At 65.8% G+C, this 68,963-nt stretch overlaps 1 protein-coding gene across 1 annotated transcript; it reads right to left on the reverse strand.

The window, feature by feature from the left end:
• Window positions 1-4,308: 4,308 nt before the first annotated feature.
• DAGLA (diacylglycerol lipase alpha) lies at window positions 4,309-60,520 on the reverse strand. Its single transcript, XM_070427211.1, is given in 21 exon segments — window positions 4,309-4,835; window positions 4,837-5,331; window positions 7,077-7,264; window positions 7,732-7,861; window positions 8,857-9,053; window positions 10,133-10,205; window positions 10,574-10,642; window positions 10,955-11,097; window positions 11,451-11,531; window positions 11,981-12,058; window positions 12,168-12,251; window positions 12,747-12,900; window positions 14,553-14,677; window positions 16,510-16,587; window positions 17,205-17,339; window positions 19,252-19,339; window positions 22,541-22,679; window positions 23,054-23,155; window positions 24,628-24,839; window positions 25,199-25,337; window positions 60,440-60,520. Coding segments are annotated over 20 exon segments (3,114 nt in total). The 5' UTR covers window positions 25,294-25,337; window positions 60,440-60,520; the 3' UTR covers window positions 4,309-4,387.
• Between the last annotated feature and the right edge of the window lie 8,443 nt (window positions 60,521-68,963).

A 68,963-nucleotide genomic window follows, 5' to 3' on the forward strand; every position in this document is an offset into this window, starting at 1 on the left:
AGGGGTTCAGGCCCCACCATCTCCCCCGACTCCATGAGGCCACTGAGCAACTGTCCGGGGATTTTCAGCTCTGGGCTGGGGAAAAGGGGTGGCCGGACTGACCCAGATTTGAGGGCTCGGTCAAGAGTTAAAGCTAGCATCTCCCAACTCACCCAGCTGGGGCAGAGCGGGGGGCGGGGGAGGGGGGCAGGCCAGTGGCTGGGGCTCGGGAGGGCACCCCAGGGAGCCTTGCATCCTTGCATGGATGAGGGGCCCGTCCATGGAGAGGAGTCCCCACCTGCACCCTCTCCCCACCCGGCCACAGTGAGTGAGGGACCCAGAACTCAGCTGAGGCCCAGCCGATGCACCCTCCATGATGGCCGGCTCCCCCATCCTCCGAGGCCTGCCTTCCGGTCCTTAGAAGCCTCATCTGTAAACCAGCCCCTTATTCCCGCCTCACAGTGCAGGCCAAGGACCAGGGAAGCGATCGATAAATGGTACTTTCGACGATTCCAGGTCTGGCCACAGCACCCAGTGCTGGCCTGCCCCTCGGCAGCGGGGCCAGGAGGAGGCAGCCGACAGAAGGCAGCCCTGGGAAAGGGAGGCGGGGACTTAAGGGTTAATGAGTAACCAGTTGGAGGCCAGCCCAGGAGAGGGTGGGGCTCAGTGCACTGGCCAGGCCTCCCTCCCACAGGCCTCCTGGCCTCCATGGACCCTACAGCCCTGGCCTCCTCCCATTGACAGAGGAAGCCCAAAGGGCGGGGAGCTGGACACAGACAGTGAGGCCAGGGGCACGGCCTCCCTTGACTGGGGTGAGAGGGCACACCTGGGTCTGGGGGCCCTTAAGCTCTCGCTCACCTTCCTCCCAGGTGAGACCATTTGAGCGTCCTGAGTGGGCGACGGGAGGCAGCGTGCCTCCCCCAGACGCTCCCAGAATTGCCCCCCTTGGGGCCCCTCCCTATGCCACACTCTGCTGTGTGACGGAGGGCAAGTCACAGAACCTCTCTGGCCCCCAGTTGCTTCTGCCCCACTAATTGAATGGGCTCATTTTACAAACCAAATGAGACCACGGGGTGGGCAGAACCGCTGAAGACCATTAGGTGAGGGTGGAGGCCAGCGTCCCAGGCTGGGAGGTCTGGGCTCTGGGTCCAGGTCTGACCTTACCACCTGAGTGACCTTGAGCAGGTCTCTGCCCTTCTCTAGCCTTCGTTTCCTCTTGTGCTCAGAGGCCTGAGTGACACAGGCTCTGTTCTGTCCCTCTGCCCACCCCCTACCCCGCCCCCACCACCAAGTAGGGTCACTCTGGACTCAAGGGTCAGGGTAGGAGGGTGCACAGTGTTAGGAAAAGGAGAAGGTCAAGGTTGGGTCAAAGCTTGGCCGGGTCAGTGCCTGGGCCCAACTGCCCCTGGAGGTGGGACTGACCGGAGGAGCAGCGCCACCTGGTGTGTGGAGTGGGCAGGACGGGACAAGGGGCTGGCAGGAGGCCAGGTGCCTCCCCTCCGGGTCCTGCAGCTGCTCCCCAGGTCCCACTGTCCCGAAGCCAGGATGGCCGGTTCCCTGGGCCTGGCCAGGGATTTTGCACGCACCCGGGGGAGCCATCAGAAAAGACTTGCAGGGGCCCCTGCGTACCTGGATGGGGGGGTGGGGGGGTGGAGTCCCCGTCCCTTGCCCTAGCTCTCAGCCCTGGGGGGAGGGGGTGGCACCAGCCTGGCCCTGAGAAGCTTACTTTCCCCTCTTTGAGCCCCAGACCCCTCTTCCCAGGGGGTCAGACAGGCGGGCACCATCTCACTGGGCAGGGCCCCCTTCAAACAGGGCTCCAAGCCCTCTGGTCTCTTGGCCGCTCAGTGCGATCCTGGGTCAGGGCGAGGGCCGAATGTCCCCCCTCCCCGCCCCCTGCCGCTGGCCTCAGCCACGAGCCCCCAGCCCCCCGCTGGGCAGAGAGGTCACGCAGGCAGCCAGCGTGCTTCTACATCCAGTTTATACACAGTCTATACAATGTACAGAGCCCTGTATATACAGATATATTTATAGAATAGGCTATATTAATTTGTCTTTCCTTTGTACAGCAATATTAGTTTGGATCTTTCATACATTAAGTACAAAAAAGTCATGGGAGAATGGCACGTGGAGTGCGTGTGCGGGGCGGGGGGGGGCGGGGCGGCTGCTCGCTATCGATTGCATATGGAGGTCACCGGTCACCCCCGCCCCCGGAGGGAGGTCAGGCCAGCGCACGGCCGGGAGAGCTTGTGCTGCGGGTCTGGGGGACAGAGTGGGGGTCGAGCTGAGCCGAGCTGGGCTGAGGGGGGTGGCTCAGACCCCCCGAGAGTGATGTGGGAGGAGGGCAGAGACACGCGGCAGGCCACCCGTGGGGGGGGGGGAGGGGGAGAGGCAGGGTAGGGGTGGGCTGGCCCCGGAGCGTCCAGGGCTGAGTCCAAGTCTGCCCTGGCCCCAAGCCTGTAACCCTGTGTGGCTGCAGCCTTGGGGCGGGGAGTCTGTCCCTGATGGCTCAGTCCTGGGCATGGGTGGGCGCCACGCCCCTTAGAGGTCTAGGCCCACCTCGGCAGAGGAGGAGCGGAAAGGCCGGACCGAAAGGCTCCCTGCCATTGGCCAGGGTGCTCGTGGGAATGTTACTCTGATTTCTGATTGGTCCGCTTTTGCACTCGAAGGGCCACTGGTTCATCTAGCTTCTGTGCTGGGCCTAGGCTATGCCAGCAGCGGGCCTTCAGCAGGGGCTGGGGCTGGGGCAGAGGCTGGGAGCCTGCGAGGAGTGGGAGTCACAGACTGCGGGAGGCCCAGCTCCCTCCAGGTCTCTGTGCCCCTTGGTCGGGGTGGGCAGGGGCCCAGGGCAGGGTCGGGGCCAGTCCCAGCTGTGAGTGGGGCCAGGGTCATGGCACAGGCCCAAGGTACCAGTGATCATGGGATGGGGAGCCAAGCAGACGGGAGGCTAGGGTGGGGCGGGGTCCCGGGTGCGCGGGAGGGTTATGCCTCCGGGGAGACGAAGGCACAGCGATGCTCGGCGCCTTGGCACGTATGTTTTCCAAATCGGGGGTTTGAGCAGCAGGTGAGACCAGGAGAACAGGTGACGTCCAAAACTGCGCTCACCCTGTGTCCCGGCCACATCACGGTCACTGGCTGCCTTCTTGGCAGGTGGGGGAGGGGCGGCAGGCCGGCGGGTGGGCACCCCCGCGGCCCCTCCCTCAGGAACGGCACGCTCCCATGCACATGCACCCACGTGCCCCACGTGCCCCACGCGAGCATGCACAGCCCCCCACTCAGCCTCTGGGAGAAGGCCTGGTCTCCACCTCCCCTGCGTCCTCCACCTGAGGGGGGGAGGTGCTCAAGGGGGGGGGCTGTGGAGGCCCCAGGCCACGCCAGGCCAGCCCCAGAGCCCCTGAGCCAGCAGCACGCCGGGTGCCACCGGGCCCCACTCTTGGTCCCACTTTCTGCCAACGGGACACGGGCGACTGGAAGGAAGGAAGCCCAGGCGAGAGCCCAGGCCAGCGAGGAGGGGCGAGGGGAGTGGAACTGTTTGGTTTCAAATCTGAGGGCCTGGGCTGCTGAGGCTTGGGGGGGCGGTGATGTGGAGGGGCTGCATGGGACCCTCAAAGGAAGAGGGGTTGGGGGTGCCCCTTCCCCCCAGGGCACTAGCTCAGCAGCCCGGGTGGACCCAGCTGTGCCCTCCATCCTTCGAATGACCAGGACCCCCGGGGTGGAGACGAGCTGGGAGGTAAGGAACAAGCAGGCGGGCCTGGGTGCCCAGGACCCATCGACAGAGGGGTCAGTGTGAGGGACACCGAGTAGAGAAGGGGCGGTCCTGACCCCCCTCCTCCGGCCCCGCCTGCCCAGAGGGGCTACTGAACATGATCGAGGAGGGGGCGCTTGCAAGCCCAGGACACACCCTGAGCCCCGCCCAGCAGCTTCTGTAAACATACACAGCACTGCAGGCCCCCGCGGGGGTCACCCAGGGGCTGGCCAGCAGGCACCACATCTGGGGGGGGGGGGTGGCCAGGACAGATGCCAGCCTGGACCACAGATGAGAATATGTGGGGAAGGGCAGCCAGAGGGCAGTGCAGGGAGTCAGGATGCCACTGCCTGTGCTGGAGTAGGGGTGCCAGGAGGCCTGGGGGGGGGGGCGGTGGCAGGGCCCCCCGGGCTCTTCCCCACTCCTCACCCCTCCCCTGTCTGGAGGGCCCAGCTGCCAGCTGCCTTGGCACTGGGGGTCCTAGGCTGAGGTAGGGACACAGACCCCCAGCTCAGCAGCAGTGCCCAGGCCTGAGGCTGCACTGGCCCTTGGGGCCTCTCCTCAAAGCTGCCGGGCCTGGGGGGGCCGCCTGGAGCCCTGGGGGGGCCGCCTGGAGCCTGAGGGGCCGCCGGCTCTGGCGCAGGCGCAGGCGCAGGCACCCCGGGGCTAGCGTGCCGAGATGGCCAGGTCCTCCTGCTGCGCGCCGGCCCCGCCGGGCGGGCTGGGAGTCCGGATCTTGTCCAGGCAGTCCTGGCTGCTGAGGCTCGTGGGCGTCAGGTCCATGAGCTCCCCCGAGGAGCTGAGCGGGAAGGAGGGCGACAGCGAGATGCCCGAGGAGGGGTCGGCGGAGCCCGCAAAGCGCCGCGGGGGCTTGGGCACCAGGTTGGGCTCGAACTGGGCTCGGAGCAGGATCTCCTGCTGGCTGGGGGACTTGGGGCCCTCGGCGTAGTCGCTGGTGGGGCTCTCGGGCACCACCATGCAGTACAGGTCCTGGAAGGAGCTGCTCTTGCTGTCCAGGTTGAAGAGGCTGTCTATGAACTCCGCGAACTCCAGCACCTGCGGGCTGGGCGAGTCCCCCAGGCGCCCGTTGTGCAGCGCCAGCTCTCCGCGGGGCGCCACCCCCGCCGCCCCCCTCCTCCTCTCCCCGCTCGTGGGCCCCCACGCTGGGGGGCCGCTCGGGGGTGGCGCCCCCGCTGCCCGGGGCGGCCTCCAGGGGCTGGGTGTCCTGGGAGTGCTTGGACAGGGAGTCGGCGGCCAGCAGCTCGGTGCGGGAGCTCAGGGACGGGTTCTCCTCGGGGATGGCGGGGTCGATGTAGAAGAGGTGGCCCTCGTCGCGCTCCAGCACGGCGTGCAGGCTGGGCGAGCCGCGGATGCTGCGGAAGCCGGAGGAGCGGCGCGAGTCGAAGCTGTACAGGGACTCCGTGTCCGACAGGCTCTCCATGGTGGCCAGCGGCGCCCGCCGCGCCTGCAGCTCGGCCGCCAGCCGCTCCTGTGTGGACAGCAGCAGCAGCTCCACGGGGTCCTGGTGGGCGGCCGCGGCTGCAGCCACGGGGGACAGCAGCCGCCCCTCCGAGAAGCCCTCCAGGCTCATCTCCGACTGGGACTTGCTTCTGCAGAGGGCAGGGCAGGGCAGGGAGGGGCGAGACTCAGGAGGGGTGCAGAGGCTGACCCTCAGCTCCCTGGCCGGAGGGAGCCTGGGGAGGGGCCTAGGGGCAAGTTCAGTTAGCCGCTGTTGAACCGTTAGGGGCAGGGACCCTTTAAAAAGGACAACAGAAAACTCACGAGAACCCAAGACAGAAAAAGGGCCGATGCTGGGTTGAGCCAGGGCGGGTGCCCTGCTGGCTGGGGGCCCTGGGGGAAGCTGTGCTCTGTCACTGCACCATGGGGGACCCCCTGTGCCCCTCCCAGAGCTCTATCCCCCCCCCCCCCCGCCCCACTGGAGTGCCTCCTGCCTCGCCCTCTGCTGGGTGGGCCCTGGAGCCTCTGGGCCAATGCGCCGCAGGGAGTGAACGAAGGTGGGGAAGGTGGGGAAGGGGGTGCAGCAGTTCTAGCTGTGAATGCACACCCCCCTCCTCTGGGCACGCGCTGCCTCAGGAAATGCGCAGAAGGCGGGGAGAGATGCCAGGGACCCCGTGGGGCCGGGACCAGCGGATCACCCTTCTCATCAGCCTCTGGGCCACATCGGGGCCGCCCTGGGCAGAAAGGGTCCCAGAGAGGCAGACGGACCCCCCAAAGAGTGTGTGTAACTGCGGGAGGTGTCTGGGAGCCGGTGTGCACGCTCTGCGTGTATGTACAGTGTATGCACTAGCTGCCCACGTGTCACCCGCCACGCGTGTCTGTGTGGGTCTGGGTGCAGGCGCAGTCTGTCATCCCCGTGCAGGGCTGCCTGTCCAAGCGTGTCCTTGTGTGTGCGTCTCAGCCTCTGTCTTGGTGTGTCTTACACGGGACTGTCTGCGTGGAGCTGTGCGCTTAGAGCTGCCGTGTCAGCTTCAGTGCATGTACTTAACCGCACACGGTGATGTATGTGAGTGCCTGGGTGTCTGTCCGTTTGGGTCTAAACGGGTCTGAGTGAACCGATGTGTTTATGACCAGGGGGCCATGTATCTTAGATGCCCACTAGCCCATCTGGGCTTCAAGATGGCAGGCTGGGGGCAGTGGCAGCAAGGCAGAGAGACCGAGCAGAGGGGACAAATTCGCCCCTTCTGGCATGTGTGTGCAGAGCTGTGTGAGCGTGCGGGCTCGGTTTGTGCACGGGACACATGTGTAAGCACATATGCCCTGAGAGCACACGTGCCCTGGAACTCACGTGACCTGGAACACATGTGCCCTGGAACTCACGTGCCCTGGAACTCACGTGCCCTGTGAGCACATGTGCCCTGGAAGCACGCATGCCCCGGAACACACGTGCCCTGGAACACACGTGCCCTGGAAGCACACGTGACCTGGAAGCACACATGCCCTGGAACACACATGCCCTGAGAGCACATGTGACCTGGAAGCACATGTGCCCTGAGAGCACACGTGCCCTGTGAGCACACGTGCCCGGGAACACACGTGCCCTGAGAGTACACATGCCCTGGAACACGTGTCCTGGAACTCACGTGCCCTGTGAGCACATGTGCCCGGGAACACACATGCCCTGTGAGCACATGTGCCCGGGAACACACGTGCCCTGAGAGTACACATGCCCTGGAACACGTGTCCTGGAACTCACGTGCCCTGTGAGCACACATGCCCGGGAACACACATGCCCTGAGAGCACACGTGCCCTGGAACACACGTGCCCTGGAACACACGTGCCCTGAGAGCACACTCGGGCCCTGCACACCCCCGGCCAGGGCTGGGCGAGGATCACCTGGCGCTGCTGTTCCGGTGGTCTGCGGGGGGCAGCTCCAGGGCAAGGCCGGCGGGCACGGGTGGCCCAGTGGGCAGCGGCTGCTGCTGGAAGATGAGCTCGGGGGTGAGGTCCACCTCGGTGGGGCTCACCATGACCTTGGCAGCAGAGAGCAAGGCCGTCTTCCCCTTGTTGTAGTTCTCCAGCACCTGTGGCAGGACGGGAGCTGGTGGTGGTGGGCGGGTGGCAGTCACGTGGGGTGGGCGGCAGGCCAGGCCTCTCAGGGCTGCGTGAGGCCAGCGGGCCCTGCTCCCCCCGCCGGTCCTCCCCCTCCAGGAAGGCCTGGACCGGCCCTGCGACTGTGCCTCGCCCCAGGACCGAGTTTTCCTTCCCTGTGGTCAGCCTCTGTGGCCGGTGGCGCTGAGACTGCCCCTGCTTGGCTGGCACCGGTCAGTGCGGGTGCCTCCAGGGCCTCTGAGCTCAGCTGCCTTAGGGACAGGCCCCTGGGCGTCTCTTCAGCTCCTCCCCACGTGGCCACGCGACAGAGCAGAGACTAGGACACGACCAGGACACGGAGGTCTGCGTGCCTCCCGGGGGTGCAGCTCACCCCTCTGAGCACCCACACTCTCGCCTGCAGTCGGGGCCGCAGACCCAGCTCGCCCGGCGCCCGGCTCACCTTGTTGAGCCCCTCCATGACCACGTAGGGGAGGTGCTCGTGCAGCATGGCCGGGGAGATGATCACCTCGTTGAAGGCCTTGTTGTCGCCCCAGATGGCGAAGTACGTGGGCTCCTCCTGCTCGCAGCAGCTGAGGGGCACGGGGCCGGGGAGACGCTGACGGGGGCGGCAGCCTGGCCTTGACCCCGCCCTGGCTCTGCTCTCTGCCCCGGCTTAGCAGGGGCGGGTGGACCTGGCGGCCTCAGGCCCGTCTGGCCAGCAGGGCTGCGTCCCTGCTCCTGGCTCTTGTCTCACCCTCAGCCCCACCCCCACCCCACTCCCAGCCTGGCTAGGAACATGGACCCCCAACAGAGGCCCGGAGAAGCTGACCGTGACCTCAGCCCCGGCCCCTGCACAGCCTTCTCCGTGCGTGTGACCGGGCCATGCCTGCTCCACCCCTGGCAGGACCCAGCTCACAAGCCTGGGTTGGAGGACCCCCGGCCCAGCCCTCTATCCGAGCAGAAGTCAAGTGCTTGCCCATCCTTTTCTCTCTTCTCACCCGCCCCTGCTCACAGCTGTCCGCACCTCATCCCAGAGGCGATGCCCAGTGACCACTGACGTGTGAGCTGGCAGGGCCTCAGGGTGACCCCTCCATGGCATCCACTTGTAAATGGACCAAAAGTTGGCGGGGGGGGCTGCCCCCAGGGACACGAGAGGAGCCTGGAGTCCTGCTCTGGACCGGCCTTTTGTTCCTCTTCCAGGGGCGGAGGCTGGGGCATCCCCCACTGTGGGTGCCCGGGGCCATCAGTCTCCCAGCCCCCATAGCCCCTTCCCCTGGAGGACACGGCCTCTGTCCTGGCCACCGCTGCCTCCCGCTGAGGGCCTGGGTGCCACCTCCCGCAGAGGGCCTGGGTGCAACCTCCCGCTGAGGGTCTGGGCGGCACCTCCCGCCGAGGGACCGGGCGCCACCTCCCGCCAAGGGTCCGGGCGCACCTCCCGCCGAGGGTCTGGGCGCCACCTCCCGCCGAGGGTCTGGGCGGCACCTCCCGCCGAGGGTCTGGGCGCCACCTCCCGCCGAGGGTCCGGGCGCCACCTCCCGCCGAGGGACCGGGTGCACCTCCCACTGAGGGACCGGGCGGCACCTACCAGCACTGCTCCGCGGGGTGGTTGTGCACCACGTGGATGATGCGGCCGGGTGGGTAGAGGGGGGTGCTGGCCGACAGGGCGATGGTCAGGTCGCTGGGGTGGGTCCAGAGCCGCGTGTTGGCCATGGCGGTCACCTCCGCCTCCTCGGGCAGCTCTGATTTGGGGATGCACTTCGTGGCTCCCACGATGATTCGCCACTGCGCAGGGGGAGGGGGAGACGGGGCCAGCTGAGCAGGATGGCTGGGTGGGCGGGGATGGAGGAGCTCTGATGGAGGGCTCACAGGTGACAGGTGGGAGCTGGGGTGGCCACGGGCAGAGGGGAGGACAGTGCCCATCTGAAGAGGCCGTGTCTGAGCTGGACGGCAGCCGTGACGGCCGCCAAGACGTCAGGGGCAGACGTAAGCCATTGTTGAGGTTCCGGGTGGGGAAGGCCCTGGAGGACCAGCCGCCCCTGATCTAGCGGGTGGGGAACGGGCCTGCGTGGGGGAGGGATTGTACCTGCCAGGCCTGGCTGCCTCGGGCTGGTGCCCAGCCCCCTGACTCCGGGCCCGACAAGTGCCCAGGACGGGGTCTGACAGGGACAGCCCACCTCCAGCCCCACAAGCTCCTCCAGGCAGACACGGCCACTGAGACGTCACTGCCCGGCCCACCCTGGCACCTGGCACCTGGCCCCGGTCCTGCTTGCCAAAGGGCCAGGGGCACCGAGGCTGGGAAGAGTCCAACCTGGGCTGGGACGGCAAATGGGATGAGGGCTGGGGGCACAGAGGACCCGCTGGTCCAGGCCGCGGCCCCAGCACTCCCGCCCCTGCCTGGCCACAGGGTCCTCTGAGACCCGAGGAGGGGTGAGTGGAAAATCGGAGCGAGCTGCACCGACCCCGGGGGAGCGCCCGCCTGCCGGCGTCGGGGAGCCACGGGCGGCTTTGGGATGGGCCTTTCCGTCCCACAGGAAGCCCCGAGTGGGGCTGCTTTCTCCCGACCTGGGCAGCTCTGTGGGGCAGAAGCCGGGACCCAGGGCCCGCGGCAGGACACTGACTCAGTTACTACTTGTTGTGTGAGCAAAAGCAAGTCCCTTGCCCGCTCGTGGCCTCAGTTTCCCCACGTGTACCAGGGCAGGCGGGGGTGAGCTCTGATGACCTGAGGTGCCCTGGCACCAACCGCACCCCAGCCTGGCCACGCGTGGCTGGGCCGCTGTGCTGTGGGCGGAGGCACAGGCCGGGCACATGCGGCAGACCAGGTGCCCGGAGCCGGGGGCCCAGGCGGGGGCGGGAGGGCTCACTTTGGGCTTGGTGCTCCGCTGCAGGACGTCCAGGAGCTGTCTGCGGAAGCCCTCCAGCTGCGACAGGCCGATCCTGGGAGAGGAACCAGGGGGCGTCAGCCTGGCCTGGCCAGAGGCCGGGAGAGGCACGGGGGGGGGGGGGGGGGGGGCAGCGGGGGCAGCGGGGGCAGCGGGGGGCAGCGGGGGCAGCGGGACAGGCACATGCCAACCCTGGAACAGGAAGGCCAGGCTGTCAGGGTCGCAGGGTGGGCAGAGGGTCGAGCCAGGCAGGGTGGGTCCTCCAGGCTCGGACACCTGAGGGCACGGAAGGGGCTCTGGCGCCCCTTGTCCGTCGGGGAGACAGGCATCTGAGTGAGGGAGCCCTGGAGCCCAGTGAGGCCGGGAGGAGGGAGGAGGAGGGAGGAACAGCCCGGCTGAGAGCGAGGGGAAGTAGTGACTCGCCTGGGGACAAGGTCTTTGCCCAGAACCACGGCCGTCACAAATTCCTTGGAGTACTCCATGGCGTCCTCACTGCAGGGAAGCAGAGGGCTCAGGTGGGGCAGGACCGGCAGGAGGGGGGCTCAGGTGGGGCGGGGGCTCAGGTGGGGTGGGGGCTCAGGTGGGGCGGGGGCTCAGGTGGGGCGGGCAGTTTCTAGTCTCAGTGCCCCCTGGGGAGTGCACGGGGCCAGGCTGCACTGTCTGCTCCTGCCCCGCCCTTCCTGCCAGCAGGGCTTTGCCCGAGGCAGATCCGGGTGCCCTTGGCACTTGACAGAGCCCGCCCTCCGCTTACCAGGCCATTCCAGGCCCCCCAGCCCCAGCCCGAGAACCTGGGCCGCAGCTCACCTCAGCAGGCCCCCGGGCGGGGAGTAGGCGAAGCACTTGAGGGTCGGGTACTGGGGGCGCAGGAGGAAGGAGAGGATGGCAGCGGTGCCCGCGCCCAGAGAGTGGCCCACCACGATCAGGCCGTAGTGCTTGGTCCCGCGGCCCTGGGACCGAGAGGAGCCTGAGAGCCGGCCCCGCGCGGTGCGCTCGCTGTCGGGCTCGGACCACCGGCAGAGGCGCCTGCCCAGGGCCTGGGCGGTGCCTGTGCGGCGGCCGCTGGGGCAGGAAGAACCAAGCTGGGCCCCACAGAGCAGCGTTTGGGGAGACTGTCCCAACAAACCCTCACTCCTCCTTCGGAGCTGGCTCAGAAGTCACCCCTTCCTGACTCTCCGGGAGAGACCCCCTCCCCCAGACGTCGCATCTGCACTGGGAACGGCCTCTGGGTGAGGTGACTGCACCCCGTTAGAAGCATCGGGTCCCCCACCCCAACCCAGCGCTCGGCCACTGGGCGCCTCACCAGGTCTCTCCCGAAGGCCTGGGACAGGACCATCTCCTGCTCCAGCTTCTTCTTGATGTACTCGGCTGAGAGGACCATGCCCTGGGTGAGGGGGGACAGAGGTCAGTGCTGGGGGAAGGCTCGGGAGGGAGGGAGGCCCCTCAGCGGCCAGCCAAACCACAGTGACCAGCAGCTCGGGGCCCTGTCCCGCCCACTTCCCCCTATTGGCCTCATAACAACCTGGCTGTTGGGCACTTTATGACATTGTTCCCATTTCACAGATGAGAAAACGGAGGCTCAGAGGGCTGTGCGTCTATAGAAACCAGCGGGATCTCTTCCCAGCTGCCTCCCCGGGCTCTTCTGGGTCAGGATCCAGGCCAGGCAGGACTATGGGGTCCCGGCCAGTGAGCCCCAGTGGACCTCCCAGCAACCCACACCTCTCTGACCAGTCTCTACCAGTGAGCCCAGCCAGCAGGGAGGACCCCACCCCCCACAGGACAGGCCCCGTGCTGGCCCGGGGGAAGCCGGGGCCGGGGCCCGTGAGGCGGCACCTTGTGTCCCAGCCAGGTGCCGTGGTGCCCCTCCACGGGCAGGCGCTCGGCGTCACCCGTGAGGTCCGTGAGGGCATCCTGCGGAGAGGGGACAGGCGCGGGTGGGCTGAGGACAGGAAGAGGGAAGCGGCATCTCTCAGGGGCTGTGAGGGTCCCCGTGGTGGGCAGGGAGCCGCGGGCAGCCTACCTTGGGGGACAGGGTTCCCCGAATACTGATCACCACCTTCTTCTTGTCATGGTCCACCGCCACATAGAAGGGGGTTTCGTACACCTGGGAGGAGGGCGGCTCGTGAGCCCGAGCAGCCCTGGGCTGGGGCCAGACGCAGTGGGTGCCCTCAGCACACGCCTTCCCGGCCAGGGAGTCCGTCTCCTCCGGCCACCGGCCCCCCAGCCGGCCCCCCAGCCCCCAGCCGGCCTGGTAGATCCCTCCCGGCCCAGGTCTTGTTCCACCTGAGCCCACGCTGCCTCCCAGCTCCCGACTCAGGCCGCCCAGGTGCTGCCCCACCGGCTGCGTCCAGGGAGGTGGCTGCCCTCCTCAGGGCCTCACGGCTTCCTCCCGGACTCCTTCTCCCAAAGGCTGAGGCTGGGGAGCCCCAACCCTGGCTGTGGGGTGGGGGTCCACTTCCTAGCCCCAGCGGGGGTGTGGGGCGAAGGCCCACCTCTGTGCTGCCCAGCTAGGGGAGGCCTGCTGCCTGGGGACAGCGTGGGCACCCGGGCCCTCGGCCGCCGCGCGGACGCCAGCCTGGCCCGGCCGCCGGCCGCTCACCGCGTCGTGGCAGGAGGTGTAGACGATGTCCACCGCCGTCAGGTTCTCGTCCAGGAAGTGGCGCCGGATGGCAATGGCGTTGCAGCCGCAGCAGTTGTCCTCCTCGATGGTGACGCCGGGCGCGAACCGGGGCCGAGAGGGGCACAGGCAGCACCTGGGGGGGGGTGCCAGGGCTCAGGGCAGGGACCCCGACAGAGCAGTTTCCCCCGTTACCCCCCCTGGAACCCGCTCTCGCAGCCCCACCCTCCCAGGCTCCTTGCAAAGTTCCACGGGGCCAGGTCCCAGGCTGCCCTCTTGGCCCCTGGCAGCAGGGGACCTGTGACCCACAGTTCCTCCGCCCTGGGTGCCCTCTCCCCGGGACCATCTCCCTCGCCGCAGCCTCCTCGCCCGTCCCCTCACCGAGGCCCAGGGTCAGGCTGGCCTCCCCTCCCCCGGCCACACCGGCCCCGGCAGGGCCTTGCCCAGTCTCGGGCTTCGGTGCCACCTGTGCCCACGAATGCCCAGGTGCTCCCATCCCCCGCCCACGGGGTCTCAGCCTCTCCAGGTCCCAGGCCCCGAGGGCTCCCCGCTGTCCCCCAACCCTGCTGCTCCTCCCTCAGCCCCATGCTCGGGGCACGGGGGTCCCCTCCCCACCTCACAGCCCACGTCCAGGGGTCAGCACAGCGGCTCGCTCCCCCTGCAGATCCACCTGGACTCTGCCCACTCTCCCTGGCCTCCACCCCTGCGCCTGCTCCCTGCCACCCTGCCCTCTGCCTTGGGGTGTCCCCCTCATCTCCCTCAGCCCCCACCTTCCTTCTCAGAGTGACCCTTTCCAATGTAAGTCAGACCAGCCGAGGGTCACTTCACCCCAAACCGGACAACGCTGCCCTTCTTGCCCAGGGTAGAGCCGGGCCCTTCCGGCGGCCGGGATGCTGCCGATCTGGCCTGGCTCTCTGGGCCGCTGCCCCCCACTCTCCGCGGGCCACATGGCCTCCTGGCCTCCCTCAGCCGTGTGGCCGTGTTCCTGCCTCAGTGTCCCCACACCCACGGCTCACTCCGCCTGGCACACTCTCCTGGGCCCTGTGTGGCCGGACGCCTCGCTTCCTTGCGGCTGCGATGTTATTTAGGGTGGGGTCCACCCCGGCCCCTCCCCTAGCACAGCCGCCTGCCCGGGGGCTCCCACACCCCGCCTTCCCGCTCATCTGCTCCAGCGGGCTCTGCTTCCCGCGCGCGTGGTCTGACCTCCCCACCGGCCACTAGGCTTTGCTCTGTCTCCGGCACCCAAACAGGCTCCCCGCAAGTGAAGGGTGTGAGCAGCGGAGCTAGGCACCCAGCGGGGTGCAGCGGCTCCTCTGGCCACCAGAGGGCGCCAGCGCCCAGCAGATGAGCCGAGACCCCGGCGAGCACGTGACCGCGCCTGCCCGCTGTCTGCGATGACAGCTGTGGTTTCGTGAAGAAGCGAATGCTGACGATGTCGGCAAGAACGTTTGTCTTCACTCGACCGCTACACGCTTCCCAAGGCGGGGAGGCCTTGCCGAGAAAACGGGGTGCAGCCCAGTCTCGGAAGCCACGGGTGACCCCCTCAGTGCACCCTGAGAGTCCCCACGCCCCGTGCCAGGCCACAGCCCGGATTCACACCCGGAACCGTGGGATCCCACAGCCACCTGCTCCCTCCCAGGGCTCATGCCGAGCTGGGGGGGTCGAGGCCCAGAGAGGGCCCGGAGGAGAAGCAGCACAGCCTCGGGGGTCAGCCCAGGCCCAGCTTCACAGCCCAGCCCTCACGCAGGCGGGCAGCGGGGCGGGGCGGGGGCGGGGGGGCGTACTCACGAGCAGGACCTGGCCAGCTGGCAGAGGCCGCAGGCAGGCTTCCGCATCAGGTACATGGGCCAGCCGTAGGCGGCCAGCGCGAACAGCATGTAGTAGCAGACCTCCTTGTAGCGCAGCATCTCTTGCTGCAAGAGAGGGGGCAGCTGGTCACCTCCTGACCTTCACACCGCAGCCTCGGGCCGCGGGCTGCAGCCGCCCGGCCTCCCCCTCCCCCCCGCCCCCCGCCTTGGAGGAGGGACCGCTCCTCCAGATGATAATTGCATTTCCCTAATTATCTCCACGCAACCAGGGCACGCATCCTCCCGGGACCTGTCCTGTTGCTCCAGCCTCAGAATTAATGTTTTGGGGACAGAGAAGCACTCGGGGCATCAGGCCAATCTCCGTGCCCAGCTTCCCAGCGAGGGAAGAGAGGGGGAGGGGGAGTGACCAGCAGCCCCCTCGGCAGCCAGGCCCTGGGAAGGGAAACTTAACCCCGAGAGGCCCCGGGCCCTCCGCTGGGGGTGTCCGGGCCTTGAGCAGCGGGGCCAGCCCTGGATACTGGGTACTGGGTGACCAGACAAGTGGCCGACTCCCTAGCTTGATGCACTGAGTCACTGGCTTAAAAGGGGCAGGTGGGGAGATTGGGATCTCTGTGGGCAGACTGGCACCTCTCTGGGCAGACTGGGGCCTCTCTGGGCAGACTGGGGCCTCTCTGGGCAGACTGGGGTCTCTCTGGGCAGACTGGGGCCTCTCTGGGCAGACTGGGGTCTCTCTGGAGAAAGGTGCCAGCAGGAAACCCATGTCTAAGACCAGGGCTGTTGCTGCCAACCCTAAGGATGGAGGAGGCAGAAGGCACCAGGGTCCCCACAGAGCAAAGCTGCGCCCAGTGTCCTGGCTGCCCCGGGGCTGGGAGACTCCTGCGTGGAGAGGGAGTCAGTCGTCTCTGTTAGTGGGGATGAGTCACCCTGAGCGGTGGGAAAGGTCCTGAGTCAGGGCCCGGAGGGGAAGGAGCCTGGGCCGGCTGGTTACCCTCCTGCCTCAGAGCCCCAGGCTGTGGGGCGGGCGGCGGCCTCTGCCGGGCGCAGGCGGGACCCCAGCACTAGGGCTCGTGCCTGCCCCTGCCCCTCGGAGCTGAGCACTTCCACAGGGGATACAGGCCTGCTTTGGGGGTAGGGCAGACGGAGACCCAAGCTCTTCCAGGGGCTCAGATGCCAGGATGAATCCTTGCTGGCAGCGTCCGGACTGGCACCACTGCGTGCTGAGAGCCGGTCTCAGATGGCTCACTTCCCTGCCACCAGAGCTCCGGGCAGAAGGGGTGCCCAGGCCGTCCACGCATGCGGGAGCAGGCGCAGGGGTCAGGGACTCGCTTAAGGTCAAGGCACTGGGGGCGGGCGCACAGCCAGTTGGCTTGTGCGGGGGGCAGAGCCGGCAGATGGCAGGGACACCCCGTTCCCTGTGCCACACACACTGACTGGCTTTCCACCAGAGACGCTGGGAGAGGTTCTGCCACCGGAAGCTGGAAACCCAAGTGCCACGGCAGCTGCCTTTTATTTTACTTATTTTTTAAATATATTTTTATTGATTCCATAGAGGAAGGGAGAGAGAGAAACATCCATGATGAGAGAGAATCATGGATCGGCTGCCTCCTGCACGCCCCACACTGGGGATCGAGCCCGCAACCCGGGCAAGTGCCCTGACCGGGAATCGAACCTGACCTCCTGGTTCATAGGTCAACGCTCAACCACTGAGCCACGCCAGCCAGGCCAGCAATGACAGGGCCGGGCATGCCGCGTGTGGGCAAGTGGACTCAGCAAAACCAGCGTGGAGGAGGTTCCGGGGGACGGGGACGGGGGTGAGGCCGAGAGGAGGGGCCCTCGGGGGGCTCAGGGGGCAGGCTGGAGCAGGTGGCCTGCTCGGGTCCCTCCAGCAGAGGGAGAGGGGGACCTGGACAGCGTGGGGTGGGGAGGTTCGGACTCACCGAGTTCTTGAGGTCGAGGTACTTGGTGTTTCTGGTCACTGGCATCCCCGACAGGAAGGCCAAGATGTCATTGTTGGCCTGAAAGAAGGGCGTGTGAGAAAGGGGGCCCAGCGCTGAGAAAGGGGGCCCGGCACCCCGCTCTACAAGCCACCTGCTTCCCAAGGGCCCGAGAGCCCGAGGAGTGCGTGGTTCCTAGCTCTCCCGTGGCCCCGCCCGGCTTCCGAAAGCCCAGGTCCTGTCCTGTCTCCAGCTGCTCCCCTTCCAATTAAAGCATCAACCCACCTCTTCCTGGGCACGTGCCTAGCCCAGGCTGGGGGGGTGGGGGGCGGTGCAGGCGATGCTGGGAGACCCTTGCTGGGGCCGGTGCCTAGCCCAGGCCGGGCCGGGGGGCGGGGGAGGGGGGGCGGTGCAGGAGATGCTGGGAGACGCTCTCTGGGGCTGGAGTGTTGGGGAGGAATGGAGAGGTGAAGCTAGGCTGTGTCGGTCATTAGCTCCACGGTCAGAAGTCCCTGTGGCAGCCCGGCCTGGGAAGCAGCCCACATGGCCCAGCGGAGGGAGGTGGCTCAGCAGAGTGGTGAGTGGTGGCTGCAGGCAGGGGTCGGGGAGGAGGGGTGCGAGTCCCAGAGGGTGACCTCCAGGGCCCCGAGGAGGGGGGGCAGCAGCAGGGGCGGGGGGGGGGGGAAGGGGGCGCTCACCTCGTCCAGCACGGCGTTGCGTTTGGCCCGCTGTCGCTGCCGGAGCAGGACCAGGCCAGCGATGATGTCAGAGGGCACGATGTCCAGGTCCCGGAAAAACTCGGCGAAGAGGTAGGCGATTTCCGAGTAGGCATCCTACGAGGTCCGGGGGGGCGGGGCGGGGGCGGGGCAGCAGGAGAGAGGACACGAGACGGGAGTGAATCCCGGGGCTGGGTGTCTGCGGGGGGCCCTGCGCAGTTCGCCCTGGCACCCCGTGGTGCCAGCTGGGCCCGACCCCCGACCCCTGCGGCCCTCTGATGGGAGCCTCGGGGCCTCGCCCTGGCCCCGCAGACTGGGCCTCTGCATCTCCACGCCCGGCCCTCCTGGCCCGGGCTCCGAGGGCACTCACGCCTCGCCCGCACAGGCGCCAGCTGGAGCATCTCCTGCTCTCCCCACACGCCAGGCACCACAGCCTGCACGGCCCTGCACACTGCTTCCTCCTCCGGCCTTTCTCTCCGGCAGAGAAGCCAACACCAAGCTCCTGTCCGGGACCTGGGCCGGGACGGCCCTGTGGCTCCTCCTGCCTCACACTGAGCTGGAGTCCGAACCTCGTCCCTGACCTGCGAGAGGCTGTGGTGGGAGCCAACGCGTGGCAACCGGTTCTCTCTCGTGGGGCTTCGCCCTGGAGTGTCTGGCACTCGCGAGAAAAGAAAAATCAAGGACTGCAAACTCCAACGCCGAACGGGCCGAATGGGGCTCCAGCTACGACTCAGCGCCAGCGAGCAGCCCTGCAGGGCCACAGCTGCAGACCCAGACACACGGACGTTACATAAACTCCCCCGGCTTTCCACGCTGGCATCCGGCTCAAGTTCTTATTTTTTTAATTGTTATTTTTCAAAAAAATATATGTTCATTGATTTCAGAGAGGAAGGGAGAGGAAGGGAGAGATAGAAACCTTAATGATGAGAGAGCATCATTGATCGGCTGCCTCCTGCACACCCCCCCCCCCCCCGCCCCCCACTGGGGATGAGCCCACAAGCCGGGCAGGTGCCCTGACCAGGAATTGAACCGTGACCTCCTGGCTCACAGGTTGATGCTCAACCACTGAGCCACACCAGCCCGGCCAATTCAAGCTTTTAAACAACGCAGCAAACCCTGCCCTGGACCTGACCCCCGGCCCCTGCCATGTTCCCCCTTCTCCCCAGCCTCCAGCACCAGCCCTGACTCCACGTGGGCCCCTCACGGGCCCTGGCAGGCTGCACCCCATCTGCCAGGGGGCTGCCCCCTGCCCCCTGCATGGCCTGCTGTGCACCAGGTGCCGGGCCGTGACCCTCCGACCCCCTAGGCCCGTGGGGGTGTTCCCCACCCGTCAGAGAACCTCGGGGGAAAGGGGGGGGGCTTCCTTACACTTCATCCCTCATGCTGCAGCTCCCGGGGGCTGCAGGTGGGAAGGAGCCTGTCAAGGTTTCTGGGGCTTCCGTGGAGCACCTGCTTCTGCTCGGGGAGGAGGCGCCTCCTGACCCTGGCTCTGCCTCTAACTGGCTGTGGGAGCTGAGCAAGCCACCCGCCTCTCTGGGCTCTCAGCTGCCCGATCTGCAAATCGGGGGGTGGAAATAGATGATCGCCAAGGGCCCCACCAGAGCCAGGAGCTCGGCCTCAGGACCGCCCCCCGCTGGCCCGGCCCCAGGTCTGCCCTCGGGTTGCTCCTCCGAGCGCTGGGCACAAAGGCTGACTGTGCGCCTGGACCATGCTGAGCACTCACGGCTCCAGCAGGAGGGCCTTCCGAGGGGCCTGCAGCTGCTCGCGCTGCTTTCCTGTCTTCCGGTCGCCTGCTGTTGGAGGATGTCTTCTCCTACACTAGACTCAGCTCCCGGGGGGGGCAGTGAAAGACCTTCACGTCTTTCTGTTCCCTCGACAGAGCGAGGGGCCAGCTGTTCACACACGGAGGGGCTCCCAGGAGCAGGCTGCCCCCGGGAGTCAGGCTCAAAACCCAGTTCCTTCCGCCAGCCCTGCCCACCCGCTCTGCCAGCGCAGGCGGAGCCCCGGGCCGCGACCTCCCGGTACTTACTGACTGCGAGTCCTTCGTCCGGGTGCAGCAGAGGAACACTTTGAGCCGGCGCGACCAGCTCGTGGCCTGACCCTCCTCTAACCGGTGCCTGCGAAGGTGGAGAGTGTGTGTGAGGCCACGGGGCTGGCCCAGCGGACCCAGGGCCCAGACATTATGAACACAGGGTGGCCTGAGCCCAGGACCCCCCAGAAGGGCTCCCTGACAGCCAAAGCTGGGTGGCCAGTGGCCTGGCTGTCCCCTGGGGGGACTCCTGCTGGCCTAAGGTGGTGGCCCACGGCCCAGGCATACTGAACGCCGCATGCCTGGGGGCTTCGGAGCTGGGAGCCCCAACCTGTCCCACAGAACTGCTTCCCTCCAAAGGATTTCAGCCCGGCCGGCGTGGCTCAGTGGCTGAAGGTCGACCTATGAACCAGGAGGTCACGGTTCAATTCCCGGTCAGGGCACATGCCCGGGTTGTGGGCTCGATCCCCACTGAGGGGCATGCAGGAGGCAGCTGATCTGATGACTCTCATCATTGATGTTTCTATCTCTCCTTCTCCCTTCTTCTCTGAAATCAATAAAAATATATTTTTTTAAAATTTAATTTAATTTAAAAAAGGGTTTCGGATACATTCTCTGTACTTGGGGGAAGTCTAAGGGCTGAAGGAGGCTCTGAACTTCGCGGCCCCTCGGATGTGTTACAGCAGAGGAGAGCGGCCAACCCTCCCTGTACGGCTGGCCTGGGCCACGCCCCCCCGCCCCCCTCCCCGCCCCTCCCCAAGCCCCCAGGTCTGGCGGCTCGGATGGGGAGGCAGACAGCCAGGAGCCCGCATCCGAAGGCAGACCGACGGCCAGTTACCCACGGGGGCCCTTCCAACGTTGGGTGCCCAGAAGTCGGTCTGTTTTGAGCATAAAGATAACAGATCCGATATTAAAAACGTGCATCTCCAGGCTGAGCAAGAAGGGTCTGGCTGCTTTTGTGACGTGTGCCCTCCCGCTGGCCCCGTCAGAGCCTGCTGGAAGGTGGCCCAGCGGGGAAGGCGTGGGCCCCGAACGCATAAAGGCACGTAGCCGAGGTCAGGCGTGACCGGGGCCCTCCTTCCCGGGCCTCTTGGCTCCGCTCCCTGCTCCCCACCCTGGTCCCACAGGCCAGGGGAAGCCTCGGGCCCTCCAGGGGCTGGGAAGGGTGCGTGGAGCTGCAGGCTCCGGGACCTGCCAGCCCTACGGGACTTGGGCAGGCTGACACCTGAGACCAGCGCCCCCCCTGCCAGGGGCTCGGTCAAGGGGAGCATGCTGCCAAGCTGGCTCCCAGCGCAGCGTGTGTTTTAACCCTTTCTAGCCTAACGGGGTTTTCAAAGCTTCGGAGAGAATTTCCTGCTGGGTGGGTCTCTGGCCTGAGGACAGTGCTGGCCATCACTGCGCTGCAGTACTGTCTGTGTCCACCAGGGGGCAGACGGAGCTGGGGACAGGTGTGGCCTAATGTGTTAAGTCAGGCGGCAGAGACCAGCCCGGGTGAGACAGACACGAAATCCGGACAGAACAAGTCCACAGACCAGCACTCCTCCGCCCTGGGACTCACTAAAGTGAAGGGAGGACCGATACTCCTTCAGCAAAGATCGGAGGTCCAGGCTCCCAGGGAGTCACCCGCCGCCCGGCCCTCACCCACGGCACTGGAAGGAGAAAGGCCAGGGGCTCAAACAGCTGCCTGACTCCCGGGAGCTGCATTCACCTGCGGGGAGCACAGCAGGGCTCGTGTGCACCCCCGAACCTGCATGCACACGAGGATGGAGGGTCGGCGGGCTTGATCCCGTCCCTGTTAGAAAAGCTGCCGGTTTCAGAGCAGAGGGAGGGGCGGGGACAGCCTGAGAGGTGGGCACACCAGCCAAGCCAGGGCCTGCCGCCCAGCCACACCGAGGGCTGGAGGAACCGCAACAGGACGGGGCCTGTGAGCTCCGTGGCCTCCTACTCGCCGCACAGGCCCAGAGGTCGCGGGAAGACTTTCCGGCTAAAACGCCAGCCACTGCCAACCCCCATCTGCAAAGGCCTCGGCCCTCCCGGGCCCCACAGGCAATTACACCGAGTCCCGGAGAGATTTTTATCTGGGGCCCCAGGAGCCCAGAAACCAGGTCAGGCGGGGGCGTGTGCTCAGAGCGAGCACATGGGACGGGACAGGACGGGACGGGAAGGGACGGGTGCTGGTCGCCAGCTGCACTGGGGCCTGTCCAAGGCCTGGCATCTGGGGCTGGGAAGTGGCCGCCCGGGCCTGGGTGTGCCTCTGGCTGCAGGGCTGAGCTGACGTGGAGCCCGAGGCAGCGGAACGTGGAGGCAGGAGGGTCGGGCGGAAGACTCCTGCCGAGCACGGTGCCGGAGCAACCCGCCGCCCTGGCTGAGGGCTCCGACCCCGCCGCCCGGGCTGGAGGTGCAGCGCCAGTCTGTGCCCACCCACGTGACCTGGGCAAGGGACCTGCCTCTGGGACTTCTACTCCCACTGCAGAATGGGACTCAGCTGCCCCACGGTTGGTGGAAGGACGGACGGTGGAGAAGGCAGGGCCTACCTTGGCAGAAGCTCAATGAACAGGACCCGGGAAACCTCTCTCTTTTCCTTTCAATAAATAAGAGTGACTGTGACCCTGGGTGCCCGCCCTCCTTCTCTCTCCCACGGCACAGAAACACCGTGTAAAACACACCCCCTCCAGGAAGTCTTCCTTGATGGACCTCCTCCGGCCCCTCAGTCCTAGAGGCAGCCCAGCCTCGCGGGTAAGAGCCAGGGCTCTAAAACCAGGTTGCCTGGGCTTGGTCCCAGCCCCATCACGGACCCCGGGGTCACCTCAGGCCAGTCACCTACCGTCTCGGGGCCCAGTTTCCTCCTCTGTGTTATGGGGGTGATGGTATCAGCTACCCCCTGGAGCTGCTGTTAGTTCAGCTATACGACTGGCTGGGCTTCCACACGCCTCCTGCTATCACTGGCGCAGTCACTGGCAGTGGCATCGCCGACGAGGACAATGATGACAACGCTACCACTGACCGATGACCGAGCACGCGCCAGCGTGAGCGCTGTGACCACTCTGTACCTATTATCTCATTTATGTCTCATGACAGCGGCGTGAGGCAGGGACCACCGTTGCTCCCACTTTATGGACCAGGAAACGGAGGCAGGGAAAGGCTAAAGCCTGGGGCCAAGCCCAGGGCTCACAGCCGGCGGCCCCGGGCCCCACCCGAGGTGGCGGTGCGGTTCCGGAGGCCCCGTGGGGACAGCCCTGCCTGTCCGTCGGCAAGTCCCGCGAGGGCCGCCCGCGCCCGGGCCACTCACCGGAGGTTGTAGGTCCGCAGGTTGCGCTGCCTCCTCTTGGTGGCTCTCAGCTTGACGAAGGTGCGGCCCGTGGGGTCGAAGACGCAGAGGACGGTGATGCAGACACTGAGGATGACCACCCAGTTGCAGACGACCATCCCTGCGGGGCAGCAGGAGAAGCAGGAGGCGGAGGCGCTGGGACACCCGACTCGCCAGCGCTAAAGAGAGGGCGCTGGAGCCTCCCTGCCCCCCGCTGCTGGGCACCCACCGCAGCGAGGCTCCGAGGCCCTGGCTCAGGGGGTGGCCGTCCCCTTGCCGGGCCGTGACCCCGAGACCCATCCTTGGCTCAGAGCAGGCGGCTCTGCGGCTGCTGAGGGGCCCTCCGCTGCCGCCCCCAGACCAGGGCCCCCGAGGTCGGTGGCCGACCACAGGATGAAGGCCACACCCCTCACAGAGCCCCGCCCCGGGGAGCTCCGGCTCCCTCTCAGACCTGTCCCTCTGCTGGGGGGGGGGCGGGGGGGGGGGCTGACGTACCGAGGGTCACGTTTTTGGCAGTGAGGTCGTTGCAGGAGGTGTAGTACTGAGTGAGCCAGACGATGCCCACGATGGCGTAGATGAACTCGATCACCAGGATGGCTGGAAGACAGGAGGGCCCCGGCTGCAGGAACCTCGGCCCGGCCCGCCCCCCACAGGCCTCGGCCAGCTCCGCAGCGGGGGCAGGAGGCCCCACGGCCGCCGCACGGGGACGAGGACCCAGGCAGCGTGGCTGTCCCCTCCGCTCGCCCTGCTGTAAGGTGGCCTCAGGCCTCGACGCTCCTGAGGAGGAGACTGGAAAGGCGATGGCGAGGAGGCGTTTCCCTGCCCTTTCAGGATTTTAGAATCACCCCCATGGACTCTGGAATCAGACGTATCTCAGGCAAGTCGCCTAGTCTCTCTGAGCCTCTGTTTCCTCATCTGTGAAATGGGTGACCAGGTCTCCCGCTTCACTGTGTGAGAACCAGGTGAGTGTTCACTGCAGGGAAGCTGCTATTTCCCCAGGAAGAGGCCTCTGGCGCCTGCGGCAGGAGGGGGAGGCCCTGCAGCCGGCCGCTCGAGGCTCCCTGCTCCGGCCAGAGTGCTGAGCCCCGCCTGAGACAGGATTGCGGGGGGGGGGGTGGGGGGGGGCGCGGGGGGGTAGATCGGGGAGCACTGGGAGCCCCAGCTCCGCAGGCAGCACAGTGTGGCAGCTACGCCCAGGCTCTGGAGCCAGACAGCCTGGGGTCCAATCTCAGCTCTGACCCGTGTACACGGCGGTGGGCCCCTGCGGGAGCGGGTGCACCCCGGCCCGGACCCCTCGTCTGTAAAGGAGACTAACACTAGCTCCTCCCGGAGTGAACCTGAGGGAAGGGCTCCGCAGTTCATAGAATGTTCACCAGGGACAAAGGGGGAGCCTTCGAGGGGGGTGAGGGGGGATCTTGGGAACTGGCTGGTCCAGGCCCCCGAGGGCTCTTCCCAGGACGGGGTGTTTGGGGAGGATCGCAAAGCCACCGAAGAGACAGCCTAGACCAGTGGTCGGCAAACTGCGGCTCTCGAGCCACATGCGGCTCTTTGGCCCCTTGAGTGTGGCTCTTCCACAAAATACCACGTGCGGGCGCGCACGTACAGTGCGATTGAAACTTCGTGGCCCATGCACAGAAGTCGGTATTTTGTGGAAGAGCCACACTCAAGGGGCCAAAGAGCCGCATGTGGCTCGCGAGCCGCAGTTTGCCGACCACTGGCCTAGACCAAGGCCCGGGAACTTTCTCTGTAAGGCCAGAGAGCAAACAGTCCACACTTTGGGGTACACTCTCCATGGCAGCTCCTCCGCTCCGCTGCTGTCACCCAAAAGCAGCCGGAGACAAGAGGTACATAAATGAATGAGCGTGGCTGGGCTCCAATAACACTTTATTCGCGGCACAGACCGCGGGCTGGACGTGGCCCTCAGGCCGGGGTCTGGTCTGAGGCGTCAGCCCCGCAAGTCTGCTGGGCCCCCCGCATGTGCCAGCCGACGCTGCCTGCACGTGGCGCACAGGCGGAGGGTGCGGGCGGGGGTGCCCGGAGCAGCCCCCCACCGAGCGGGCGGCCCTTACCCAGGCGCACGTAGAGCACGTACTGCATGGATTCGCGGGGCTCCGTGTAGAGGATGCCCCCGCGCATGCTCAGCCAGATGATGGCCATCTCGGCGATCATGCAGCTCAGCAGGATGCCCAGGTAGCCGCGGCCGTGGTCCACCAGGTTCAGGGAGCAGGCCTCGTGCGGGCTGTAGACCAGGCCGAAGAGCACCACGGACAGGATCACAAACCTGGGGACACGCGTGTGAGAGGGACCGGCAGCCTGCACACCTCCCTGGCCCCGCCCAGCCGGGACTCGGCGGGGCAGGACCCCTGTCCACCTGGCACCGAGCGTCTCTGAGGACAGAGGAGAGAGAGCCCGGCTGCCAGCCCCGGGAGATGGCGGCCGCCTGCCCGGTGCTGGGCTCAGGGCTGGAGGTGGCCCGGTGGGGTCCCCACGCCCCGGGTGGGTGTCACCTAAGGGGCGTATGTCTCAAGCACCTCCTGTTGGGAGCTGGGAGCCTGGCAGGTCAGCACAGAGGGCTGGGAAGCCTCCTTCTCCCCTTTCTCCCCCCCCTCCCCGCCCCCGCGCGCGAGGCCCGAGCCTCACCAGGTGGTGTGCAGGAGGAAGAGGAAGATGGCCGGCAGCACGAGGTCGTCGCTGCCCACAGACCAGCGCCGCCGGAACACCACGATCCCGGGCATGGCTGGCGGCTCTGCGGAGGCTCAGCAGGCCTGGCGCTCACCTCCTGAAAGAGAGCAGAGGGCCCTGTGGCTGCCCGGCCCCCATGGCACCCAGGGACACAGGCACCCAGGGACACAGGCACCCAGGGCCACCCGGCACCCAGGCCCACCCGGCACCCAGGGCCACCCGGCACCCAGGCCCACCCGGCACCCAGGCCCACCCGGCACCCAGGGCCACAGGCATCCAGGCCCACCCGGCACCCAGGGCCACAGGCACCCAGGGCCACCCGGCACCCAGGGCCACCCGGCACCCAGGGCCACAGGCACCCAGGCCCACCCGGCATCCAGGCCCACCCGGCATCCAGGGCCACAGGCACCCAGGGCCACCCAGCGCCCAGGGCCACCCAGCATCCAGGTCCACCCAGCACCCAGGGCCACCCGGCACCCAGGGCCACCCGGCGCCCAGGGCCACCCGGCGCCCAGGGCCACCCAGCACCCAGGACCACAGGCACCCAGGGCCACCCGGCGCCCAGGGCCACCCGGCACCCAGGACCACCTGGCGCCCAGGTCCACCCGGCACTCAGGGCCACCACACGCTGTGCCCAGCGACAGGGCCACCACACCAGGTGTGCCCAGCGACACAGGCCTCTCTTCCACTCCCCCCCCCCCCCCCCGCCCCCGCAAGTCCAGAGGCTTCCAGGCCCCGGAGGTGCTGACCCCGCTCTGGGCAGGACCCACCTCTGCCCCGTCCACCCCCAGAGCCGGCAGAAAGGCCCTCCGCAGCCAAAGGGGCTTCCTCTACTCCTGAGGGCCCTCCAGCCCCAGAGACTGGCACTTGCCCGTTGGGATCAGCTCTGCCCTGGGGTGACCCCAACAGTAACTGCTCAGCCCCATGCAAGGCCTGGGCTCACCCCACCTCCCCTGCAGGAGATCAGGGAGCTCCCCGCCCTGACCTGGTCCCGTGCCCGCGGTTCCGGGGTGGGGTGGGGGCTCCCCAGGTCAGCAGGAGCCTGTCCCCCAGCATGAGACGGGCAGGGCAGGTAGAAGGCTGAAGGCCTCGGGGCAGGTGGCAAGCATGGAGGTGGGAGGGCCCAGCACATAGTAGGTGCTCAGTAAACGTATGTTGGATTAGGTTCAGTTTCTTGCTTTGCCGGAGCCCTGGGAGCATGCTCCGTGCCTTGGTTTTGCACCCACCGGGAAGAACTGCCAACCTCAGCTACCCCTCTTGGTAGGGAAGGACATGGTTGAGATTCAGGGTCAAGAGCACACCTGAGGCACCCGGCGCCTCTGCGGGAGGGGCAGCGGGTGAGCCCTGCAGGGTGACCCACCCTCCCGTGCCCACCCTGAGCCCAGCAGCCTCTACTGCTCGGTCCTCACTCTGAAGTTAGAGTTCAAATCAGCCGAGGGAAGCGCAGGAGGAGCACCCAGCAATCCGGGCCCCATCCCTAGGGCCAGGGAACCAGGGTGGGGGAGCAGCTGGGAGGCTCCCATGGGGGCTGGTCCAGGGGCTCTGAAGAGGGACTCCAGGGGGGGCCTGCGTCCAAATGTGCAGGGCCACCCCCGCTGCAGAGGGCCGGTGCTCCGCTGGCGGGCGGACAGCTGCCCCGGCCGGCAGAGGCTTACATGGCACCGGATCCTCTCCCCATGGCGGCTCCTGGGAAAACGAGTGTCCTCGGAGACCAGCATCACTCAGGAAGGAAGCGGGAAAGCCTCCCGCAGCGGACGGACACAGCCCTGGGGTGGGCCAGGGGGAGTGGGGCTGCCGCATGCCCGGCCCAGCAGGTCCCCATCTCCCTCCGGGTGCAGCCCTTCATTGAGTGGCTGCAGGCGGCTGCAGGCGAGCGAGCGGGCGGGCGGGCAGGCTGGCGGGCTCGCGGCTGGGGTCCTGCCTACTCCTCCCCCCACCCTCAGGAAGTGACATCATCCCACTCTCACAAGGAGGAGCCGGAGCACGGATTCTGGGAAGCAGGGAGAAGGATGGGGAGCACAGAGCCACGAGGTGGGGAGGCTGGGGGGGCCGGGGACTAGGGCTCCGGTGGTGTGTCTGTGACACGTGGCCGGCAGCACCGGCTTTGGTTAGAAAGGAGGGGACTGGAGGGGCTGGGACACCAGGGGTGGCAGCAAGGCCAGGGCCGGACACAGCTGCCCACAGCTGGGGTCCTGCCACCAGTTCTCCACAGCCCCTCCTGGTCTCCGGTGGAGTGTGGGGTGGGGCTCAGGGCCCCCCTCACTCGGAAGGAATGACGGAGGGCTGGGGCCAGCGGGAGCCGGTGCCTCCCAGCAGGCTCTGTAGCTCCGCCCCCTGCTCTAATCAGGACGGCCCTGGTGGAGGGAGGGGAGCACCAGCCCCCGGGGGGAGGGAGGACCCCTCCCCACCCCCTCCTGCCCCTGCTAGCAGCCCAGACTTCCTGTCCTGGGTGTGCCCCGGGGACCCTTCCCAATGGCCTCCCCCCCACCTCCACCTCGTGGAGTCTAGAAGGACGAACACTCCTTAAACTCACACGTGCCATCCTCGCATCCCCCTCGAACTCACACGCAGCCCCACGCGTGCACACGGCCACGGCCTCCCTGGCTCAGGTGGGAGAGGTAGGGCCGGCCTGGCTCCTGGCCCCGCGCAGGTGGCTGAAGGTCTGTGAAGGGCCCACCAAACCACGTGGGCCCCGTGGGTGCCCCGTGACAGACCTGGGCCACGCCCGGCCCCTCTGGCCCACACCTGGGCACGGCCACGCCTGCAGAATCCCGTGCACAGGCCTCCAGGCCTTGAACCCAGGCTCCGCCGCCCACGCGTGTGTCACTTACTGGTTGTGACTCAGCTTCCCCAGCTGTCGCTATCCCACCTGCTAAACGCTCTGTGAGGACCACACGGGAGCCGGTCCACCGAGGCCCTGGCCAAGCTGGCAAATGCCAGCGCCGGCCCCAGGGTCTCAGCGGGGGGAGGGGGAGGGGAAGGGGGAGGCGGAGGGAGAGAGCGAAACCCTGCTGGGCAGCTGCCCCTCCCCTGCCTGGGCCAGCGACTCTCCAGCTGGTCACCCACAGGCCGTGGTCTGGGTGCGGGTGACGGGCCTGTTCGCTGCCGGGGGAGGCGGGGACGAGGCCAGTCCCTGCAGATCCGTGCGTCTTGGGGCTGCTATTTTTAAGGGCCTGAAAGGCGTCCTTTCTCTGGATACCCCTGCGCTTCACAATGCGGGTCTGTTCCCCGTGGGGATGTGATTTCATCTGGAGGAAATGTCTGGGGGGCGGGGAAGGGGGGGACAGAGGCCGCTTCCTGGTCTGGGGCCGCCGCGCATTATCTGGCTCTCCTTGCCCGCCCGCCCGCCCGGGGCACAGGGTCGCTGCCCTCCAACAACCTCCGCGGGCGGCGGGCACTCAGCCTCCCTCTCCTAACCCCAGGCCAGTGGCACTTCCAGGGCAGGCATGGCGCCCGCTCCGTGCCCCTGGCTGAGCCCCCAGCCCAGGCAAGTCTGAGTGGGAGGCCTGGAGTGGCCCCATCCACAAAGGCCCATCTCTGATGGGGACTCAGGCCCCGGGGTTAAGTGTGAGCCCTCTGGGAGTTCCTCTTCCTGCAAATGCAAAATCTTCTTAAAATGCACATGAGCTTCCCCTACTTTACAAACCGCCGCCCCGTGGCCTGCAGGGGCGAGTCCAAGCCCCAGGCCCTGGCTAAGCGCTGCCGTCACCCGCTGGCAGGCTGTGCAATGCCAGGCAGATGCCTTGCCCTCTCTGAGTCCTTGAGCTGGGAAATACCCCCAACCAGTAGGGACAGACCCCAGCACAGGCCCTGCCCTCAGCCAGCGGGTTCCTGGCTGGGGCGGTGCTCCAGCCCCTCTCACACGGCCGCCCCCCCACTTTCCGGGCTGCCCCCCCAGCTTGCTGCTCCCTACACTCACCTCTTCGGAGGGTTCTGTGCTTTGTTTACCCCAGTTCCCCTGCCAGGGAAAACCCAACGCGTCTTTCTAGACGCACCAAGGGTCAGCTCCACTTCGAAACCCTCCCTGACAGCCCCCAGGCTGAACAGGCTGCCCCCTAGGGGGTCCCAGGACCCCTCACTCCAGTGCAGCCCTGGACTCACTGTCTTACAGGAAACTCGCCCATTCTTGCTGCCCATCCCTGGCCCAGCTCGGCCGAGAGCCCCTGGGGCCAGGGCCTTGCGCGTCCTTCATCCTCACACCTGCTCTCGGGCCCTTCAGCGCAGCCTCCCTCCGCTGCCCCGCACCCCCTCCTCGCCCCCACGCACCCCAAGGCCCCCTGAGGCACTCCCTTCCTGGCATAAGGGTCCCCCTCAGCTCACACTCTTGGCTAAGGGCCGCCGTCACCCGCTGGCAGGCTGTGCAATGCCACTCAACGGGCCTCTAGTAAATAAATAAATACATAAATAAACACAGACCGCATCTGAGTCCCGGCTCTCCACGCACCGGCCGCGTGGCCGCCGACACATCCCGTAACCTCCGTGCCTCGGGCCTTGTTACCAAATGGGGCTAAGACAGCCTGTGCCACGCGGGCAGCGCTCAGCAACGCCGGCTTGTCCAGGGGCTGCTATTGGAGACCGAGGGGACCCAGGCCCAGAGGCTCCGGCCGCTCCCTCCCAGGGGCAGGGGGCTGAGCAGGCGGCACAGGGATGCCACCCCGAACGCAGGAACGCCAGCCACCCCCTCGTACGTGAGGAAACCGAAGCCCAGAAAGGCCCAGCGGCCCGGCTCTCCCTGCTGAGAGTCCCCGAGGCCCCGCCTTCCTCCCCCGCACGCCCACTCCACTCCCGAGAGACACACCATGAACAGTGTCACCCCAGGGAGCCTGCGCTGGGATCCGCTCTCTCGCGCTCTCGAAGACGCATGGCTCTCGGGGCCGGGCCGGCAGCATCCACGCGCTCCCTCGCTGGCGATCAATCTGCAAGAAGGCAGCGCATTGGGCGGTCTCAGCCACCTGCGCGGCTCCTGCTCCCGGCAGGCCGCTCCCCACCCTGATCGCTCTGCGGCCCAGCCTCCAGGCCCCAGTCCACCTTCGGGGGTGGGGGGGTGGGGGGCCCGGCCCCTGCCCGCTGAGGCCGGTGACCCGGCCGGGTCTAGCCACGCCCTAGAGCTGCCCGTCCCCGACCAAGAGCCGCGTCCCCAGGCCAGAGAGTGGCTGCCCGTCCTGGCCTCAGTTTCCTCTTCTGAGGGAGGAGGCGCTGGGACTGGCTTGTCCTACTGTCAGTTAACAAATGTGAGTGTTTGTGTCCACAGCAAACGCTGTGTGCGCCTTGTGAGACCACAAACCATGAGAAGGCAGAGCGTAAATCTAAAAACCAGTACATCTCAGGACAGAAACTAAGCAATTAAGGTAGAAGATTGGGGAGATCCACTGGAACCCATTACACACGGGCCGGACAGAAAGGCCCCGTAACTGCACCTAAAACTCTCATCAGACTCCGGGCTTCCTGGCAGCCAAAGGGAAAAGGGAAACTGGGCGGTCTGCAGGGCTCTTTCAGCTCTTGGACGGGGTGGGGGTCGGGGGGTGGGGGGGGGGCCCAGGCCTCCACCCCCGGGATGAATGCGATTCCACAGACAGGGCTTTGAAAGCCAAAGGTGCTCCCCAAACGGTGACAGGGGCAGGCCCTGCTGCCTGCCGGGCCCCCTCAACCTGTCTCATTCCGAGTGTTTCTGTGCCGGGTGCTGGAGCACATCTAGTCTGGGGGGGCATCTGACGGAGGGGGGATTGACCGCAGTGAGCTGGGCCCCGGGCAGCTTGCTGGGCAAGTGGCGGCCCCAACAGGCCCGCTTGCCCACACGGGTGGGCAGATGGCGCCTCTCTCTTCAGCAGCGTCCCGGGCACCGGTCTCGCTGGGGTCGGACCCCTGTCTTCCGCTTCTTAGCCGCAGGGCTGGCGACCTCTCTCCGAGGGAGGGGCTCACACGCCGGGGGCCCCAGGGTGACGGGGGTGGGGACAGCTCAGCCCACCTGTAAGTTGGGGACCCTGTCCTTGTGCCACCTGTGCGTGCATTGGTCAGTTACCCACCATGCCCTGGGCCGCGGCTAAGCCCTTCCCAGACATAACTCACGCCATCCCTGTAACCACTCGTGGCTGGCACTGCTCGCACCCTATTTCACAGACGGGGTGCAGGGGCCGCCCCGGTCACACAGCCTGGCCGGCCGGAGCCTGTGTCTGAGCCACTGCACGCGGCCTCTGGGGAGCAGGTGCAGCTGAGTGCCGGCTTCTGAGCCCTGGCCCCATCTGCAAGCATCCCCCGTGGGGTGAGGAGGCAGGGCCTCGGGGAGAGTGTGGGGGAGTGTGGGTGCCTGCGCCATTCTGCCCATGAGGGAACTGACCCCAGGGGACGTCCACGGTGTGACTCAGGGTGACGGGCTGTGGAGCCGGGAGAGAGCGCCGAGTGAAACTCTCCAAGGGATATTACGCCGGCCTCACGGAGGAAGGAACTGAGGCTCAGACGGGCACAACATCTGCCCGGAGATCCCGTGGCCAAGGCTAGGCAGAGCCGCCGTGAGGCCGTGAGGCCGGCTACATGCCCACATGTGCGAACCAGGCCCACCCGTCCCTCCTCCCCGGTCGCCCTTCCCCTCCCGGGCCCGCGCCCCACTCAGAGGCTGGGCTCGAAAAGTCACAGGAAGGGAGAGGGCTGCGAGGGAGGCGGCAGAGAGAGAGCGGGCGTGGGCCGGGGCCACATGTGCCACCAGCCTGTGCCCGGGCGCGTGCAGCCCAAGTTAGGGGCCGAAAGCTGTTGCTTTTCTCGCATCAGCTGTGCCGCAGCAGAAGGCAGAGCCGAGCCTGCCCGCGGCCGGGGCCGGATTTCAGCTACAGATGGGTCCTCACGTACCCTGGCCGCGGACTGCAGCCGTGTGCCGGGTGTGGCCGGGCAGGAGGGGACGCCACGGCCACGTGCTCCCCGCTGCCCCCTGGGGTCTTGGACTCACAAGCAGCTTCCCCACAACCCCCACCAGGATGGCCTGGAAGCCCGGGGAGGCCCCTCCTGCGTCCCTCACGACAACCCTGTTGGGGGTATGGCTGTGCCCATATCACAGACGGGAAAACTGAGGCTCCAAGAGGCCAAATAACCGAGTGAGTGAGGGCCAAGTCAGGCTCCGAAGCCAGGTCTCTCCACAAAAGAGCAACCCGGGGGCCGGGCACCAAGTCCCGTGGAGAGGACGAAAGGGAGCAGCCCCCACCCATGGGGCCATGCCTGCGGCCACGCTGGGCGAAGCACAGAAACAGCTCCAGCAATTAATCTGTCACCTGCTTACTTTGTAAAAAATTCTTACATAGCGTTACTACATACCAGGCACGGTAGCAAGCAGCTCATGAATATCACCTTCTTTAATCTTTCCAACAACCCTGCGTGGTAAGTGCTACTCTTTTTACTGATGGGAAAACCGAGGCCGAGAAGTGACGTGACCAGCCCAAGGTCACTCAGCGAGCAGCAGAGCCAGGCCGTGGGACTCCTGGGCCCCTCATCCACCGACCACTTCTCGCGAGGCTCCAGCTTCGAGTCTCACGCGAAGTATCTTCTGCTCGTCCACAACGAGGAGAATTCGCCACCTGCCACTGGCCCTGCCACGGCCACCGGCCACCTCCCCAGGAATCACTCGGGGCCTTTTGTTCCCTGCCGCGTGTTCCAGGAGGGCGGCTGGCTGCCGGGAATGAGGAGGAAGGGCCGAGGGCGGGCGGCGGGACCTGCCCTGGCAGCCAGGCTGGGCCCTCCCGTGCCCCAGAGCCCCCGTCCGGGGGGTGCTGCCGGGCCCGCTCAGTGGGGCTGGCACGGACCTGTTTCCGAGAGCAGAAAGGGTTCCCTGGTCCTGCCAGGCCAGGCTTGGCTTCTGAATTCCCCTTGGAGGCTATTTTCCTGAACTAGGAAGGGGGCTTGTCCCACACTCACGCTATAGTGGAGGGCGGAGGTGCCCGGCGCAGCGCAGAGGGCACTGCTCGGCCGCCTGAGTCTCAAGCCCCAGGCCATCCCGTCCTGCCTGGCGTGGGGAGGGCACGGGCAGGAGCAGGCAGGCAGCCATTCCGAGTTTGCTTCTCTTCAGCCTGAGTCCTCCCTGTGCCGCCCGTGGTCTTCTCCTGCCCCCCTCGTGCCCTGACACGCCCGGACCCCCATCTCCCCGGGAACCCTTCCTTTTTTGCATTCTCAGGCCTGGAAGTGGTGGCCGCCCAAGGCACTCACTGCTGCCTTTCCCCGGCCCTGGGTTCGAACCTTGGTCCCTGACTTCCAGTTGTCTGTGACCTTCCCTTCTCGGAGCCTCAGTTTCCTCATCTGCAAAATGGGATAATGAAGGCACCCACTTCACAGGGAGTCGTGAGAAGTAAATGAAACGATGCGCAGCGAACACTCAGCTCGTAGAAAGGTATTAGTGGCATCACCGTTATTTATTAACCTGGGTCTCTCCTGGGTGAGGGGGCCGCACGGAGCCCCTGCCCGGAGGTGTGGCAGCGGCACTAACTAATCTCTGTGATCTGGTCAACGCTCCCCGACAGAAAGGCCCCGCTGTCTGTCTCTAGTGACCAGGCTGACCCACGCCTGCCTTCACCCTGGCCTCACCCTGGCCTCACCCTGGCCAACCTGCACATCGCCCTGACCTAGCTTCTCAGGCAGGGATGGCGTCATCTCCTAGGAGCCCCCTGGCCGGCTGAGCCCACCCTGCCTGCCTCTTTAATCCACTTGACCAGTGAGATGGGAAACACCCGCCACAGGTCAGCCCAGACCGCGGAGCTCGGGCCCGAGGCCACGCCGGTGCGCCTGCCAGCACGGCCCGCATCGGTCTGCGTCTCTGAGTTTCGGGGTGTCCATGCGGGCCCCTTCCCGGCCCAACCGCTGCATGCTCCGAGGGGCAGAGGCCCACTGCGTGTGCCCATCTGTCTAGTGCAGCATCTTCTGCCCCCACCGCCAGCTTCCCCAGGGCCTCCGCGGTCCTGCCGGCACCTGCGGGGAGGCCCCCCCCCCGTCCCCCAGCAGGCAGTGCACCCGCAGCTGCCCCAGAGGAGACTCCCTGTCTGGGCGCTGGCAACACCTCCTGGAGGAACTGCACCTTCCACTCCATTAGGGCCCTAACGAGGCCGTTAATGAGGCTGCTACGTGGGCACAGCCGGCCTGGCGCCTCCCGTGGGGAAGCCCCGCCCCCACGCCCAGCGTACCCCGTGCCATCAGGGTCTTGTCCCGTTGCACCTCCCGGGATGCTGGCTGGGCCTCGGGGTCTGGCTGCATGTGCCGCGGCTCCGTGGAGGGCCGCCTGGCCGGGCAGCACGGCCATCTAGGGCACAGGCCCGCCACCCGGGCGATCGGGTTTCCCCGACCATCCCCTGGGCGTCGCAGAAGCCGGGAGGGATCGAGTGACTTGGTAACAGGAGCTCCTTCCCAGGGGGGGAGGTCTGCCGTTCCGTGTGTGACAGGAAGGGCGGACATCCTCTGTCCCCACGGACATGGGTGGAGGTGGGCGTGCGGGCCCGGCCCCGCCCTTGGGGGCCACCCTGGCCTGTGCTCCTCCAAGCGGGTTCCTGGGAACCCTGGGGCCCCCCAGGGGAGGGGTGACGGCCAGAGCCGCTGTCACCTGTGGCACTCATTGGCGGTCCCTGCGACATCGCGTTTAACTAAACAGTCTCCATACGTCACCATGTTCGAGAGGCGCTGGGCAGGCTGAGCTCTCAGGTCCATTCTGGCCCGGCGCCGAGAGCTGCACCTGCTGTTTTAGTTCAGGGTGGCTGAGGAGAGCCCACGTACACGTGTCTCCGGGCCCGAGTCAGAAGGCAAAGGGGTCACGGGAAACAGAGTCAGGAGCTTGGGGACGGGCAGCCAGCGGCTGCCTCTGTCCCTCGGACCGCCCCGTGCCTCCCACCCCCAAACAGGACCAGCTGGGCCAAGCACAGCGACCGCAGGCTCCCCGGAGGCGGGCTCAGAGGCCTGTGCCTCTGTTCGGCAGACGGGACGAGACCGTCAGGGGACAGTGGAGAGGCCACTTCCGAGGCCGAACCGGCCACCGCGTCCCCGTCTCTGAACGGGACGGATGGTGAGGACGGCGCCTCCCGGCGGGGCTGCCCTGAGGACGCAGGGAGCTCCAAGTTGCAAAGTGCCGAGCGCAGGGCCCGCGCGGAGGGGGCTGGTAGCGCTGGTCACGCGGACACACGGTTTCCATTTGTAATTAAATAAACCCCCTCCTCGAGAGCCCGTTATGGCTCCTAAATGCTCCTTAAATAAGGTTTAAAGCTCTGACCGTTAGCTACAAAGCGCTCCACTCGCCCCTGCCCCTCTGGTCCCTGCAGCAGGCGAGCCCACTTCTGGCCTCCTTCCTGCTCACCAGCCAGGCACCCAGCAGTGTTCCTGTGTCCAGGGGCCCCTCCCACTTCAGGCCCCCCCCCTCCCCGAAGCTGGGGCCCCTCCCGCACGGCCTTAGGCTCCAGCCCACTCCGAGGTGCCCTCCTGTGCACCTGCCTCAGAGGCTCTGCTACATGGAGGCTCCACAGAGAAAGCCTTGGCCTCTCCTGCTTCCTTCCCGCCCAGGGGGGAGGGAGGGCCTGGAGGACCTGGGAACAGAGGCTTGAAAAGGTGGGCCCAGGAGGGGGGCCCAGGCCTCCGTGATGGGGGAAGCCCATCAGGCCCCCGGTGAACGCCATCCTCCGCCTGTTCAGGCCTCGGCAGGAGCGCGGGGCCCATCGGCGTCTGGTCGGTAAAGGCCGACCTTGGACTCGCGTTTGCCTGACGTCACCTTCCTTCCCAGAGGCTCACCCCCGGGGCTCGGGGCCAGCTCTGTCATGCTGCCACTTCTTCCCAGCCTGCTCCCTGGTGTGGAGAAGGTGGAGCCGAGGCCACAGGCCCCGCACAGTCCCGGGGGCCACGGGCTGGGACGCTGCCCTCCAGCCCCGAGTGGCACTCCAGGGAGGTAACAGGTTTTTGGCAGGACCTCCTCCCAGCCAGCCTGGGGCAGGTGCCCGCGGCCCCATTAAGCGCCTGCAGGCCTTCCGCTCACCCCTGCGGCTCCAGGGCATGAACCTCTCAGCAAGAGCAGACAGTGCCGCCGAGAGAGGGCACAGCCCGGGCGCCGAGTGCTAATGGGATGCCCACAGGGGCCGAGGAGACAGACAAGGTCCTGGCCAGACTGGCGAAGGCGGAGGCGCCTGCCAGGCAGAAGGTGGCACCTGGTCTCCTCCGGGGCCTGGCGAGGCCGCGTGACGGCACCTGCTCTCCCCGCAGGAGTGGGGTGAGGGCGCCGGTGAGAGCGGGGGTGGGGGGGGGGACCTGAGGGGCTGCCTACGCCGCGGCTCCTGCTGGCTGCTCCCCCCTCGCTGGCCACTGGCTGCTATAAATACCACGCCTGCGTCTGGAAGCTGCAGGAGGTGACCTAGAATTGTGGGCTCTGGGGCCCCCGGGCGCCCCTCCCTGCGGTGTCAGACGAAGCCTGCCTGACCGAGCACCCCCGCGCCCGCCAGCCCACCCCACCGGGCGGCCTTAGCCAGGGAGGCCCAGCACCGAGGCAGACACGCGGGTCCGACCCTGAGTCTCCTCGCGGACATGTCCACCAGCTCGGGCACGTGCTGGGACGCAGGGCCCCTGGCAGCCACAGCCGGGCGCCTGCAGAGGACGGTCGGCTGCCTCCTCCAGCTCCTGCAGCTCTACCCCAGGGAGGGGAAGCTCCAAGCCACTGCTCCTCCTCCCTCCCGCCTTCTCAGGCCTGTGGTCCCCGCTAGAGGCGACCTGGTTTCCAAAGGCCTCATCACCGACAGCCTCCCTGGGACGTACTCTACTTAGACAGGGGCCGGCGAGGGGCGGGCTGCCGAGTGAGCCCCCTCCTCCGAGACCCGGAAGGCCCTGGCCCCCAGGCCCCCAGGCCCCCAGGCTCGGGCTGGGCTGGCCAGGGAGGTGACCCTGGCCCGGCAGGGTGGGGACACCAGCCCTCACCTGTGGCCAGGGCTGGGGTGCAGGCTTCCGACTTAGGGCAGGGCCTGGGTCTGAGAGGAGAAACGCTGGACACAGCTGTGGGGGGGGGGGGGGGGGCGCAGGAAGGGGGAGCACCCGGCGGTGTGAGCACAGGTGAGGTCTAGTTAACCATCGTTCGCGCCCGCAGCCGCTCTCCAGCCATCAGCACATAAGCGCAGTGCCCGCTGCGCACCGGGGGTCCCGGCAATAAATGAAAGAGACGAGGCGGCCCTCACGGAGCCCAGAGGCCGAGAATAGAGGCTTCGAGCTCATCTTCACAGACAACAATGAGCAATTCTGTGATGTGTGCTCGGCAGGGGGTCCATTGGAGCCTGAGTGGGGCGGGGAGGGGAGCAGGCTCGGAGACCTGAAGGATAAGCGAGTAAAGAGCCACCTCGGCGGGAGGGCGTGGGAGGGCCCCGGAGGCCGGAGGCCGGAGCGAGGAGCAGAGCAGCCGGCGGGCAGAGAAGGGCCACGGTGGACAGGCTGGCGGGGCCTGAGAGTCCGGGGCCTGAGCTTCGCCCTGACAACTGGAAACTGCGGGCCAAGGCGGGCACCAGGGTGGAGAGAAGTGGGGGCCCAGGCTGAGACCGGCAGGCGATGGTGACAGGTGGGCAGGCAGCAAGGGAGAGGACACTGGCAAGGACACCACACCAGGGGCCCTGCGGCTGGACAGGCCGAGGGGCCGCGCTGGCATCCGCCCTGGCCCCCAGGCTCCTGGAGCACCCCCTGCAGGCAGGGCAGAAGGGACAGGCCCTGGCTCACCCCATCTTGGGGGGAGGGGCGCCGTGAGAACGTGCTCCCCGAGTTCCAGGTCAGCCCAGTCCTGCCCTCAGGTGTCCATCCGGCAGCCACCGTTCAGGGATGGTCCTTGGGCTCTGCTCCCACAGCCGAGGGGCCCCCCTAATGGGCTTGGGGTGGAGGCAGTTCCCCTGAACACAACTCCTTCGCTCTGACCGTGAATATGACCACACCCAGGGACCCGAGCCCGTCAGGGATGGCGGAGCTGACGCAAACCCACGCGGGAGGGGATGGAGCTGGGACCGAGGGGTCACCCTCCCCCCCGTTTCCGGTCATCCCACCGAGTGCTCTGCACTGACATCACCCCCCTGCGGCCAGCTGCCTCCTCGCCAACGCTGCCCGCCCACCACCTGCCTTCTTCCCTGCTGTGTCCCCAGGACCAGCAGGAGGTCAGGTGCCCACGGGGTCCCTGCTGTCTGAGGAGGAGCCATGTCTGAGCACAGCCTGGAGGCCGGGGTCCTGACTCCTGTCCTGGGCCCTTTCCCCACCTGCGTCCCACCCACACCCCACCCACACCCCATCCAAGCCCCATCCACACCCCATCCACGCCCCATCCATGCCCTATCCATGCCCCATCCACTCCCCATCCGCCCCATCCGCGCCCCACCCACACCCCACCCACACCCCACCCACACCCCATCCACGCCCCACCCACGCCCCATCCACACCCCACCCACACCCCATCCACACCCCATCCATGCCCCACCCACACCCCATCCACACCCCACCCACACCCCACCCACACCCCACCCACACCCCACCCACACCCCACCCACACCCCATCCAGGCCCCATCCGCACCCCATCCGTGCCCCATTCGTGCCCAGCTGCACTGCTCTCTTGCAGCACTGCCACCCATGCTGTGGGTGAGGCAGGGAGGAGGAGGGTGTCTCCACCTCACGGAGGGGAAACTGCGGCAGGAGGGGGTGTGGGGTGCTTTGCCTGGGGTGAGCAGCGGAGCCCGGACCCTGACCAGTTATCCCGGAGGTCCTGCTGCCTGAGGGGCTCCGCTTCACCCACAGCTGCTCCTCTTCCCCCTCCCCCGCCCCCCAGCCCACACCCCGGCTTCCCCGCATCGGTAGGAGGGTGACCTGTGTCCACCTCCCGAAGGTGCGCTGCTGCAGGGAGGGAGCCCCTCTCCGGGAGAGCACAGGGGGCCCTGCTCCCAGGTACAGCCCGGCCTCCAGCCTCTCCCCGTGCCAGGGCGTCCTGTGGGGCCACAGCCCAGCCTCCAGCCTCTCCCTGCGCCAGGGCGCCCTGTGGGGCCCACAGCCTCTCCCTATGCCAGGGCACAGCCCACAGCCCGGGCCCTGAGGGGCCTCGGCGAGGTTCAGCCAGGCTGTCAGTAAGAAGAAAAGGAAGGGCCGGGGAAGTGACTTCCCATCAGAGCCTCAGCGTCTTCACCCTAAGATACGGGTGTGGCCAGTGAGGTCCAGTTCCCTGGGGTTCACTCTCTATCCCCCCTGGACGCCCAGCGTGCAAGGTCTCCAGCCTCTGCCTTGGGTCACCATCCCACGAAGGCCCAGAGACACGGACGACACCGCCGCGGCCGCCCGGGAGGCGGATGGGCAGGACTTGGCCCGGTGTCTTAAGGGCACCGACTTGAACCACGTTCAAAACCCAACCCGTCACGGACGTGCCGTGACCTCGGGAGTCTGCGCCTCAGCTCCTCTCCGGACGGTGGAGGCGGGCCCAGCGGCTGCCTCCTGGGCTGCCGGGCGGGGCGCTTGGTCAGGGGCCTGTCTCCCAGGTCCTTCCTCCCATGACCCTGACGTGCTCTCTGCCAACTTCCTAGGAAAGCGGGGAGAGCAAACAAGACATGCGGGAGGCTCCTCGGGCGGAAAGCACTAGAAAAAGCCTCAGCAGTGAGATCACTTCCCTTGAGGACGGAGCCTGGGCTTCCACACTCCTGCCCCCGGGGCCTCGCCCAGATCCGCCAGCTTCCCTCCTCCTCCTCCCGCTCCCGCCTGCACAGCCAGGGGCCAGGAGAGCAGGTGGCACCCAGAGGCCTGCCACCCCCAGCTTCTTCCCACCAGGGGCCGCGGGCTGGGAAGGGCTGGCCAGCGAGGGGCTGGACTCTTGGCCACGGCCCGCTCCCTGGCAGCCCTGCCATCGCCCTCGGCACAGGCCTCCGCTCAGGGCCCGGAGGACGCATGAGATCACGTCTGGGAAGGACCAGAGCTCCTCAGAGAGCACAGGCGGAGGGAGCGCGGGGGACGATGATGAATCCACGTGCTCATCCGTCAGCGCCTCGGTTTACTGCGGGCAGACGGGGCGCGCGGGGGGCTCGGTGTCAGGGAACCCAGGTTTGTACCGGGCGTGGCCACTACTAGGTGTGGACGGGACACTGCCTCTCGGGGCCCCCATGCCGGTGAAAGGGTTTGGTAACACCTCAGTGACGCTGGTTAAAGGCGGCACGATCAGGAGCGTCGTCACCAGCAAAGCGGGACGCTGAGGCCACCAGCCCCACGGCGTCGCTGTGCGGAGTGACCGCTGGGTGCCCCTGGCTGCTGGGGACCGGAGGCCGAGCACAGGGCTGGCTCCCTGCTGCCCAGGCCTGCAGGCGCCGGCCCGCCCCAGCTCCGCATCCACCCCTGACCGGCGGCAGGACCGAGGCTCCGGGGCCCGGCGGCCACAGGGGCTCGAACCAGAGACCGTCCTCAGGAGACCAGCACTCCCTCCTCCCGCCTCCGTCCTGCTCCCGCGGAGGTGGTGGCGGGCCCTGGGCCCCACCTGGAGCCAGAGGTTGCCTCGCCAGCCCCCGCCGGCTCCCGGCTCCCGAGGGCCAGCATGGGAATGACCGGGCAGTCTCCTGCAGCGGCCCCAGGCCTGAGCGATGACAGGCTCCAGGCTGCCCTCTGTTCACAGAGCTCTGTGCCCCTGGAGGGCACGGCACCGCCTCTTGGCGACAGCCTGCTTGTCCCCGCAGCTTGTCTGACAACCACCAAGTGGAGGAGAGACCACGCCAGCGCAGTGAGCTCGCTAAAGACCATGGTGCAGAGCAGGGTGGACACCGGCGGCAGTGCCACGGCTCCTCGCCCTCCCAGCCCAGAGCCACTCAGAGATGCTAACTGACCACAGGGGGGCGCTGCGGTGGGGGGGGGGGCTGCGGTCCCTGCCCAGCCAACGCAGGCCTCTCCCTGAGCCTCCTGTCCAGCTGTGGGGGGGAGCAGGCTCCCTCTCCCCTGGACACCAGGTCCCCCCCCCCCCCCCCCCGCTCTGTTCACCTAATCAGCTCCCATCCGCCCTGAGGGCCAGGCCCGGGGCCTCTGGGAGCTGGCAGCACTTCCCTGGCCAGCGGGGAGCTCCGTGGACCAGGGAAAGGATGCTGGAGGCCACTCCGAGGAGGGCAGGCCGAGCGGCCAGGGGCCGGAGAAGAAATGGTCAAGTGCCCAGGGCTGATTCATCTGAAAGGGGGTGGCGGGAGGGGCAGGCAGGACTGGTGGACAGGCAAGTCCTCCTGGCTGGGAGGGGCGGGCCCCGGACCGATCCAGGAAAGAAAGCAGCAGATGAGCCGGGGCTGGGGCCGTGTGCGCCTCTGCCGCTGCACACAAGCGTCCCATTGATGCCGCCCCTCACCCCCACGCCCCGGGGCCAGTGCTCAACACAGGCTCTGGGGACTCCATGCTCCTGCCGGCCATCCAGCTGCCGCTGCCACTGCCGCTCTGGCATGCCAGGCACGCCAGGCCCGGCGCTGCAGTCACATGGCCTGCGTGGGCGAAGCCCGGCACTGCTGGGGCAGCTCGGGGGACCACAGGGTGTGGCACTTACGGGCAGCCCGGCCCTCCTCCGTACAAGCTGGAAGCCCCAAAGCAGGGGACCACCTGCCTGCCACCCTGGCCCAGCCCCACCCAGCTCCCTGGAGGGCAAGTCCCTGGGCAAACAAGGAGCCAGGCTCAGGCGGCAGAGCTGAGAAAAGCAAACACCGGGCCTCGCTCTGCTGGGCCGCTGCCCGGCAGGACAGCACTCGGCTGCTGGGTGGCCTTTCCGGCAGCTGTCACGGCCCCCCCGAGGGGGGGGGGGGATGACTTGGCCTTCCCCACTCCCTCCTCCCTCAGGGAGGAGCCTGAGAGTGAGCGGAAGGTTGGGGGGGGGGGGGGCAGCAATGGGAGAACAGGCGGGGCCTAAGTCCTCAGGGCGCCAGGCTTCCAGGCTTGGGGGCCGCCCCCACCCCTGCACTGAGCTTCTCTGGGGACAGGGTATGTGCCCCTGCCGGAGGCTGCTGGGAGGGTCAGGCCAACCTGGGCCTGGCGCCTCTGCTTGGCCACATCCTGGCTGGCGACTCTGAACAAGTCTAGGGACGCTGGGGCCAGGGATGCCCACGTGGACGGCCCTGGCGGAGGTTAAGTGGGACGGCCCGTGTGGGAACACAGCGCGGAGTTGGGCACCGGTGACGGTCTCCATACATGGATGCTCTGTCCAGTGTCACACAGATGTGGGATGGAGCCGGGGCGGGCCACAGCACAGGGCAGCCCTGTGGAAGCCGGCACCACACCCTGCGGGGGCATGCTCACTCAGCCGCTCTGTGCTCCCCTGGTCCCTGCCCCCAGGGGAGACTTCTGAGCTGCAGCTGCACCAGCAGAGGCTGCTCCACCAGCAAGAGCTACTCCACCACCAGCAGCTACTCCAGCTGCCCCCAAACCCAAGGCAGCCATGAGCCAGTCCTAGAATTCCCTCCAGCTGAGCAAGGCCTGCGCCCCATGGGCCCCATACAGGGCTTCTGTGTCAGGCTGACCCCGCCCCTCATGCGGCCAGCGGAGCGGTGTCTCTTCCTCGAAGACCCCGCCCTGTGGTGGGACCAGCTGATGAGGCAGCGTGGCCTCCAGCTGCTCCCCTTCACGCCACAGTCGAGTGCTCTGCTTCATGCCTCAGTGCCTTTCCATGGGCGGTCTCTGCACAGAAAGCCTTTCGAACGCTTGCTCTCTGGGGAACTCCTCAGCCTCCAAAAGCTGCCAACCCTCCGTTCCTGCCCCAGGAGCCCTGGCTCCCCGCTCGCCTGGGAGCCCCCCCGAGGGCAGGGCAGCACCCCTGCCCGTGTCGTTGGAAGCCTGCACAGTGCCCGGTGCCTCGCAGCTGCTCAAGAAATGTCACTCAGGCCCGGGGACCGGCTCCCTTGTTCTTCTGAGATCACGAGGCTGGCCCGTCCGGCCAAAGAGACTCACGTGGGAACCGGGCAGGATGGAGCTGCCCTGACGAGGCAGGTGGGGCTCGAGGTCCTCTCTCCTTTGCACGCTGCCCACGGCGTGAGCACCCAGCCTCACCAGTCGCGCCGGGGCTGGCCCACGGCCTCCCCATCACCAAAGGCAGATCCACAGTTACCAGGAGGGCGGGCACAGGGAAGTGCCACCGGAACTGCGGGGAGAAAGGGCGTTGCGCTGCCATCTGCCGCGAGCAAGATGTTTGCAGAACACGCGCTCCTCAGTGCTGAGGTCTCCCAGCCAACGCGCGGAGGGCGGGCCGCCCCTCCGCAGATGGGAGCCGGCGGCTCAGCCAAGCCGGGGAGGTGCCGGGGCCCCTCCTGCCCACCCAGACCCCGTGCTCCGCTTCCCAAGCAGACCTGGGGCCAGGATGCCAGCCTAGGCCATGAGCCTCATCGCCTCTTCCACGAGGCCCCCCACAGGCTCTGAGGAGCCGACTCCACATAATGATGACAATGACACATAAGGATAATAAAGGTCACTCACCACCTGCCAGGGGCCCTGTACCAGGAACCCCAGCCACGGCCTCCCCCTCATCGCCCAGGGAGGAGCGGGGAGAAAGCAGGCTGCAGGAGGGGACGCCGCCCTGCCCCTGCCTGCACAGGCGCTGGCCACCGGGGCCCATCAGGAGAAAGTGCTGCCCCGCCCCCGCCCCCCCCCCCCCCCCGTCCCGCCCTCTAGAGCTGGGGGGTTCGTAAACCACAGAACACCCGGGTGGGAAGGGACCTTCTGGCCACGGAGTCACACATGCTCACTTTAGGACGGAAGGCGAAAGCCAAGGATGCAGACACCTGGCCCAGCCACAGCGGCTCCCGCGGGGCTGTCCTCTGTCCCTTAGGGACCGTCCTGCCTGGAGGACTGCGGCGCGGGGGCCCTGCCAGGAGGGCGACTCCCGCCCCCATGCCGCCTGTTCAAGCTGCCACTCAGGACCAGCGGTCAGCCTCAGCGCTCCTGACCGCAGCAGTGGGCCCGCTGAGAGCCGGAGGGCGCGGGTCTGCCCTGTTGGCTGGGCCCCCAGTCCCGTCGCTCAGAGGCGGGGCCCACGGCCGCATTCCAGCCCCAGCTGCCCTGCCCTGCCCTGCCCTGCGCGGGTTCCTGGAGGGACCAGTGTGGCCAGTGGGGCCGACATGCTTGCGGGGGGCCAGGCAGCCTCCTCATCAGAGACCCGAGCTGCCCCGGGGCCCCTGCCAACAGAAACTGCTGAGTCTCGCCAGGCCAGGAGGGTGGGGAGGGCTGAGAAGTCAGCCTGCAGAGACCCAACCATGTCAGGGCCCTGGTGTCACCCGGGGGGCTGTGGCCCCGGCTGTTTCTGCCTGGAGAGGTCAGGGTGACTCTCCCTCCCACCGGCAACAGGAAGGCAGGGGCTCGGGCGACCACCCAGAACCGTACACCCCACCGCTCCCCAACTCAGGGCGCCCACACAGCTCTGCCGCCGCCTCCGCAGGCCTGCCTGCAGCCCGCATCCACAGTTCTGTCTGCTCGTCCTCCCCCAGCCCACTCCACATCCACACCCCCACCCTGCTGCCGGCTCACGGCGCCCAAACTGCACAGGCGGGTGTGAATCCTCCAGAGAAGAGCCCACAGTTGTCCCTTTCCCCAGGGGTCCTGGGCCCCACTCCCTGCTCGCAGCCCCCCACAGCGGGGCCCTGTCTGTGGACCCGGGGATCAATGGCTTCTCTGTTCTCTGGAGGGAAAGCACTTCACCCTGGGCGCGGGGGGGGGGGCTCCTCCGGGGAAACAGGGAGCAGCCCTTGGTGCTCAGGCCCCGTGTTAAAGGTCTCCCGGGGGGGGGGGGGGGTGCGGTGGGGGGAGGCAGCAGGGGTCGGGAGGCTAAAAGCTCTGGGGGCCCTGCTCCCAGCCAGCCTGGGCTCCTCAGCCCCCTCCCAGCCTCTGGGCCTCCCTCCCTGGGAGTCCTGTCGCCACCCAGACACCTTCACAGCCACTCCTGCCTCGCTGAGCGCAGCCAGGCCGGTGAGTCAGCGGGGAATCCCAGCACCGCTGCTGGGTGACAGTTCCGCTGACACCTACGGAGTGGGGCACCGGGCCCTCCCAGCAGAGGGTGAGAGGAACACCCGCTCCCCCACCCCCATTTCCTGCTCCCTGCGAGGGGGCCTGGCCGTGGGAGTGGGAGGAGCCCTAAGAGAGGCTGCGGCAGGGCCTGCGCCTGCTTCTGTGGCCTCTTTGGGCCTCTGGGCCTGACCCTTGTCAGTGGGGGAGGTGGGAGCATATTCACCATGGCTGCCAGCTCTTGCCCAGGGACCGTCACCCCAGGGCCTCCGTGCCCCCTGGGCCTGTCTCCGGCCCAGGCACCCCCACTACATGCTGCCCTGGACCCCAGGAAGTGCTGGGTGAAGGCCCTCCCTGTGAGGAGGGAGGAGCGCAGGCCAGGAGGGACCGGCCTGAAAGCCTGCAAGGAGCACAGAAAGGACAGGCACAAAGGCTGCTCCCAACAGGACATCCTGTCCCTCCAGAAACCCAGCCAGGTCCCCAAAACCCGCCAGACCGGTTAGCGGCCACCTCACTGCAGCGGCTGCCTGCGGGGTGGGGAGGGGGCCTGCGGGATCCCGCTGGTGGCAGAGGACCGCTGGCCTGCTGAGTGCCACCACCCGTGACTCCATCCCCTTCCAGCCTGACTCCGGCCCAGGTAGGACCCCCTTCTAGGTGCAGGTGAGGAGAGGGAGGGGAGGGTGGGCGCCCAGGCCAGGGGGAGAGCAGGCCCGGGACTGGGAGTGCCAGCCCAGGCCTCAGGCGCACTCACAGGATCGGAAGGAGGCCCTCCTGCGGGTGTCAGTGAAGACCACACGGCCCATCCGGGAGCGCTCGCAGCACAGAGTGACCGGGAGACCCATCCGCGGGCCAGAGCGCAGAGCGATGACGCCAGAGCCCATGGCCCCGACCGCTGCTCAGCCCAGGCCACGGAGAAGGCTGCCATTAAGGCGCTGACGGCTGAGCACGAGTTGACTACCCGGCAGAAGGAGGGGAGAAAGCACCGCTCACTTGTTCTTTTCTTCCTCCTCCTCCCACCCCCACACAAAAGCCCCTCAGAACCCCCGAGGCAGGTGCACCTGTGCATGGGCCTGTCAGGACCCTGGAGGCAGACGCACCTGTGCATGGGCCTGTCAGGGCCCTGGAGGCAAACGCACCTGTGCATGGGCCTGTCAGGGCCCTGGAGGCAGACGCACCTGTGCACGGGCCTGTCAGGGCCCTGGAGGCAGAAGCACCTGTGCATGGGCTTGTCAGGGCCCTGGAGGCAGAAGCACCTGTGCACGGGCCTGTCAGGGACCCTGGAGGCAGACGCACCTGTGCACGGGCCTGTCAGGACCCTGGAGGCAGAAGCACCTGTGCACGGGCCTGTCAGGACCCTGGAGGCAGAAGCACCTGTGCACGGGCCTGTCAGGGACCCTGGAGGCAGACGCACCTGTGCACGGGCCTGTCAGGGACCCTGGAGGCAGAAGCACCTGTGCATGGGCTTGTCAGGACCCTGGAGGCAGACGCACCTGTGCACGGGCCTGATCCCGGCCAGCACAGAGGCCGCCCCCTCACCTCTGCCCTCTCGGGCTCTGTGCTGAGCACCATCATTCCCTCCCAGCTCCTGCCTCTGGGTTGCAGGAAAGCTGGCTTCTGTGGAGTCCCCGGGCCAGGAAAATACACACTCATGAGTGCACGGAGTCTGGCTATTTCCCCGGCACCACAGGTAGACATGTGCTTGGTGTTACCCGGGCAGGTACCCAGAGCCCCTCCAAGTTCAGGTTTGAAACCCCCCTCTCTATGGTTCAGGCAAGGAAGGTGTTTGGGGAAGAGACCCAGAAGCCCATCCATTACTTAGAAAGAAGACTGAAAAGACGTGACCACACAAATCCCATGGGTTTCTGGGAATGGCTTTAAAGCAAACGGCTTGAACGGACCCCGCCTCCTCCCCGCACTGAACCACTCCTTGGAAAACAGCAGCTCGAAGGGCTGCAGCGCAGGGCGGCTGAGGCTGAGGGGAATGGGGTCTCAGCCACAAAGCCAGGCGGGGGGCCTGCGATAGAGGCAGCTCTGGGCAGAAGATGAAAAGCAGACACCCAATCGCCGGCAGCGCCAAGAGGTCAGGGAGGCCAGGATCAGACCCAGGGACGGGTGCCCCCCAGCCCCCCACTGCCGGCGGCTTAGTTTCATTCCCTGCACCTGGCGCCTCTTGTGCTCCTGCTCCCGCTTCACCTTGCTCGGAGGGCCCTGCCCTGAGCAGCTGTCTCTGAACACACTCTCGCCGGGCAGCTGGGACAGACAGGCGGGCTCTTCCTGGACAGCACAAGCAGCTTAGGCCACCGGCAAGGGGGGCCGAGGGGGAAGGTATGCGACGCCCCAGAGATTAAAGCTAGAAGGGCCCAGGGAGACCCAGAGCTCAAGCCTCCCTGACTCCCTGAATTTCAGAGATGAAGACCCTAAGCCCAGAAAGGGACGCTGACATGCCCAAGGTCACACAGCCATGGGCCCTGCCCCGCCCTGCCCTGCCCCACCCTGCCCTGCCCTGCCCGGGGCTGCTTTCTAAGCCTCATTCAACCACCACCTCCGATCACATCCTCTGAGGCTAGACTCCGGAATGTAGGGGACGCCCTGATGGAAACTGAACTCCGCCCCAGAGGCTAGCGAGCTTGGGGGCTCCCCATCCTTTAGCTGCCCGCCCCCCCTCTTTCCTCTGTTGTTAAAGGGGGGAGGTACCCTTACCATCACCAGGGAAGACTCAATGAGGAGAGGAAAGAGACAAGTGGGGGGAACAGTGTGAGGGACTGGGGAGCAGCAGGCACAGCCGGGGGGGGGGGTGGAGACCGGGGGGAAGGTCACCCCAGCAGCAGGCGGAGCGAGAGGAGCCTGTCTGGGAGGCTGGGCCTGCCACAGGCCTCTGTGACTGACACACTCAGCTATGCCTGCTTTTTCCTTCTTATTTCTCCTTAGAAAATAGACACCAATGGGGGCAGGGATGGGAGAGAGAGCGAGAGAGGGAAAGAAAATAGAAAACGCCCAGGATCCCTCTGGAAACGATGAACTGTTCACATCTGTCCGGCCTTTCTTTTCCTCTGTCCAAACACGGGGTCACCCCACACCTACCGCTCCATTTCACCGAGCTCGAGAAGGTAAACACTTCTCTCCATTGAACATTTTCCAGCCCCCTCTTCCCTCATGACTGGAGCTGTCCATGTGCCTGGCGTGCGTGAGTTTACGCGACAGTTCCCTGCTGGGCCCCTCTTCTCACTGAGAACATTCCAGCAGCTGGGGGACCCCGGGCAGCACCGTGCTGGAGCCTGGGGCTCCTGACGCCCGTGCCCATCTGCACCCCCAGAGGTAAAGCTTTATGCAGAAGTTGGCAGGGGGGGGGAGTATGGAGTGGGTCCTGCCCGCAGCTCTCAAGCAGTGACAGACTCCCAGACGTAAATGGATAAATGCAGATTCCTAGGCCCCGCCCAGAAGTTCTGGCTGGGTCCAAGGTAAGGCCCAGGAACCTGTATTCTGAGCGAGTCCCATCTCAGCCAATCCCAGGAGATCCTGATGCTGGGGACACCGCCCACACTCAGAGGCCAGGCTCAGGACGGGCCGCAGGGCTTCTACCCGAGTGAACACAGCGGTCCAGCTGCAGGTTCCTGGGCTCCGCTCCCAGAGGTTCTGATTCGGGCTGGGGGCTCACTGAGGTTCTGATTCGGGCTGGGGCTCCCTGAGGTTCTGATTCGGGCTGGTGGCTCCCTGAGGTTCTGATTCGGGCTGGGGCTCCCTGAGGTTCTGCATCTCTAACCCGTTCCCAGGTGTTGCTGCTGTGCTGGCTCATGGCCCACACTGGGAGCGTGGAACTCACTCACGTGGGCACCATGGACAGGTGTGGGCAGGCGGGCGATGGGCACTTTGATGGGTAACCAGCCAGAACTGAGTGAGCTCTTCCTATGCCTCAAGCACTGCCCCGGCCGCTCCAGGTGTGGCCTGTGAGCGCCGTTACCAGGAGCTGACCGGGGCTCCTGCCTGAGCGGAATCGGCATTGGTAAGTCCCCAGGTGACCTGTGTCCCCATTAAAGAAGCACCAGGCTGCGTCCTTGACACGCATCATCCCTGCCCTGCCCCCCTCTTCCCCCCCCCGCCCCCCCCTCCGGCGCTCCCAGAGCAGCTCAACCACTCCTCTGATGACGCAGGCGGGCACTGCAACCACAGGAAGCCAGTGGGTCCAGCCCAGAGCCTGAGCACCTCACACCCCACCCCTCCCCGCACCCCCAGTCACAACGCTCCCCGAAAGCACTCCTCCAGGTGGGCTCCAACGCGCCACTTCACCGAGGAGACCCGGGAGGCAGGCGCCGCCAACCGCCCTGATGCTCGCCCGGAAACGCTGGCTGTGCCCACGCCGTGACCCTCCCCCCGGCCCAGGCCCACTCGTCCCGTCCCGGGCACAGACAGGGCACAGGGCCTGGGGGTCCCGTCTCCGGAGCCCGCAGCCGGGGCAGGAAGTGGGAACTGGGAACCGGGCACAGCAACCGGAGCTGGGTTTGGTCTGAGGACATTCTTTCCTCGCCGCCAGACTCAGGTCTGCGCGCCTCCTGGAAGGAAGCGGGGAATGGCCGGCCGGGCCGCCCCTTTCAACCGCCCAGCCGCTGCCACGTGCAATTACAGCTTCAGAGGCGCCTATAATTTATACATCCCAGGGCGCACCGCTCCAGCTGCTTTATGACGGGAGTTCATTACCCCACGGGGCTCCAACTTCTACAAAGTGCTGAGCAGATGGTGGGCTGTGTGCCCGGCTTAGTTACCGCCGCCGGAAGCCGGCTCAATGGGTTCACCTGGGGGAGGGAGGGGCCGGCTCTCTAAGGCCAAGCAACGGAAAAGGCGGCTCAGAGAGCGGGCCCGCCGTGAGCCATCTATCAGACTGTGCCGCGCAGGCTGGCAGCAGGGGCACAACCTGCAGCCGGCATGACTGGCGGGGGCATGTGGGGTGAGAGGAGCCAGCGGTGTGCGCCCGAAAGCCACCTGCCACGGCCGGACAGGTGCCGGGTCTGAGGAGGTGGCCACAAGCCACAGGCGGGCCTGTGCGTGCAGAGGGACAGACCTCTCGGCGGTAGGACCCTTTCTTTCGGAGGAACCTGTTCTCCTGTGATCTGCAGGGTCTCCAGACCCGACACCAGGTGGGGGACCGAGGAGGAAGCCGCCCGAGAGCAGGGGCCGGACAGTGGGGGCCGGCGTCCCAGCCTGCCAGCTGCAAGTATGAAGGAACCTTCTAGCACAGCCGTGGGCAAACTACGGCCCGCGGGCCGGATCCGGCCCGTTTGAAATGAATAAAACTTAAAAAAAAAAAGACCGTACCCTTTTATGTAATGATGTTTACTTTGAATTTATATTAGATCACACAAACACTCCTCCATCCATGCTTTGGCTCCGGCCCTCCGGTCCAGTTTAAGAACCCATTGTGGCCCTCGAGTCAAAAAGTTTGCCCACCCCTGTTCTAGCAGGTTCCTTCCATTCTCCAGGGAAGCTGAGGTCCTGGCCGGTCTCCAGCTATAGCACCCGCATGCTCCCTCGGCGGGTGGGTGGGCACCGCCTGGGCACAGAGCCCGGAGCCCGGGGGGTGCCCGCGGAGCAGGAGCTGTCACTACTCTTTGCGTTAGATGAGTTACTACGCACAGAGCGCTGAGGGCGAGCCTGGCAGAGAGGAATGCCGGGAGAGCCTGCTGGTGTTGCTGTTGTTACCTTGTACACTGTCTGTCACCTGTCAGCCATCCCCGGGGACTCCCTGAGGGCCAGGTGGGAACTTGTACTATTCCCAGCCCGGGCGCAGAGCTGAGGGCCAGCGGGGCCGGGCCAGCTCCCCGGGAAGGAGGCCGGGGCTGTGCCTGGCAAGGCCGTCCTCTCTCCACAGTCCGGCCCCCATCCAAGGAAGGGTCCTTTCAAAGGTCTGCAACCCAAACCACCTCTGGAGAAAAACTCGGCTTCCAGGAGGAAGGCGCCTCCAGATGTGGCTGTGTTCCCTGGCCCTGGGGCTGGGGCCGCCTCTGGCCTTCTCCTCCGGCCTGTCCTTGAACCTGGGACCTCAGGCCTCAGCTGGGGTTTTGTGCCCCACAGGCCGGTTCCCGTGGCCGCCAGCCAGGCCCCCTTGGCAGCACCGGCTGGCCAACTACTGCAGCCACCGGAGCGGCTGCCCTGACCGGCAGGGGAGTGGCGGGGGGGGGGGGGGGGTCTGGATTCGCCAAGGATGCCGGGGTTCCTGGCTGTGAGCACACGTCCTGACCCCTCTGGCCATGCACAACCAGACTCACCGGCCATCTTCCCATGGGCACAGGAGGGTCAGAGAGGCTCCGAGGAAAGACACTGGCTTCCCCCAAAGGCCTCAGGGGAGGAAAAAGTGGACAAAGAGAAGGCAGCAGTGGAAGAAGTGCCAAAGGAAGGAAACCAAAAGGAGCTGGGGGCAGGGGCCGGCCTCAGGGAGGGCTGGGCAGGAAGGAAGAGGGAAGATGCCAGAGGGCACTGCCAGCCTGAGGAGAGGCCAGAAGCTGGAGGGGAGGGTGGGCGGGTGGGCGTGGTGCAGGGGCTGCCTGGCTGCAGAGGAGACGCCGCCTCGGGAAAGGGAGGGCTCTTAGCTTAGCTCTTTAACCTCCGGGTTAAAGAGAAGAGTCACAGAAGCAACCCCGGGGAAAATAACAGCAGGGAACATGTATTAGAGCCTGCGCGCTCCTGGCACCCGGCAGGGCTTCCGGGGCGGCGTCTCCCTCCAGGGCCAGTATGCCACAGCCCGTTACATCCCCACTTCACAGATGAGGAAGCTGAGGCGCAGGGGGGTGAAGTGACCTGCCAAGTAGCCGTGGGCTCCGAGAAGCTCCGTCTCTCCGCTACAGGCCACGCCGGCAGCCTTGCCAGGCTGGGTTTAGAGAGCGGGAGAGTGAATCAGAAGAGGGTGACCCAAGGGACCCGAGTGGTCTGGTCCTGGAGGCACAGCCCTGAGTGGGCGGGGCGGGCAGGTGCTGCCCGCAGGTGGCCCCAGGGCGTGGCTGGCCCCTGAGACTGGAAAGGCCACGGGAGTCCCTCTGCTGCGGGGCCCAGGGCGGCCGGAATCTGCAGCGGGACAGCTGTCCAGGCAGCGTGGGCCAGGGCTGCCGTGGGAGCGGCTGCAGGGCGTGCCCGCGGGCCTGATGTCATCCCGCCTGCAGAAGGCGGAAACTTGGGAAGCGAAACGGAACGTCACCAAACAGCAGCCCGGCCACAGATTTCCAGCAGCCAAGTCAGGTGGGCCTCGCCCCCACCGGCGGGGCGACCTCTACCCTCTTCTCCGGGGCCTGGGGCTGCGGGGTGGGGTCCCCAGCAGCAAGCGTCCTGCCCCCCAGGCCCAGCTCCGCGCAGAAACGCACTTGGAGTGAAGCTGGTGAGAAAGCAGAGGCTCCCCAGCCAACGCCCTGGGAACCCAGCCACGGAGCGGCCGCCAGTCTCCATCCCCCCCACCCCACCCCGCTTTCCGGAACAGCAGCCGCGGCTCACCCTTCCCCAGGCTCCCGTGTGTTCGGAGGGATGAGGGGATGCCCTGCGGCTGCGTGGTGAGCTGTCCGTCCTCACCAAACCCAGCCTGGACCCACCTAGTCAGGCTGCCCAGGCGAGTGGGGGAGAGAGGTGTGAGGGACCCACATCCCCAGGGGGCCCTTGCACTACCCCCGACCCCCAGGACCCAGAGCAGGAGGGACTGCCTCCAGGCGCTGGCCAGCCCACAGGGTACCAGGCTGGGGCCAGGCACTCAACCTAGGGACCTCCCGCCCAGCTCTGGGTGCAACAGGGTCCTCGAGTGTGTCCTTGCCACCTGGCAGCCGCGGGCCCACTGGCCTGTCCGGGCGGCTCAGAGGGCCTGGGTCTGGGTGCCTGAGCCTCTCGCCCTGCGCGCAGCTCTGGAGTCTCCTACACAAGCAGCTCTCGTCCTTGATTACCAGCGTCTCCCCCCGCGTCCCTTGGAGCACGGGGACAGTCCGTGCAGGAGAGGGAGCAGGCATCACGGCTGCTGTTACACACACAGGGCCACCGAGGCGCAGAGACGCTGAGTGACTCATCTGAAGTCGCCCAGCAGAGCCAGGGCCCAGCACCCTCGCCTGCCTCGCTGTCTCCCTAAGGTCACCGTCCTGTGTGATGGGCACGCCTGGTCCCCACAGCAAAGGAGGGGGCCCCACGGACACCAGCTCTTCAGGCCAGAACGGTGAAAGCTGGGGAGCTACACAGACATCTGATGAACACACAGGCCAAGGAGACGGAGAGAGAAGGGGATGCAGATCCGCACCCCGCACCTCGTGGCTGCTGGGCTCCAAAGCCTGGCCCCGCCGCCCCCAGCCGAGTGCCTAGAGCTCGTTTCTCAACCTCGTCTGTAAAATGGGCGCGTGCGTCCCGCCTCTCGGGGTGGCCTCGGTGCTCGCTAAGTGCCGTTTTGCCGTGAGGATGCGGCTGAGTGAGGGGAATGAGCCACCGACATTTTACATCACACACCCCCTCGGGGATGCGGGTGCTGTGACCCCCACCATGTCCGAGAGGACAGTCCTGAAGTCAGTGCGGCGTGGAGAAGGGCATCATGGGAAAGCTGGGCTGTGTGGGGCCTGGAGGAGAGGCGTGGCTGGGAGAGGAGAGAGTTCACACCCCGGCTCCCCACCTACTCGCCTGTCCCGGGGCAGGTAGCTCGCCTCTCTGAGCCTCCTGGAGGCGGGGGCTGGAGGCGGGGGCTGGAGGGGGGCCTGCTGCAGGCGGAATGAGCCCCTCTGGACGCGGCTGGTTTAGTGCCTCCACATTCGCCGCTCGGAAACGGCTGTTACTCCTGCGCTGTTGTGTGGCTGAGCAAAGCCTCCTGGAGACAGGCACGTTGGGGCCTTCCCAGACCCCCCAAACCTGAAAGGGTTTGGCAGAAGCCCGGGCGCAGGCCTCTGTCCTGGGGGGTTGGGTGGGGGGCAGAGGGGCAGCCCGCAGAGCTCACGCCTCGCCGGCCGCCCCGCGGGAGCAGCCGTGTGCTGGGAGGTGCAGGGTGGATGGTACATAATGAAGGGACATCAATAATAGATTAAGCTCAAGTAAGTCCAGGAACATCAATCATAAATTAATTAATGGCTCCAGAAGAGGCAGCGACAAGGGGCCTCTTCAGGTTGAACGCCTCGCCTTACACAGCCCAGGCCCACCCTCCCCTCCCACATCTCCCGGTGGAGGCAGGCCATGCTGTCCCGCCCACCCCCCAGCTCACCCACCCCCCAACTCACTCACCTCCCAGCTCGCCCACCCCCCCAGCTCGCCCACTACTCCCCCAGCTCGCTCATCCCCCCCAGCTCGCCCACCCCCCCCAGCTCGCCCACCTCCCAGCTCGCCCACCCCCCAGCTCGCCCACCCCCCCAGCTCGCCCACCCCCCAGCTCGCCCACCCCCCCCAGCTCGCCCACCCCCCAGCTCGCCCACCACCCCAGCTCGCCCACCCCCCAGCTCGCCCACACCCCCAGCTCGCCCACCCCCCAGCTTGCTCACCCCCCCCCCCGGCTCGCCCCCCCCCCCCCAGCTCAGAGAACGCCCAGATGCTGAGAGGGTTCTGATCAAACCTCCCAGAATAGCAACCTCCTGGGCTGAACTCAGGCAGGCGGCATTTCAAGGGGTAATTTGGGGAGGAAACGATCCAGCACCTGGAAGGAGTGTGAGGACTCGGGGAGCCCTGGGCAGGTCCTCGGGGATGAGGACGGCCTTGCGGGCAGCGCGAACGGCCTCCTGGGGATGTGGGAGAGCCCCCACTCCCCCTCCCCCTCCCGGCCTGGAACGCGAGGGGGCCAAGCCGCTGCAAGTCAAGTGTGGGCAACGCATCCCGGGTGGGGCTCCGAGGCGCTGCTGCTCCTGCTCAGGCCCTCCCTCCCGGGCCGGCTGCTCGCCCGCCTCTTACCTCTTACCGACCCAACGACAAATCTCATGGTTCCCCCCTCACCCCCATAAGCATCCAAGTTGGTTTCTCCCCTTCCCTTCCCCTGGCGGCCACTGCCCAGCGTCAAGCCCCTCACCGCACCTGCCCTAGCTGCCAGCTGGCCTCCCCTCCTGCCCCCACCCCCCCCCCCGCACCTCGCCCCCCAGGACACTCCAGTGACTGCCCATGTTCCCCACACACCCCATGGCCCTGCAGTCGTGGCTCTCGGGGACCCAGCTCCAGCCCACTTGTGCAATCTTAGCTTTCATTGCTTCCATTTCCGGCACCCAGTGCTCAATCCAGACCACAAACGGTCGAGCCTGGCTTCCCCAGACACCCTCCCCCCCCTCCCCGACCCCCATTGCTCTGCTTCCTCCACAGTCACCTGCACGGCCCAGGCTGAGGGCATCACCACCCGCGCCTCCCGGATCTCCCTCCTCCCAGTCACTCCGCCTCCGCGGACCTCCGGTGGCTCTGCCTCTGCAGCACAGGCCTGTGTCCTCCTCCCATCGTCTCAACCGACGGCGAGGTCCTCGAGGGCAGGAGCCACACCTGGTCGGCTCGGGAATGTCCAGTTCGTCGCCACGGCCCCACGGGGACCAACCCTCGGCAGGTGCTCACAAAGTAGGTATCCGCCTGGCTGGTGTGGCTCAGTGGTTGAGTGTTGACTCAATGAACCAAGAGCTCACCGGTTTGATTCCCCATCAGGGCACATACCCAGTTGTGAGTTCAATCCCGGGGGCGGGGGGGGGGGGGGGGGTGCAGGAGGCATCCAATCGATATTTCTCTCTCACGGATGTTTCCATCTCTCTATTCCTCTCCCTTCCCCTCTCTCTAAAAAATCAATAAAAACACTTTTTTAAAAAAGAAGTATCTGGGTGGAACCATTCCCCGGGGACAAGGACGATCCCGTCCGTGCCGAGGGCAGGCGCGGGGAGTTCACACCGAGAAGCGGCTGGCCGACGGCATCCTCCCTGTAACGACGCGGGTCACCAGGTCCCCGCTTTCCTGTGGACCGGACGCCGGCTGCGAGGGCAGGGCATGTCCCGCGTGCGCTTGCTCTCCCAGGACCTCGGCACGCGCCAGGCGCCGCCGTTAGTTAGGCTGTGGCATTCTTGCCACCACCCTGGCGGGAGGTTTGACTGCCCCATTTCACAGGCGAGGAAACTGAGGTGCAGAAAGGCCCCGGGACTCAGACCTGGGTCTGTTTGACTCCAGAACCCCACGTCGTAATGCTACCGCCTGTCACCCAGGGGGGCCTGTCGCCCGCTGAGTTCCAGGGGGGCGTGAGGAGGCGCGAGGGGCAGGCACACGTGTGTGTGTTTGAGAGCCACGCCTCCAGCCTGGCTTCCTTCTGAGGCTACTGGGGAAGCAGAGAGGCCCCTCTTGTAAGAATCACACGGGAGACGTGAAATCCGCCCTCCGCTCCCACTGTCCTCTCCTGCTTCTGCGGGCCCAGCCACGCCCCCTCCGCACACCCACCGACACCAGGCCGGCCAGACACAGGAGCCCACCGGTCCCCACACCGCCAGGCGCTCCGCACCCCCTCAGCCCTCGCTTCCCACGGACACACTTACGGGCACACGTGGCTTCACACACGTGCAATCCCCAGGCAGCCCTTTGGCGGGGACAGCCCCACCCTACTCGTCTCAGCCACGACCTGGCGGGGGCTTGGACGTTCCGGCCAAACACCCTCACCTGTGGCCACACGGCCCCCAACCCCAGCGGCCAGAAGTCCCCCGGATCAGTTTCCCGGGTCCTCCCGGCGGCCACACGCCCGCCCCTGTCCAGCCCGCCAAGGCCAGGATCTCAGAGGAAAGAAGAAAATCAAGATAGATCGCCCCGGCCCCTGGGGAGAGAACCACATCCTCCAGGTCCTGGGCTGGCGGTTCTGAGATTCATCTTCCCCTGACCACACGCTCACCGATATCTCCCCCGGCGCTACTTGCCCGGCCACGAGAGTGTAACGCAGAGCTATTCCAGGAAGAAATGGAACTCAGGTGGGGCGCCCGGCCAACAGGTGATTAAGCCCTGAGGTCCCCCTCTGGTCTCAGCAGGAGGGCAGGGTGGGGAGTGGCTTCGTGCCTCCAGCCGTGGCGGGCGGGCTGGTGCTCTCAGCTCCGGTCCCGAGGCCTCTGTCCGGAGATGCCCGATTCCCCGGCCCCCTGCGGCGGAGCAGCCGGGCACCGTGACTTATGAGCCGAGGAAGGAAAGACTGCCAGGAGCTGAGATAAGCAACTTCTGGAGAAACATGGACTGGGGACAGGACTGAGGACCAGAGCTGGAAAAAGTGTCAGCTTGAGAGCTGCTGGCCCTTGACGTCCACCCCGTGGTGCTACCCCCACCCGGCACCCGTGCACACGACAGGGAGCAGTCACTCGGCCCAGGCCCCAGGCCTCCAACCCCGAGGGCTCGGACACAGGCTCCGTTCCGCTCTTGGGCACAGAGGGTCAACTCCCCCGCTCTGAGCGGCCGCAGCCACCACCCAGCTCTGCGGTGCAGAGTCCCCGCACCCCGGGCAGATGGCAAGGGGTGGCTGCAGAGGGCCCTGGAGCCCCAAACCATCAGGCTGAGCCACAACTCAGGACGAACAGGCAGCAGTGTGGAGGGGAGCTGAGGGGCGTGGGCACTGGGCAGTCCCTGCAGGGAGGGCTGAAGCTTCCTCTGAAGGTGCTTGCGCTTAGGAGAGCCCTGCAGGGAGGGAAGGGGGTGCGGGCAGCTCCCGGGGAGGCGGAGAAAGGTGCTGGGGGGCGTGTGTGGGACAGAACTCCCAGCCCCGCCGCCCAAACCAGGACCAATGGCCAAGGAAGCCTTGCAAGGCCAGGCAGGGCCCAGGCGGCAGCCACTGGGCAGGGCGAGGCCCACAGCGTGGAAAAGCCAGCCTGGCGGGGCCGTGTTCCCTTCTACCCCACGGCTGGGCACTGCGGCCTGGCCACTGAGCGGGCACTCGGCCGCGGGGAGCAGGCTGTGGAAGCGGCTGCTGGCCGAGGCAGACACCACGTGGAATGCTCGGCAGGGGGAGGATGAACAGGCTCCCAGGGCAGAGCCTGCTGGCTGTGCGGGCCTGCAGGTCAGGCTCTGCCGCTAGTGGCAGGCGAGGCCCCTGCTGGCAGGAGGCGCCGCAATCGGCAGCCCCCCTCAGCTTCCGGACCCGGGACGGCCCTTCCGATGGAAGTGGGCCCACGCCGGGAACCCATGCCCCACCTGTCGGCCCTCAAGGACCCCTCTGAGGGTGCCCCTTGCCCCTTCTCCTTGCCCAGGTGTCTGAGGGCATCCCTCAGGCTCTCGTGTCCCCCTGCCATGCCGTCTGTCTCCCTCACGGGCCCACACGGCCCGAGCCCACCTGGTGGCTCTGACCCACTTTTCGTTCCTCAGGCCACAGTCTCAAAACTGCTGATGCGGCTGCTCCCCACCCCCACCCTCAGAACCCAGAGCCAAAGGGAATTCTCAGGAGGAAACGCTCATTTCCAAGCCTCCCCCCCACACACACAGGTACCCCAGATCTGTCAGCCACAGACACCTCCGAGCCCTGCGTGGACGCGGGGAGGCACACCTGCAGCCGAGCGAGCGCCTCCTCCGGCTCCCGCCACTCCCGCAGGACCCCACGGCGGCTGCCGCCACGCTCGGGACTCGGCTGCTGACTCACACCATCCACAGATCCCCCTCTCCCCCACCAGAGCCTGCACAGTCTGGGCCTCTAACTCCCTCAGACAAGTTCTCGCTCTCCCGGCTGCTTCCTCCCCAGACACACCCTACGCCTCCATTTCCCACCCCGGGCTCTTTACCTGACGAGGACCCCCGGTCCCTGTGCAGCGTTCACGGTCTGCGAAGGGTTTTCACGTGCGCCGTCCCCGCCCGCCCCCAGGACCACCCTGTGACACAATCCTGGGAGGTGAAGTCACCTGCTCAAGGTCGCGCCGCCGCCGAGACGGGAAGTCCAGTTTTCTGGCTCCAAGTGCACTCACTGGGCGGTGCCCCAGCTTTAAGGAACCTCAGCAGCACCTCCAAGAACCCACCTTCGCCAGTGAGCCGCCACCTGCCACCCCAGTGCCCCATACCCTCAACATCACCTTCCTGGGTCCCTCAAGGCCTCCCCCAGACCCAGCCCAAGCTCACCACATTCCTTCTTCTGCCCGATTCCACTCCCCCCGGGGATCCACACAGACCTAAAGATTTCCTCCACACCCCAAGACTTCTGGGGGGGGGGCCTGCAAGTTGCCCCGCTGTGAAGTACAACCCGGTGAGACCCTCCCCGGAAGCTTCCCGAAGGCCTGGGGGGGACAGGCACGGTGCCGGCACACTCCCAGGGCTACAGACGCATCTTTCACGCGTGGCCCCAGCGATGCTCTGGCCCCAAAGGCTTCTAAGCATCAAAGAAGACAGGCAACTCCCAGACACCCTGGACGAGCCATCAACCGAGAAGGCTGGGCCCACTGCGACTACAGACAGACGGGTGCCACGCCCCTCCCCGCCCGTGGACACAGGTCACCCCTCGGCCTGTACGTTTCCCACTGTCCATGGACGGTGATCGCTGCTGAGACCACCACCTCCCTTCTTCTCCGAAGCTGGATCCAGATTCATGAGCCCAGGGCCATGCCGGGACCTGGACAGGCCTCTGTCTGGGCCGCTATCAGGGACCTCGTGGTAGACGTCTGCCCTGCTGTCTCTCCTTTATGTCCATGAGAAGGGACACCAGCCTTCGCCCAGGCGTCTGCCTTCCCCAGTCCAGTGTCCCCAGCAAGCATGAGGGGGCTGGTGGCAGAGGCACTGCCCTTCTGCACCCCCAGAGTGGCAGGACGGCACATGCCCTTCCTATCCGCCTGGGGCTGAGGGCCACAGACTCTCCCCGCCCAGGGCCAGGCAGCCCCCTGCGCCGCGCGGTGCCAGGCCCTTTCTCACGGTCGCCAAGAGCTCCTGTCATGCTGGGGACACCCTGCCTCAAGCCCCAGGTGCCATCTCTCCAGACCGTGCCAAGGCCAGAACGATCCACTCCCCAGCAATGCAGCACTTCCTCGTCCCCTGGCAGGGGCACCGCCTGCGCCTGGAAACCAGTCAAGTGCTGTGCCCACCACCCGCTGCGCCCAGGGCTGCGCGCCCCGCACCGGGGCGGCCACCATCGCACAGGGTGGCGGCGAGTCTCCCGACAGCTGTGCCCGAAAAACCACGCTGCCTGTGCCAGACCCACACTGCCCACGCCCGTGCCACGGGTGTCACCATCCCCACGCCGGCGCCAGGGGCTCCGCGGAGCCCATACCTGCCATGGGCGCGCGTGGCAGCCGCGCCTCCGCCCGCGGACCCGTCGGGCCGGCCACCGCGCGCCCCGGACCCTGCGCCTCCGGCCACGCCGCTCGCACCGCGCCCGCGCCCGGGGCCCCGCTTACCTCCCGCCCTCCGCAGAGCTCGGCCCGCCGCCGCCGCCACCTCCATCCTGGGCTCCCCGAGGCCCCGATTCACTAACGCCGCTTCCGCAGGGCGCCGGCGCCGGCGCGGAGGCCGCCTCCGCCCCCCGGGGGACACCGCGTCCTTTACGTAAACCCACTCCGCCGCCAGCGGTGACCATGGCGACGACCGTGGGGCGGCAGCGCCCCCTTGTGCCAGGGAGGGGAGCGGCGCCGCGGCCGGAGCCGGTGCAGCCTTCCCCCTGCGCCGCCCTGCGCGTGGGGGCGGTGGGCGCCTGGCTCCCGCCCCGGCCGGGCTCCGTGGGCGGCCGGGAGGGGCAGGACGGGCCGCGCTGCCTGCGGGGAAGGGAGCCGCCTCGGCCCCCCTCCTTCAGACCCCGCGTGACCGGGCTTAGCGTGGGAGAAGCAAAAAAGCAAGTAGGATCGCTGGAGGGCTGGTTCACGGGGGCGGGGTGGGGGGGACGGGACCGGTTCCACCTCCCCGGGTGACTGAGAGCTCCTGGAGGGGATGGAGCAGGTCACTGTGTCCTTCCCACACCCCACCCCGCCCCCTGGAACCCAGCAGGGTGCAAGGGGCACTGGGTCAATTTGGGATTCCTGGTAAATGCAGAAAATGGCCCGTCCTGTTCCTCTCCGCACACGCCCATCCATGCAGGCTGCAAGTCACTTACACCTTCCCTGAGCGCCGCTCCGAGCAGGGAGTGCTGCGTGGGGTCCCCACACGGGATGTGCTTCACGGTGGGGGGCGGGGGCACACGGACCCACAGGACCTGAGCCTGTCCTCAGGAGCTCAGTCCACGGGCAAGACCATCACAAGGCAGGCGCCTGTGGGAGGCGCTGAGGAGCTTGTGCTGGTAGGAAGGGCGCTTCATCAGCCCACTGACCACCCAGCTGGTGGAGGAGGAATTCGTCAGAGGCAGAAAGGGGAGTCGCCTGTGTCCGCAGGGGAAGTGCCCCGGAATGCTCTCTGGGCCCTGTGGGCACCCAGATCCGTGCAAACGGGCCCTGTGGGCACCCAGCTCCGCGCAAACGGGAGCCACCCACCGTGGCGCATGAGCGGCTGAGTGCATGAGGGACTGGGACCGGGTCTCAGCCCAAGAGCTCCCTTGCACACCCGGTCCAGGCCGCCTTCCTCTCTGTGGGAGAGGCGGTGGGAGCTACTTCTGGAAGGAGTTCTGTGTCACCTGTGGTGATTCCAATGTCAAACTGCCGCTTACATACAAAAAGAAAATGGGGGTGAGGGCGGAGACAAACACTGGGTGGGACCCCTCAGGGGATTCAAGGCAGAGCTGAGCCCTCCCGCCTGGGGAAGGGCAGGGGTCCCGCGAGGCTTTAAGGACTGACTGTAGCGTTAGCAGTTCAGGGACCTTCTTTCTAGATCATTGCAATTAATCAGAATCGAGACTGTCAGACCCAATGTCCCTTGGTCCAAAGGTCTAGATCCCAGAAGAGAGAACCTTGGCCCTGGCCGGGTAGCTCAGTTGGTTAGAGCATCAGCCAGAAACACCAAGGTTGCAGGTTCAAGGGCACATACAGGAAGCAACCAATGAATGCATAAACAACAAATTGATCTCTCTCTCTCTCTCTCTCTTGTTTCCTCCTTCTCTCTAAAATCAATCAATCAATCAATCAATAAAAGATTTTTTAAAAAGAATCTTAATGGCCCAGCTTGGGCCGTGGTCAATCAGCTATGGCCAGGGGAGGAGGTGCCATGTAGTACAAACATGGCGGCCTCCGCCTGCAGGAGGGAGGGGAGTTCTCAGAGAAGGAGGAATCTCGAGTTGAACAGCCAGTCCAAAAATGGTCTACTCCATTCCTCCCCTTAGCTGCCCCATACACACAAATTCATAGTACACCCACATGCACACGTGTGTGTGCGCATACACACACACACACATCCTTCTATTCAATCAGTGTTGTCCTCACCAAACGCGTTCCAGGGGTCCCTGTTGACCTTGATGTCATGTTCGAGACCCAGGGCCGAGGCCTTCAAGGGGACGTGTATGTCTCCTCCGGTTTCTATGGTGATCCCATCTGGGCCTTTCACAACCGAATTAAAGGGTAAGTTTAACCAGCAACGAGATGGCCTTTGAACTCCCACTGCTCCAAGGGTGGCCGTGGCACCCTCTGGGACCTTGTTGAAAACACAGCACCGAATGGGGGCAGTTGATGGGGGTGGAGGGCCGATCCATGGTGACGGAAGGGCATTGACTTGGGGTGGTGATCACACAATACAACGTACGGATGAGGTATGATACAATCGCACACCTGAAACACACACCATTTTATTAACCGATGTCACGCCAACAAATCCAATAAAAGCGTCTGAGCATGGCCCTGAGCATTATCATTAAAAAAGAGAGAAACCAAAAAAATGCAGAATCTCAGGCCCAAGGATCTCAGCAGATTAACAGACCCCCGGGCGACTCGTATGCTCAGTAAAGTTTGAGAAGCAGAGCTATTCTAAGTATTGGGGGCGGGGGGGGGGGGGGGGGGAGAAAAGGGGGAAATATGAGAAGTGCTTTTAAATTGTGATAATTCCTATCTAAGTAAAAGGCAAAAGATTTATGCGGTCTGACGAGAAACCAGAGCATGTATATATAATTCCTATTTAAAAAGGAAAGGGGAGCGCTGGCCGGCGTGGCTCGGTTGGTTAGGCCTTGTCCCATGCACCAAAAGGTTGCCGGTTCGAGTCCCAGTCTGGGTACCTGGTAGGGGGTGTGCAGGAGGCAGCCGATTGAGGTTACACTCTCACATCGATGTTTCTCTCTCTCCCTCCCTCCCTCTCCCCTCCCCTCTCTCTAAAAATCAATAAAAAATGTTTTTAAAAGAAAACAAAAAGGGAGAGAGGTTCATTGTTTCCTCTTTAGCGGCTTCAGCGACCAGCCAGGAAATACACGCAGAGGCTGCCCTCTCTGCTTTTGCAACTGGTCACGCACTTGTGAAAGGTGTTGCTGACTTCCTTCCTCTAACTCCGTCGTCCACGCTCCCCGTGCCTCCCGCCTGCGTCTCCCTTGGCCGGGATTCTTTGCCCTGAGGACTGACCTGAGTCTTCATCCTTCAGGCCTGAGCCATCGGGCATCCCGCTGTACAGCATCGTAGCAAGGGTCCACCTACAGTTACCTCTGGGCGCGATCATGTAGGAGCTACTCCGCGGGGACCTGGTCCCACCCCTCCTGTGATCTGAGGATCCCCGAGGGCCAGGCGGATTCCCCATTCAGTGGAATCCTGTGGTGCCTCCTGGTGGACATGTTCCTCCCGTCAGTTCCAAAACCATCAAGCCCGGCTGGCGTTGCCTGACCGGGAAGCAGGCAGCAGGCGCTCTGAGACGCTTTGGGAGACACCGCGGGGTCTGGTTGAGAGCACACGGCCCCCCTGTGCTCCGAGGCCACGCTGCCCTTCCCTCCGAGTGCTTCTGACGGGTCCGGCCGCGGGTCTTTGGGGACGGCCACCAGCACTGTGAGCAGACTGGAGGCGGAGGGCAGCAGAACGGGTGGCAAGCATGGGCTGGTCCTATTCCAGCTGCCAGGCTATATTCCCTCAGCCCAGCACCAAACGCCCACCCTGGCCTCAGTTTCCCTCTGGGTCCCCCCTCCTCCCAGGGGGGCGGTGTGGGTTAACTAATTAATGAGTGTGACGGCGTCTGCTGCCACACAGGCGCTGATTAACTGCTGAGTGTTGTTATTAGAGCGACGGAGGGTGTGTGACAGGCGGTGTCGGCTGGAGGCAGACCTGCTCCCCTCGCCGCCTCCCCGTCCCTTCCTCCTCTGCCCCACGCTCTGCAAGCTGAACATCTTGCAAGACGAAACCAAGATGATTTCGGGCACCCCCAACGCAGCGTGTAACTTTTGCGCATTTCCCTGGTCCCGGAATGTGAGTCACGGCCGGCTGAGCTGCGCAGCAGAATCTGGGCTCCGACAGCTGGCACAGCTGTGCCCGGCCCCAGACGCCGGGCTCCGGCAGCTGCGGAATGGAGGGGCGGGGGTCAGCCAGCGATTGCATCAGGGTGACGCCTGCTGCCAAAAGACAACTGCAGAATTCCTGAGCTGGGCACCGCCCCCCCCCCCCCCCCCCCCACTGCATTGCCCCACAGTCCTGGGATTGAGTGACAGCTCGAGGGAGGGAGAGCCAACATGGCCCTGACTTAGGTCTGGGGAGGGGCAGGGGGATTGGAAGCTGCAGGGCTTTAAAGTATAAAGTGTCGGCTCATGGCCGCGGGAGATCCAATGACTGTATTTTAGCTGGTGGCAGGGTATACGATAACTGGATGAAATCACAGCTATAATCCCCTGAGCCAATGTGACTTTCCCTGCAGCCACCGTGAGCTCCCCACCCAGACCCGTGGGCTGGGTCCCCATCCCCGAGGTTGTCGGGTGTGGGCTCCCACCCCGCGTCCTGGAACCCCTCAGTTCCCCACCAGGTAAATAAGTGTGCCTCTGCCAACCACGGGCGAACGCTGCTTACCCAGACAGCACAAACGCAGCCTGCAGCCTGCGTGGGGAGGAGGGAGAAAAGCTCTGGAGGCTGAGCTGGCAGACGCCCACGGGCAGAACCTAGCCAGTCCCTGAGGTCTAGGCAATGCATGTGACTCCGGGCTGGGCCACCTGGAGCCAGCTCCGGACCCCAGGGGCACCCCTGGCAGGATTGCAGCCCTTCTTCCCTCGGAAACGGCTGCTCTCCCTGCCTCCTTGCTCCTCCTGCCATGAGATGCAGGGGTGGGTCACAGGGACCAACAGCCTGGAAGTGGGGGCCGGACCGCATGGCTGTGCAGCAGCCCCCGGGAGGTGCTGAGGCCTGTGCTAGAGGCAAGCTGTTCCCTCCCGCAGAGGGCCGCCTACAAGCTCACCCCTTTCACCTGGCTGAGCACCATGCCCTGGGTCTCGGCAGAGCTGGATGGTGGTGGTGATCACGGTGGAGACGCTGGGAGCGGTGGTATTTGTGCTCAGCACAGCCAGGGGTGAACTTGAGGGGGGGGGGCGGTGAAGGATTAAAGAAGACAGACACGAGAATACAGTTGGGACCAGGTGGGACGCTGCTCTCGGATGGAGAGACAGTGCCATAGCCTGCAAGCCGAGTCTTTATTTTAAAGACAGATTCCAGGAGGCAAAGTAAGGGTGTGGTCAAGATGTTTACAACGTTCTCACGGGTTTTGAATCTACTCAATCACATGCCCCTGAACTCCATCAAGCTTTGTTTTGGCAGCACTTGCTGCACCTCCCGCAGCCCACATCACTCAGCCACCTGAGACCACAGGTTCGGACCATAAGGTCAAGCTCACAACCACAGCCTTTGGCTGTAATTGTGCTGGGAGGGCTCTGCCCTCCAAGCTGGGACCTGCATGTGGCTTTGCCATGAGAGGACCATGTCCTCTCATTAGTCTGAGGCTTGAACCTGTCCAAACGCTGTAGCCACTCTCCACAGGTAGTGATGGTGTTTGGGTGGTGGTGACGGGCAGGGATGGGATGAGGATGGGTGGCTCCCAAAGGGAGGCTCTGAGAGGTGTATCCATCCTCCGTTCACCGGGGTCTCACCAGGACTTTCACTGCGGTGCCCAGAGGATGGGGGGACCCCGCATCTCATTAAACAAGCCTATTTGTAAGTGTCTGCTCCCCGATGGGCATTGTAGGAACCAGTTTTTCTCCTCCGGGCACTGGGGAGCTACAGAAGTGTAAGCACCTGTCTCAGGGGAAGCTCGTGTGGTGACTGTCTAGTGCAGTGGTTCTCAACGTTGGCTGCACATTAGAATCACCTGGGAATCTTTTTAAAATCCTGATTTCTGGGCCTCACCCTCCGGGAATTGTTTCTTTGTTATGGGCTGGGGCCACAACATTAGTAACAAAGAAACAGCATTTCTGGAGGATGAGGCCCGGAAATCAGGATTTTAAAAAGATTCCCAGGTGATTCTAATGTGCATCCAAGGTTGAAAACCATTGGTCTAATGCAATTCATCTGCACTTTCTGACACCAGTACCAAGAGCAGAGAGTCTGTCCCTCTAAGGGTGCTTATCTATCCATTCACCCACCCACTCAGTCTCCAACTTGCCTCTTCACCTACCTGTTCACTCACCCACTCATTCAGCCACTCACACATCCTTCCACCCAGTCTGTCCATTACCCACCTACCTTCCCATCCATCATTCCTCCATCTACTCACCCATCCATCCACCCACCATTCCTCCATCCACCCATTCATCCACATGTCCATCCATCCATCCATCCATTCATCTGTCCATCTATCCATCCATCCATTCAACCATCCATTCATCTGTCCATCCATCCATCCATCCATCCATTCATCTGTCCATCTATCCATCCATCCATTCAACCATCCATTCATCTGTCCATCCATCCATCCATCCATCCATCCATTCATCTGTCCATCTATCCATCCATCCATTCACCTATCTTCCATCAGCTCTTCCATCCATCCGTCCACCCATTTATCCGACATATATCCTAAATCATGTCCTGTTGATTCTTCCTCCAAAATATCTTTGAAACCACCCACTTCTGACCATTTCCAACTGTACCACCCAAGTCCAGGGCACCCTTTCTTCTCTTCAGGGCAACTGCTCTCACTTCTCAGCTATTTTTCACCCAACAGATTATGTCATGTCATGGCTTAAACCTTGCTGCTTAAGGGGCTTCTTATTGCTCTTAATAAGATACAGACCCAATTGTTTTTGTAATGTACACAGAGAAACATACAGCTTGATGAATGTCTACATGTGTATATCCCTGTGACCACACCCAGATGAAGACACAGAACATTTCCGGTTCTCAGTGCCCTTCAGAGTCAACACTCACCCCCAGGAGTAATCAGCACTTGGACTTCTCTTCCATTGACTAGTTTTGTCTGTTCCTGAGCTCCCTGGATAGATGCTTAGGAGCGGAATGGCTGGGACATTGAATGGGCTTAAGATCCAAATTCTTCTCATGGTCTCTACCATCCAGCATGTCCGACGTGTCCACCCCCATCTCAGGCCACTCTCTGCTCTGCCCTCCATCCTCCAGCCACACCAGTCACACTGTCCTCAGAGGTCTCCCTTGCATGTGCTGTTCCCTCTGCTGGGTCCCCCCACCCCCTTTACATATCAATTCCCAGGACACTTCTTCAAGGACGGAGGTCAGGTTCCCCATCACTGGTGTGCTCCCCACGCATTCCGGTCTTTTCCCCTGGGACACTTACCAAGGTTTGCCGTGACATATTCACTCAAGTGCTTGAGTTTGCTTATACCCCCACCCCATTCCCAGACCAGAAGCTCCATGTGGGCGGGGACTGGGTCCCCATTGTGTCCTCAGGACTTAGCCCTCCTGCCTGGCCCGTTATAGGCCCACATGCTCAATGTCACACGAGCTCTTTCTGCTGGGGAGGGAGGGAGGTGTTGTCTGGATGCAGCGAGGACGTTGGAGAGGAAGGAGACGGGGAAGGAGACGAGGAAGACAGGAGTGAGCAGCACACACCCCGGAGCTCAGCAGGCCCGGGTCCTGCCCTCGGCTTTGGTCTCATTCACCAGCGTCTCCAGGACAAGGAGGCTCTTGAAAGCTCTTGCTCTGGATCGCCCGGCGGGAGGGCAACGCTGATCTCTGAGAGGGAGAGGCCCTCTTCCCTTCGCAGCCGCTCGATGCCTTTCCAGGGACCTGTGAGTCATGCGCGCGGCCCTGGAGACGGCCAGCCTGGCCGAGGCGGGAGGGGTAGTGCGTCCTGAGGTGACCGAGACTCAGGGAGGGGTAGTGAGTTGCCTGAGGTGCCGGGACACGTTAGAATCAGAGCTGGGACCTGAACGGGGGCTCTGATCCCCCCCCCGTCCCCCCACCCGCCCAGCTCTGGGACAGCAGAGCTGCCAGATTTAGCAGATGAAAAAGCAACAGCAGGATGCCCAGTAACATTAGAGTTTAAGTAATTTTAAAATTCAAATTAACTGGGCACCCTGTATTTTATCTGGCGATCCTGGAGGTGGGGGTGAGGGTGGGAGGGCCTTGGGGAGGCGTTAATGCCTCACCACCAAGCGGCCTTTCTGGCCTCGGGTCCTCCTGCTGTTAGGAACCAGCCTGTTTGTCCCCTGGGCAGGGCGGGCCACCCTCTGACCTACTTGGCCTCCAGCAATCACCCTCCCTGGCCTTGAGCAGGCCCAGCCTCTGCCAGGTCCCTGCTTCTCAGCTGAGTTCATTAGAATCATCTGCCCAGGCTGCGCCCAGGCCAGCCACAGCGGCATCTCTGGGGTTAGACTCAGGCATCAGGGGATGCTAGCCTGCAGCTGAGGCTGAGATCCATGGTGAGACCCGCTTCTTTGCTGCCTTCGCCTCCTGGGGAGCCCTGGACCCGCCCAGACTCCCTTTTGCAAACTGCCCTGCCACGGGCCCTCTGCCCCGGCCCCTCTCCGCCCTTTCTGATCGATTCTGAGTTTAGATTCAGACAACGACAGTGTCTGTCTACCCCAGGCCGGCAGGGAAGCAGAGGCCGGAGTCCCTATCGGCATCCCCGTGCCCCCCGATGTCCTGACCG

Source organism: Myotis yumanensis, unplaced genomic scaffold (assembly GCF_028538775.1).
Source record: "Myotis yumanensis isolate MYYU_CA2020_CCGP unplaced genomic scaffold, mMyoYum1.0.hap1 SCAF_10, whole genome shotgun sequence".
NCBI lineage: Eukaryota > Metazoa > Chordata > Mammalia > Chiroptera > Vespertilionidae > Myotis > Myotis yumanensis.